A 52,749-nucleotide genomic window follows, 5' to 3' on the forward strand; every position below is an offset into this window, starting at 1 on the left:
TCCTCAACATCGCGACGTGAAATCGATGGAGAGTGGTGTCGTGACCACGAACCCCTAATGTTGTGACAACACTCACTGTTTGTTCGAGGTCGCGGCGTGATACCCTCGACATCGCGGTGCCAATCTAATAGTTTTGAAAATGTTGCATTTCAATCATTAACCAACCTTGGTTTATCGAAAGAGCTTTCATAAGCTCGGTTAAAACCTAAATTCGATTATATAACATGTTGTAACTATATAATGAGCTTAACAATATGTATTAATTGCTGAATTGAATCGCAATTGGAATCGTAGTTACTTTGGCAACGAATGTGACATCTTATAACTCAGACCCAGCGGTCGAGTCGGGTATGTGGCGTTACAAATTTAACATAAGAGAAGTAAGATTATCCAATGGTAGTTACATTAATGGATACAACACTTAATCATGCCTCCATAGGCTCTAATACATCCTCAATTAAGCTTTTAAACTCTATTTTATCATTTTCCATATCTAAAAATATAATCCAAAAATTAATATAAATTCATCCTAAACTTAATCATGATAAGTCATAGATAATATCAAACTATTGTAAGTGTAGGAAACCATTTCTTACCTTATTAGAGCTCCCTCTCACAAACCATGAATTTTCTCAATAAAACCCATGAAACCCTAAGTTGTCATGGCTGAAAAGAAGGAAATGGACTTAGGAGGTTGATTTCGTGAAGATTTCAACATTATCTTAAAAAGTTGAATATTTTGAAATGAAGTAAAGAAAAATGCAAGAAAAGGGAAAGGATGAAGATGAACAACCATGGGGAACAGGGATGGCAAAACAAAAAAAAACTTGAATTCGATAGATTCTAGCCTGAACCGATCCATTACGGTTAAATTTCTTTTCAAAAACTGGGTTTGGGGTGGGTCAGGTGAAATTATAAAAATAGTTAGGTTAGGACAGAGTCGAGTTTGAGGTAAATCCGCCTTGCCTCGCCTCGAGAAATTTATAAAAATGCCCTTGATATATATAAATTTATGTATATAATGTTTTTGCCTTCACTAAATAAATATATAAATAAATCTCTCTCTCTCTCTATATATATATTAAGTTTTAAGTTTAAACTAAAAATAATAATCTTATTTGCTTTCAAATAAAAATAAAAAAATTAAAAAAATGTAACATTGTTTGCTTCAAATTAAAAAATAAAATAATTAAATTAAATTCAAGCCGTGTCGGGTTGGGTCGGGTCGGGTCGGGTCTGGTCTGGTTGGAGTTGGGTTTCCTATTAAATTTTAGGTTTGGATTTGGGGCGGATTTTTTCTCTTAACAGTCAAGGTTGGGTCGATGCTGGAGCAGATTGGTCAAGTTTTGGGTTAGGTTCGGGGTAGGTAAATATCCGTCATGCCTTGCCCCATTTGTAACACCCCTTACCTAACCCAATGGTCAGGTGTAAACTACAGAATGCTACATTAGTTATTAGAGTAACCACAATCAAATAAACATACAATTCATGTATAATACTTTTAAATGCATGATGTCCCCAGCAACGGCGCCAAAAACTTGATGTCCACGAAACCAACTAAAAATACCACAAAGGCAAGTGCACTTATCGATAAATAGTATAGCTATGGTGAGCAAAGATATCGTTCCCCCACGATGACTAAAAGTACTAGTAATTACCGTATTTATATTATTTAACTGACAAATTGAATTGATTGAATTAAACTAAAATTAATTAACTAAGAACTCGACAAAAAATAAATCAGGAAAATAATCGAATAATGACAAACAAGTGAAACAATACCCAGGAAAGAATCTACCTAGATTGCATATGTCGTTATCAATCTCAATTAAAAAATTTATTCACTTAATATCTTGATCTGTAGAAATTCCTAAATTATGCTAATATCTCTCTTTAAAACTAAAAGTAACTGACTGTAGGTTGATGAATTGAAATTTCTTTCTAATTAAAACCCCTATTATCGCATTAACTCCATCTATGAATTCCCCTATTATATTTAACTCTAATCCAGTAGATTTATGTCGTCCTATTTCTAGGATTGCATGTAACTCCACTCAATTATGCTAGATCTACTCTTAAATAGGGTCTATTCCTCCTCTAAATTAAGCACATCAAACATGAATTAATAATCAGGAAATATTAAATAAAGAACTAAACACACATAACTGAGAACAAGATTCAAGTATTTATTGCGTAAAATAGAAATCAAAAGACATAATTCATCATAGGATTCATCTCCTCTAGGCATTTAGAAAATTAGTTCATAATCACGAATAAAAGCATCCCAAAGTCAGTATAACCACCAGAAATAAAGAAACTCATAATAAAATTCAAAGAAATTAAAAGGTGATCTTCAATCTTGATGGAAATATGCTTTAGAGTCGACTTCAATGGTGTTTTCTGAGTTATTTTCTTCAATGCTCTCTAACGACCCCCTTTCCTATTCTTATATTTGGTATTTATATGTCTTAAAATGCCTGAAAAACCTAAAAATTGTGTTTTTTCGCGTATTTAGAATGCGAATCGCGAAATCCACACGGTTTGACACATGGCCGTATGGCTCACACGACCGTGTGTCCAACCCGTGTAGCTCCTGTAATCTAATCCAATTGTTCGATTTTCGTTTCGTTTTCGCTCCCATATGCTCTCCTAATTATAGAAACATGACTTTAAAGTATTAGGAGCATAAAATTCACCATTTTACACTGATTAATCATCCAAAAATGCATTAAGAACGAGATTAAAACATGTTACTTTTGACACTTATCAATGCAAACAAGACATGCATATGGTATGATATTCAATCAATTCCGAGACTTACACAGGCTTGAGAAAACTCTTATACTATTCCACACTTGAATTAGGGCCAAATCGTAAAATTTTAAAAATTCCTTGACTGACGTCGCGACGGCATGCATATACTCATCGCGACGTCACTCTCTGAGATGATGACGTTACGATGTCAAGAAGCCCGCAGTCGAGATGTTGCCCCTGTTTTGGAAAAATCCACCTTTGGTACCTAATTCAATGAACTTCAAACCATTCCTAAGTTATTCATTCAACCTTACACAAAAATATAGTCATCAAACCAAGATCATGACAAACAATTCATATATTTAACCATTCAACAATAAAACATATCCAAGTCCTTATTCAGCTATCCATGTCAAAGTTGTTTTCACTACAATCACAAACATATTCATCATGATAATTGTAACTAACAACTTCAATGAATGGTCATGCATCACTTAAAACATACACAAAACTATCAAACACACACTTAACATATATAGCTTATCGTATCCAAATCAACTTTATTTTCATAAGAATTATTTTATCTAATAAATTTCTCAAATTTCTTGCAAATTCACTATTCCATTACTAGAATATAAACAAAAAATTTTGGGGTGTTACAACTTGAACCCTAAGTTGTGACTTATTGGTTGGGTGTTCACCTTCCCCGAAAAAACCCCGGGTTGGAATCATAGTTGTAAAAAAAAAGTACAAACTCACCCAACATAAGAAAGAGAAAAACGCATCGCAAAAGAAAAAAAAACTCATTCCAGTAAATTTAAAATTTAGTCTCTATACTTTTATTTTTAGGACCTAAATTTTGAAATCTGAAAAGTAGATAGAGACTAAATTACTAAAAAATGTATAAGGACTAAAATTAAAATTGATAAAGAATACAAGGACCAATGACCTATTTTAACCTAAATTAAATTACAATACCGTGCAAAACACATGAATTTATACAAATTGTGGACGACTTATCCTGTTTCAAGCTTGAGAATCTGTTTGGGACGACTTTCATTGGTAGTATGGATTCTGTGCACGTTACAAATTAAATAAAACAAATTGTGGACATAATCATATATATATATATACATACATATACATATATATTAGTTTGGTAGAAGGCAAGCACGTGAAACTAAGATTCAACTTATATTTTATCGGCTACGGGTAATTATTTGGTAGAAATTTTTTTAATTTTACATGTAGGTTGACATTTTACCTTATGTTTTTATTTAATTTTTAAATATAATTTAACAACAAATGATAAAATTTCAATTTTATTGGTGGAGTTCAAAATTTTCACTGTGTATTTAGGGGCGAAACTAGAAATTATCTTTAGAGGGGTCGAAATTAAATTATAATTTTACAGTAGAGAAAATACAGGGCAAATTACATATAAAAGCTCAATTTTTAAAATATTTACCGAAAGCGCGTCCACGTTAGCGCAATGTCAGGGGATGTGGCAGGAAAACGCGTCCCTAAGGAAGCGTTTTGCCTACTTGGACAAAAATCGCTCCATTAGCGCGATGTCAGGGACGTGGCAGGAAAACGCGTTCCTAAGGAAGCGTTTTGCCTACGTGGACAAAAATCGCTCCATTAAGGACGCGTTTTATGTCCAAGTAGGCAAAACGCTTCCTCAAGGACGTGTTTTGCCCATGTCTCCTGGTAGGGCTTTGGGTTATTGGTTTAGGGTTAGGGTTAGGGTTTTGGTATTTTTAAGTTTAGGGTTTTAGAGAAAAAATTAAATAAATAAAGGATTAGGGTTTAGGGTCTGTCAATTAAATTAATTAAAAAATTTTCAAAATTAGATTAGTTTTCGTGTTTATTATTTTTTAAGAAAAAATTAATTAAATTAGGGTTTAGGGTTACTTGAGTAATATAATTAAAAACAATTAAAAATCAGATTAGGATTTAGAGTTAAGGGTTTTTAAGGAAAAATTAAATAAATTAGGGTTTAGGGTTTTTTATTACCGGGCCCATTTCAGTAAATTTTTAAAAAATTAAGCTTTTTTTAGTGTTTTGCCCGGTTACTTGAGTAAATTAATTATAAATTTATAATAAATTAGTTTAGGGTTTAGTGTTTAGGGTTTTTAAGTAAAAACTCAAATAAATTAGGGTTTGGGGTTTACGGTTACATAATTAAATTATTTGTTAATTTAAAGAAGCTCCCACGTGGACGCGCTTTTACTACAGTGGCTCCTAAGAAAATAATTTTGAGTAGACATTTCTGAGCAAACAGTGTCAAAAACGCTTTAAGCAGGATGCTTTGTCAGCAGAAGTACTAAAAAAGATTTCACGTGGACGCGTTTTTGCTACAGTAGCTCCTAAAAAAATAATTTCAAATAGACGTTTCTGAGCAAACAGTGTCAAAAATGCTTTAAGAAGGATGCTTTGTCAGCAGAAGTACTGAAAGAAGCTTCCACATGGACGCGCTTTTGCTACAGTAGCTCCTAAAAACAGCTCCCACGTGGACGCGGTTTTGCTACAGTGGCGCATGGCCTGAGGCTATAAATAAGGCAAAATTTTCCCTCAAATTGCATAAGTTACTTACAAAAAAAAAAAATTAGAGAGGCTAAGAAGAAAGAAATTGAAGATGAGTGGGCGTATTAGTGCTGTTATTTACTATGATGATGAGGTTTGCCACACCGAGAACGGTGTTTTTTTGTCAGAGAATACAGTGCGACTGGTTTTTAACCAGAACATAGATTTGACAGAACTTCGTAAAATAATTAGGCGTAAAGTATTCGAAACGACGCAAATGAAAGTTCTATCTATTATGTATCGATTTTGTTCTTCTGTTGATCCGGTGACATATGACTCGTTCGACATAAAAATGTGCTCATAGTTTGGAGGCAATGGTGCAGACTCATCTCGCTAGTGGAGCACCGTAAATTGAGTTATATGTACAATTTATATCGCCAAATGATGCACTGGCGAGTGGTGTTCAAGAGGTATACGCGACTCTTGCTCGACACTCGGTTAGTGGGTTACAAAACACGGAGCAGCCTATGTTTGGTAGCAGTGTGGAATACACAACCCCTGCACGACACTCTGTCGGTGGATGGGACATGTACCTCAGTGGGTCGATGTTTGATGCTGGAAATACGTACTGCGGAACAAAATCAACTTCTACTGGTTGGTAATCTACATCTAATTGGGGACGTTATGAAACGCCTAGAAGAAGGGTAATGTACTCCCTACGACGTCTACCGGTGAGGGGACCTCGCACGTTGTAGATGATGATGGGTTAGAAGATGACTCTGATGTGGATCCACCTTGAGAGTCCGGTCCCGATGGTGCAAAAGTTAGATTATTTTTTGAACCGGAGCCTATTCTAACCGAAGCTGAAGATGTTGAAGGGGGTTCAGATGAAGAAGAAGATCCACGATTCAGGGCATACTCACCTCCAGCCCACATGCATAATATCGATCTGTCTGCAGATGATAAGTTGGAGTTTCAAGACCTACCACATTGATTGCGTGATCGTACAAGTTCGGTACAGGATTTGGGTGAACTTGAAGTTGGTAATCAGTTTTCCATCAAGGATAGTTTTATTGGTGCTTTAAAACAACATAGCATTAATAACGGCATTAACTACCACGTCGTTAAGTCCAAAACTGATAAGTTTGAGGCAAAGTGTGCAGTGTAAGATGGTACATGTTCATGGAAAATCTACGCCTCGTTAAGGAAAAGGACAAGGTTGTGGGAGATTAAAAAGTACAAAGGTCCACATATATGTGCTGAAGGTACAGTATTTAGGGTTTCTGAATAATACTGTTATTATGTAATGTTGTATTATTTAATGTACTCTGTTTATAAGTATTTCACAATATCATCCCAAGATGGATTCAGCTATGTTAGCTAGCTTGATACTGCCCACGGTGAAGGCAGATCCTAGGACTTCAGTGCCGGTGTTAATTGCCAATATTCGTAGCCAAATGGGGTATACGCCCTCTTACCGCAAGGCTTAGATAGCTAAGCAAAAGGCGTTGGAGAAGATGCATAGTGGATGGAACGCTTCATATAATGAAATATGACAGTAGTGTCAAGTGTTAGAGAGATACGTTCCAGGTTGCATAACGGACCTTCAAACCGGACATGAGTGCTACAACGACCGATTGCTACGTGGATGAAAAGTGTTCAAACGCCTGTTTTGGACATTTAAGCAATGCCGAGACGCATTTTCATACTGTAAACTATTGGTACAAATTGACGGTACCTTTATGTTCGGTAGATATACCCATCGACTATTGGTAGCAGTGGCACAGTATGGCAGTGGGAGAATTCTTCCACTTGCGTTTGCAATAACACCGGGAAAGTCAGCTGATGACTGAGATTTCTTTCTATCTAGGTTAATGAGGCATGTGTGCCCCCAACCTGACATCTGTGTTATTTCGGATCGGGGCAGCGGCATACTAGCTGTAATTGATCGACAAGGAAGCTTATGGCAGCGCAAACACCATTGGTATTGCCTAAGGCACGTTGCTTCTAACTACTATAGGCAATATCCATCTAAAAGTGAACGACGACAAGTGACTAACATGGGTATTTAGTCTTAATTAATATAATTTCGTTTGTCATTTTTAATTTATTCTAATTGAAAAAGTGGTATGTAATGTTCGCTATGAACTTATATTGGCAGGGTATGAAATAAATAAAGATCATTTTCATAAGATGTTGGAAATTTTGTGTTCAATTAACGGCAATGGCGCAGATTACCTTTGTAACATACCTTTCAAACAGTGGGCACAAGCATATGACGGCGACCTACGATATGGTCATATGACCTCAAACCTGGCTGAATGCATAAATTTTGTTCTAAAAGGAATGTGCCATCTACTGATAACATTGGTTGTGCGAGAGGCATATTTTCGTTTAGCGGCGCTATTTCCCAAGTGAGCATAGAGTTATGCAGGCCAGATGCAAGGAGGCCATGTGTGGTGCAATAAGGTAACGCAAGAAATTAACAAGGCCAAGGTGCGGGCAAACACCATGCACACAGTCTGTCACGACCGAGACAACTTATGGTTTCACGTGACAGAGTTTGACAGACCGCACCAAGGTGTTATTGGCGGGCAATATTGGGTACACTTGCGAAATAGGACTTGTGACTGTAGGATGTTTAACGCACTTCGTTATCCATGCGCTCATGTAATTGCAACTTGTCAGAATCTTCTTATGGATCCGATGAGCTATGTTGACAAAGTCTACAAATTAGAAAACATGTACAACGTCTGAAGACACGTATTCCCACCGGTCCCAGATGAACGTAAGTGGCCGTCTGTATCGCTTGCTCCCTTTAAGCTGTTACCGGATAGAGATTTATGTCGCAAGTCAAAGGGTCGACCTTGCTCGACTAGAATACGTAACAATATGAATATCTGAGAAACAACTAGTCAACATAAGTTGTGCGGATAGTGTAGGAACCCAGGCCATATAAGCCGATCATGCTCAAATCGCAATAGTTGAACATTATTATAAAGAATTTTGATTATATTAAAAATATTAAAGTAAATTACAACTACTTTATTCAACATATTGCCTTATTTAAAATAATCTCTATTATATTAAAAATGTAAAAGTAAATTTCTATTTTAGTACATGAAATAATATAGAAGAGTTTCTATTTTATTACATCAAAAAATATCAAATTATTCAAAATATTTGTACAAATATATTAAAATAAAAATCAATCTCCGTGCTCGCTGGATTCAGTATCACATGGCGGTCGTCGATGGTTACGTGCTGGATTCCTCATTCGTCCAGCTTTCGGTGGGGGTTGTGGTTGCTCCAGCGGGGATCCTGGTTCCTCTGATAGGGTAACTTGTTGTCGGTGTTAGGACAATGAGCCACCTTGATAGAATAGTGACTGTGGAGGTGTTTGCATGACCAACGGCGAAGCTGTTTGAAACCCATACGGTGATGGCAATTGGTAAAAAGAAGAGCTCCCAGACGGCCCCTCTTGCGATCTCTCGTGCGACACTGGCATATACATCGGCGATCCACTTGGCGTAACAGAAAATAGAGATGAACCAGGCCATTGACTCCAACCTATTATAGGACTAGAAAAAGGAAACATATAAGGGTTAGGATACATAAAAGGGCTAGGATACGCACCTGGCATCATCTGAAAAGGTTGTGTCGTGGGTATCATCGGTTGAACTGCTGGGTCGAGTGACTGTGTCGGTGTTCTCGCTAGGCTTGGTTATTTAATGGCCGCTGATAATGGGCCGGGTGATTGTCTGGGCCTCGTTGACAGGCTTGCGTCGTCGTCCCTTCGTCTTGGATTTAAAGGGCCACGTCGTTCCCTTCGAACACGTAATTGTCGTTGCCTCTCCTCTGCTGATAGTAAATACGGCTTACCATGGATCGTAAACCATGGCCAGTATTTCGGCACGTACGCTAACTCAGGAATGATGATCGGTTCCTGGGTAGGTATATAATCATACAGATCTTCCTACATTTGGATGTAGTGTTACCAGAATCTCAGCCAATCTGTATACAATTACCGTAGGTTGATTTTGTGATGATCATCCAACACCTCAGGTGCTATGGGGATCGGTTGTCAGAATCTAAATTGTCGTAATACTCTGTCCGACTAGTGCATCTCAACGGTCGCATAGTTGACCAACACGACTTTCACGTGCCAAGCGTTTGGATTTTGCAAGTACTCATCCGGAATTACTACCGAATTGTCGGATCCTCGTATGGTGTCCATTCAAACTATATGAACATGATGAAAATATTAGTTATATACATAATACTAAATACTAAATACTAAATACCAATCGACTAGCTCATGATTGAAATATCAATTTTATTAAATACTAACTTGTGCTTCCGACTTTTGGTCTAATAGAAGCCGTATATCTTCAAGACAGCTAGGTAATCTAGCATAACTTGCCGGATGGTTCCACCTAATTAAATAAATTTTTAGCATTCTATTATATTTTAAATCTACGTAATAATTGTAAAATCGGTAGATAAAATTTACCTCGTTATGAGTGGGAATGTATATGGGTGGTCCACTCGATGACGTAAAAATGGAAAGTGAATCTGTGCCCATGACTGCAGTAGTGACAGACAACCTCTGATTTTCACTTTATTAGGTCGCGTCGCCCCGTACATCTCCCAGTACAGTGTTTCCAACACGGCCGACCCCCAACTCAATTCACTGGCTGCTCTAAAATCAACGAGTTTCTGTAGCCATCTTAGATGTACGAGGTTCCGTGACAAGTCCGGCATCAGATAACCTCCAATTATCTGAAGAATGTATGCTCGAGCATATCGGATTCTTTCTAGTTCGATTGAATCATCATCCGAATCCGGGAATGTGTCTCGTAACCAGCCCATCTCGATCTGAATTCCATTAATATTCTTCAGAATAACGCCCAAAAGCTCGTAGCATACGGCTCCCCAATAGCTAGATTGAACAGACCCGGTGACTGGGTACCCGTCCACCGGCAATCCCAATTGCAGATTCACATCTTCTAAAGTGATAATGCACTCTCCACATAAAAGATGGAATGTGTGCGTCTCGAGTCTCCACCTCTCAATCAACGCACTGATAAGTTTCGGGTCTAACTTGCATCCCCGGCCTACCGTCGCCACGTGCCAAAAACCCGTTTCCCGCAGGTAATTCTCTACCAACGATGATAGAGGACCATGCATATTACGGATATAGCATTACAATATCCGATCTACAAACTTTTATAACAAATAATAAATTAATAATTATTTAAAATTGCATAAATAAAAAAAATCTTAAATAATATTTAAAAATTAAATTTAACACTTACCATTTTCATTTGTTCGACGGATATGTGCTTGTCATCAAGACAAATCAATTCTCCGGCCATTGCTAAATTCGTACAAATTTTTACGATTTAAAAAAAATTTAAATTTTTTTTGAAATAATTAAAAAACTAAAGCTCTTTTAAATAGGGATTTGAGAGAAATTTGAGAGGAAATTAGAGAAAAGATTTATTTGTGAAAAAAAATGAAAGGGTGGGGGGTTTTATAGTTTTTTTTTTACCATTGGGGGGGTCACCAACAGTCAAAATTAGCCGTTGCTACTGTTCACGCGTGGCCAAAACGCGTCCTCAGGGGAGCGCTTACGTGGTAGGAAAATGTGTCCTTGAGGGCGCGCTTTGTTACCACGTAGGCAAATCGCTTCCTTGAGGAAGCGTTTTCTTGCCACGTCCTCTGACATCGCGCTGACGTGGACGCACTTTCGAGAAATTGGGTCATTTCGGTAATTAATTTTTTTCAGGCTCATTTCAGTAATTTTTAAAAAAATGGGCTTTTATTGTTATTTTGCTCGAAAATACAATTCTACCATTTTAATACACTATATCTTTATAATTTTTAAAAAATTAAATCAAATTTTTATATTCTTAAGAGGATGAGAGTTTATTTTTAACTTTACTAATTTAAAATTTAAAAAATTTAAAAAAAGTCATGTGAAAAAATTTTAGCCACCGCGTGTACTAAATAATTATCTTGTATAGCTTGCGTTACAATATTTTCTATATGATTAAAATATGCGTCAAGTTTCACTGCTTTTTGCACCGTTGAAATTCAGTTCGTTTGTTTTTATTTTTATGATTTTAGTTTTTATTTTTATTTTTTAATTTTAAAATTGATACTTTTAATTTTTTTTATTAAATTGATTGGTGTTATATTTTTTAAATAAAAAAATTCACTTAGTAGTCATGCAACAAAAAATGGTGTTACAATGAATACAAATTTAATGAAAGAAATTTGACGATATTGACAATTGGACTTACATTTTTAAATTTGAAAATTACGTGGACTAAATTTCTTGAAATAAAAGTACAAAGATAAAATTTCAAATATATAAAGAGCACATGGACTTTTATTTTCATACGACTAATGTATCTTTTATGTTGTTTTATAATCTATAAAAATTAATATTTTTAAAGTTTGCAGTTACCTTTCTCAATAATATTGTCTCGAATATGAATATTCTCCCAAAAAATGCAACGAACTTTTATTTATAATAATTTATACCTATATGTTAAAGGAATGTCCTTTGGACATACACGAGGCACACACCCACTGCTTTTTTTTTTCATTTTATGAAAAATAATTAATTTTTAATTTTAGTTTTCCTAATATACTTAAATTATTTAATTCTTATACTTTAATTTTTAATATAATTTAGTTTTTATATTTTTATAATTTTATTAATTAGTTTAAATAGTTAATAACGTTAAGTTTTCAATTAAAATATTACGTGGTTATCTATAATTTGAAAATAAATTTTCAAATCCATAAAATTGATAGATTAAATTTTATAAAATAAAAATTGGATGGCTAACTTTCAAATGTACGAAGTATAGAGACTTAGAGTCATGGTCACTTTGGAGTATCAGCCCGAAGAGAGGTATGAGAATAGTTGACCTGCGAATCAGTATAAGCTAAAAATTCCGATTGAACCGTTTTTGTTAAAAATATAATTTTATTTTTATATATTTAATGATTCATTTAATCGAACCATATGAACCAGTGATCTGACCAATTCGACCACCATTTCAATTTTAAGAACTTTACTTAAAATATATTTAACCTTTAAAATTTTACTTTATAATTTAATACAAATAAAACAAAATTTAGATATTTGTAAATCAAATCATAACAAACAAACAAAAAAATAGTTATTTTATTTAATGCGGTGATTTAATTTCAAATAAAAAGACAGCCAAAATAATACTAACCAAACAACACTATAATTATTTGATTTTGTGCGCATATAAAACGACAAATGGGTGAAAATGAAACCTAAGTTTGGAACTTGAGAGCATTTTTCTTACAATTAATTTTCTGTTTTTTAGTTTACCATCATGCAATTATATACTTATTATTTAAAGGAATAATGATATATTCAGTCCTCCAATTTTATAAAAAAATTTATTTTAATCATTTATTAAAAATTTTTTTTTGTCTTTTTTAGCCATTAAAGTTGCATTGGTTAAATTCATGTGACAATTGTATACCACGTTAGCAATTAATTAATTTTATAAATATTAAAAAAATATTTTTATACTTTTAAAATAATTTTAATATGGTTTAATTTTTTAAATATTTTTTTATTTTTTAAAAAAATTAATTAATTATTGACGTAGCAGCATCCACGTGCATGTCAAATCAGCAAAGTTAATAGACATTAATTTATTCATCCATCTTGGGGTGATTTGACGAACAACGCTAATTTAAAGGCTAAAAGAAATGAATTAAATGAAAGACTAAAATAACTTTGTATAAACTTTGAAGACCAAATAATCGTTACGCTATATTTGACAAAAGATTTCATCCTACCTATAAAAATATAATTATAGTAAGAATTTTTTATAATAAAAAAATAAGATTAATCAAAATATTTTCAACCCCTGAATCAAAATGAATATCGCTAAGACTTAAATTTATTATTTATCTTATCTCATTAAAATAAAAATTGTAATACAAACTTTTTTCCCTAATTCCGATATTTAAATTTTTTTAGGGTAAACTATAAAAATAGTCACTTTTGGTTGCCTCAAATTATATTTTAGTCATTTATGTTTGAAATGTTACGTTTTAGTCACTTACATTATTATTTTGTTACGAAGTGGTCACTCTACCGTTAAGCTCCGTTACCTCCCTAACGGCAATCCTACGTGGCAATCCAAATTAAATTTATTTAATTAAAACCTATTTTTATCCTAGCAACTAGACATCCAAGCTGATATCTAAAACCCATTTGGACTGCCACGTAGGACTGTCGTTAAGGAGGTAATAGAGTTTAACGGTAAAGTGACCACTTCGTAACAAAACGATAATGTAAGTGACTAAAACGTAACATTTCAAACATAAGTGACTAAAATATAATTTGAGGCAAACAAAAGTGACTATTTTTATAGTTTACCCGTTTTTTTATTATGCAAATACGAAGAAGAGGATATAAAAAAAAATCCAGAATTCTACTTTCAGATTAACCCAAACCATTTTTTATAGAAAGAAAAAAGTAATCCCAATATTGTTGGAAAGTCCCAATCAAATTGAGCATTGTTATTGATTTATTAAGACAATGGTCCTACTTCAAACATTATTGGGAGTAATTGAACACCGTCTAGAAATTGTTGAGATTAATTTAAAAATAGAATTATGGAGTCGGTTGAGTCTTAGTTCAGTTGGTATCAATATTGTTATCAGTGTAAGAGGACTTGAGTTTGAAGCGCGTTGAAGCGCGTTGAAGCGCGTTATTCTCTTATGTAAGAGGTGAGAATGGACTATAGATAATTTTATAATTTTAGGCATTATATAAAAAAAACAAAGAATAGTCCTACCAAAAAAAATACAACTACTCATTTGAATGAAGCGAAGAAAAAGAGGAAAATTCTTAATTATTTTAGGAAAAAGAAGTCTTAGACAAATCCAAGAATGAACCAATTCAAGTATGTTGGTAGAAGGTAAGCACGTGAAAGGCTGAAAGATGGGATTCAACTTTCAACCAAACTATTAGGACTAAATTTGGACCATAAAAACTATTTGACATGTTGTACACACAATAAAGAACATAGGACAGTTTTGTTTTTCCTCTTTTTCTTTTTCTTTTTCTTTTTCTTTTTCTATCAAATCAAATAATGGTCACTAAAATGGAAAAAAAAAACTTTGGGTAAATTATATCCGAGGCCACTAAACTATTACTAAATTTTCGTTTTGATTGTTCAATTTCAAAAAATTACAAAATAATATCATATTTTGTCCGCACTACCTACATCAATAGAAAGCTCTCCTTCCTGTTTTCTTTTACAGTTCAATTTTTTTATGAAACAACATTGGATTAAAGGTATATTTTTCTACTCGTTAATGGATATTGATTCACTATACCAATTATCGGATTGTGATTTGGAGCTCACTAGTTTGACTTTTTTAGAAGAAAAAACTTAAAAGCCCAGTGATTTCAATAAAAATTTCCGAAAACTTCAATGATTATTTTATAACTTTTTAGAAGTTTAGTGACCAAAATGTAAACTTATTAATAGTTTAAGTACCTTGAGTGGAATTTATACAATAATGTTTTTAGGGTAGCATACATGATCCAATAATTGCAGATAGCATGCTTGTGGACATGTTGGCATTTCAGAACGATAGAAGCGACGGATCCAACCAGCTGTCGACAGGACTGCACGTTTTCTCAACGTCGTGCGACCTTGGTTGTTGATGTCAATTTATTAATAATGTTATTTACTGTTTAAAGTTGAACTACAGAGAAAGAAAATTCATGTCGTTATTTCACCCACACATTCTATTCAAGAGTCATGTCAAAAATTTTGTACGGGGTAATATAAAAATTTTATATTAATAGGGGTTAAAATTGAAATCCTAAAATTTAGAAAGGAGCATAAACAATTTTCTCTTTTGTTTTAAGAAGTACTTATCTCAGTAGAAAAGATTGTATGAAACTGTGATCCTAAGCTATTTATATCTCTTTCTAGTAGGAGAATAATAAATTAGATTTTTTCTATACTAAAAATCAGGAAGAAAAATCTAATTTATTATTAAGAGATATGGACCACAGGCATCACTTTAGTAAAATTTGAATTTTATTCCAATGGAGAAAAAAAAATACACGGACGGTGGGAATTTTATTTTATTTTTTCAATTTATATAGAAGAGTTGATAGAAAAGGTAGGCACGTGAAAGCTTAAGATTCAAAAGTTGAACCAACTTTAACCGGTTGACATGCACGACATAAGACAGCAACGTACGGTGTTTCTCTGTTTCTTTCTTTGTCTCCCACACTTTGTCTAAAATCAGATCAATAATGATTGAGCAAAAGTATCCAATTGCATTTCGTCATCGTCGTTTTGGTTCAGAATCTGCAGATACTCTTCGTAAAGCTTCTCTAATGATGAGCTATCATCTTCACTTACCAACACAGTGGACTCGCACTCGAATTGAATATCAAGGTCATCGGCCAGAAACCCCCTCATGTTTTCACCACCATGGTCGGCGGCGTAGGCATAGTCCGACGAAGGGTTTCCTCCTGCTTGGGTATTCGCATTGCATTGGTGGTTGTCCAATTCGAAGCTTTGGTTTCTTGGGAAAGAAGATTTGGTAACCCTAATGGGTTTCGGGAGATGAATTTTGGGTCTCTCGGAAAATGTTTTGCTTGTGTCACTGATGTTCTTTCTCGTGTTCGTGGCTTGTTGTGATAGTTTCTTATGGGTGTTGGGGTCGGTTCCTTGGTTTAAAAGCCGTTTACTGAGATGGCAGTTCCAGTAGTTTTTTATCTCGTTATCGGTTCGACCGGGAAGTCTGCCGGCGATGAGTGACCATCGGTTGCCGAGAAGTGAATGTAATCGGATGATAAGGTCGTCTTCCTCGGTTGTTATGTTACCTCTCTTAATATCCGGTCTTAAATAGTTCATCCACCGAAGCCTACAACTCTTTCCACACCTAAGCAACCCTGTGAATCCGAATAACTAAAATCAAAATCAAAACATAAAATAGGTTGAATTCTGCCATTAGTCCTTCTATTTTGTAAAAGTTGTGGATTTAATCCTTGTACTTTAATTTGATCCTTTTTAGTCCTTGTACTTTTTAGATTTTAAAAATTCAGTCCTCACTTGATGATAATTGTTAAATGAATTAAGTTAAGCTCTACTATTTCTAATATCCAATGCGTCAAACATATCATCATACATGTAATGCCATGTCAGTGTCTTACTTTCACATATTACTCACTAAAAATACAATTAATCGGTTAATGACAGTCATTTGTGTTAAGACTAAAATTCTAAAATTCCAAAATTCCAAAACTATAGGGGCTTAGAATGATTCAGTTGGAGAAACAGACTAAATCTACAACTATACGCATAGTATAGGACCAATAATCAAATTTAACCAAACAGAATGTAACCCGAACTGAAAATCGAAATGTATTCCCAAACTTACCAGCTTTCTTAGGAAGTGATTTCCAGTTTCCTTCACCATGAGATTGAATGTGATTGACAAGCAATTTATCTTCTCTAGGGGACCATGGACCTCTATGCAACCCAACTTTAGAACAACAAGGAGCCCTTCCCATTTTCTTTTATAATCACTCAAAATACTTCAAAAAAATACATTGAAATCAACAACAAATATTGGAGGAGAGAGAATGTGTGGGACAAAGACCGATGCTCTAAGGAGCACAATTGCCCAAAACCTTTGCCTTCTTTTAAATAGACCATTGAAACTTGAAAGACATGAATATGTTTTTTTTTTACTTTAATTTTCAAAGAAAAAAATACCATGGGTTTGCATTTTGGCTGAGATTTGTGTGTTTGTAATGAAAGGGTTGCAGTCTATTATATAAATATATGGCACGTGAGAAAATTTGTTTTGTATGTATATGTATTTAATGGGCTGTCAGGAATCTCATGTGCTATTCTATTATCAATTAAAATAACAATGTAATGGCCAATTTTATCAGGCCCAAAATAAAATAATAATAAATAAAATAAAATATTAAAGTTCATTTACTATATCGACCCGAACCGATCCGACCCACCCCTGACCTAGCAGGATCCGCGTGTTTTTGCTTAAAAGGGATATCTCAAACTTTAGTCCTTTCCTCCTTTTGAGTTACTTTAATTTAATCCTAATTTCACTATTCTTTCTTTTTAGAAATTTCGCCATTCATATTTATCCTGTTTTCAGTTAAGTCCTCGATTCGCTGATTTTCTGGAGAAAGGACGCGTGTTCTGGAGGTTGAGATAATGTCTCATTTAGTCCCTGTGTGTTTTCGTGATTTTCATTTTAGTCTTTATTTACTTATTTTATCATAATTTATACTTTTAACTTCATTTTCATCCTGATTCAGTCATTGATTTATTTAATTTCAATTTTTCATGAAAGTTTTTTATTTATTTATTCATTGATTCCTTTTTTATGTATTTAAAGTTTATAGTGTTCTTTATATTTTTATTTTGCACATTTTGTTCTTATTATTATTACTCTCATTATTATGGTTATTATTTTATTTTTCATTATTTTTATTTTTATTTTTAAATTTTTTTATATTATTATTTAATTAGTATTAGAATTAGTAATTATAATATAATTATTGTCATTGTTAATTGGTGTTTTATTATTATAATTATATCATCGTCATTTACTAGTATGGTATTTTTATTTTTTTCATATATCATTGTTTCATTTTTATACGTTTCCCTTTTTATTTTATTTTGTTATAACAATGCCACGAGTTGTGTTTAAATGTACTTACTCGTTTTTATACTATGCCCGAATAAGCTAAATACACATTATTTTAAATATTGCATTCGTCTTTGCACGAGGCACAAAAAAAGAAATTTTTTAAATCAAAGTAATGTTCATTATTTTGGAATTATAAAGTCGTGTTCTTAACTTACGGAATATAACTTCTTTCTAAAACCGAGATAGTCAAATATTTACTTTAAAATAAAATAAAAGTGGGATTTAAGTGATGATTAAATGGCATTCATTTTTGTTCTTGATGATCTAAGGCATTGTGTCCTAATTTACGGGACATGATCCTTTCTTCTCAATTAACTTGAAATAGACCCATTTTGTGAAAATTAATTTAGTTAAATAATGTCTTAATAAAGGATCGTATTTTAAAATCTCTTCAAATTTTCAATTTTCGACACTAAAGACGTCAAGTAATCAATTAGGTACCAATTTTGGGCGTAACGAGTGTGCTAATCCTTCCTCATGCTTAACCGACTCCCAAACCCATATTTTGAATTTTTGTAGACCGAAAAACATTGTTTTAATAACTCAAACCTCTTATTAAAACGATCAAATTACGATGTGACCCGATCACACCTCCTAAAAGTGATTGGTGGCGACTCCCATTTTCATTTTAAAATAAAAAGTCGATTTCAAAAAAAAGGTTTCGACAAACAACATTCAATCGATTGAAGGTAGATTTGGATGGACGGTACGTTTACTTGGAGTTAATGTAAAAACTGCGGTGGTGGTGAGATTAGATACTGTGGCGTGAGACAAAAAGTAAGCTAAACGCACCGCACCGCACCCAATCGCCCATCCATACCCACCCTGAGTCTTAGTTCGATTGGCATCGATATTGTTTTCAGTACAAGAGGATATGAGTTCGAGTGCGCTGAAGCGTATTATCCTCCTATTTAAGGATTGATGAGGAGTTATGGGTAGTTCTAAGCATTATATAAAAAAGAACATATATATAAGAACATGAGATTAATGTTAAAAAAAACCAACAAAATTTATAAATATTAATCATAATTATCATAAATAAATAGTAATAATCTTCAGGTTTTAGGATTTATAGTCTCGAATTTAGAAGTTAGGGTTTTAGTATTTATTTATAATTAATTATTATTTAATTATGTTTAAAGAAAGTTATTAGTATTTGATTATAAAATTTTCACTATTTTTTTATTCAATGATGACGTGTCATGTTATTATACACTGATAGTGCATTAAATATTCTCCCTATATATACTAGATCTAGTCACACCTAAAAGGTGAGTGTACGGAAATATCTTATATTGAATATATATATATTTATAAAAATATATCAATAAATGTTTATTAGCGGAGTGGCAAGGGTGTTTATATGAATTTATTGATCTTATAATTGATTCCCAAGTAATACTTTTTAATTATTTTATTTGAAGATTATATAAAAATATGAAAAGATTAAAATACCCTTACAATAATATTGATTACCTTTTAATGTAAAGATATTTTAGTACTTTCACAACTGAATTGATGTTAAGTTGACTCGTAACACTAACTCAATGAATCAATTTATATAAATTGGTATCATATTAGACTCGAAACTGAGTTCTATCAAATCGTGAGCATTTTGAAGTAAAAATCCTCTCAAAAATATGTTTCGTGAGGTCCGAACCTGCGTTCTTTTTTCTTTTACGAGAACAAACCTGCTATCACTTCAATCAACAACTTTTTTATAATAATTGTATTTTTTTTTTATGTTCCATCACATGTATTTTTTCTTCTCAACGGCCCTTCTCCTATATCTGCCCTTCTCACGCTTCATGTTTCATTTTTCACTAAACAAGACTTCAAAATTGGTCTTTACATGGGTCGGTGGTCTATTATAATGGTGCGTTCAATCACGTTCATACGGTTTTTGTTGCATGTAAAATTATACATTATTGGCACCATTCGTCCAAATAGTCCCCACCTATTTATTAGATTTGTTAACTTCTTTGTCTTTGAAAATATTCATTTTTTTAATTTCGATTTAATCATCGATCCAACATAGTTGAATAAATATTTAAAATTTTAAATTGATTTAACTATCAATTTTTTGTATCAATTTCAAACGATTCGTATAAAGCTCAATTCAATTTATTTATCTAGACTAATATATAAAATTCCTAAAATCGTCTTTTTTTTTAAAGGTAAATTTATTAATTCATTTAATGAATGGAGCCATACAATTCAAAGAAAAAAATAGCAAACAGTCGTCGTAGATGGTGAATGACAAGCTCCATCAACACAACAAAGGCTTTAGCCTCAGCATCAATAGAACATTATGACACGTTGACAATTGGCTTTGTCACAACTCAAGCACAACATATGAACCCCGAATGGTCCAAAGCGGCAAGCAAAAATCGACGAAAGAATCGAGGCTTCACCAAACTAGAGAGGACGACAACAAAATCATCCCTAAAATCACTTGTAAAATTAAGATTACATGCATAAGCAAGACTAAAAAAACGTGCTACAAGAGTAGACAAAAGCTTCTAAATTTGAAGATTTATTAAACAATGGAAAAACATATAAAAATATATAAAAATTTAAGACAACATGGGTCCAAATCTACACGTGAAATCATTTATTATTCTAAAATACTCTCAAACCAAAAACAAATTAAAAAGTTGACGAAGAGCCATCCACTTTCCAAGAAAAACTATTGGTGGTTGGTGAAGTTTTAGGGAACGAAAAACACCGTCATATGTCCATCACAACTTGTGAAAACAACAAATATACTAACAAAATAGATATGCAAACTGAAAAGAGATAAGACATGTATAGTAAATGAGAAAAAGAAAAAAAATGATTGAGTGGAGAAGAAAAAGGCCGATATTAGTGAGGGTTGATTTTGGTGATGGAAATCTCCTTTCTGCCCCTCCCTAAAAAGAAAGATTGGCAGCTTCTTTAATTAGGAAATCAGCCCAAATGGGATATCAATTCCTGCATCTTAGGGCAATTTCTACTTCTTTCTTTTTTCAAGCCAAAGTTGAAAAACATATCACATCTCACTCATACAATTGTAATTAAAAATAATATAATCAAATAAATATTATTAAAATGTATAATTAATAATTATATTATATTAGAATTCACCTCAAGAAAAATCCTGACAAAGTCCACACATGATAGGACTTAAATGAAAATAAATATAGCAATAACTCACATAAGGTTTAATCAAAAAGAGAGTCTAATTTGAAATTTTATTCTACTAAATAGACTTGTCTATGATCCAAGCCAAGTTAAGCTACGACTTAGTTCCAAAAAGATTTTAAGTCCAAATTTATTTTCGGCTCGACTTGACCTATAGACTCATTTTACTAGCAAAATAGTATTAAAACATTAAATATATATATTTTTACGGGTAATTTACCAAAAAAATCTATTTTTTTTAAAATTTACCGAAATTAGCCGATTTTTTTATTATTTACCGGAATGAGCCATTTTTCGCGAAATCGCTTCCACGTCAGCTGTCAGGGTACGTGTCAGAACATCGCGTCCACGTCAACGCGATTTACTTACGTGGACACAAATCGCGCCTACGAGGACGCGATTTGCTGACGTGGATTAACAGTTTATGTTTTTAAGCTTGGAAAACTTTGAAAGGCCATAACTTTTCGCTCAGTTGTCCGATTGAGACGATTTTTTTTATTTCGAATAAATTTTCGAGATCTACGCACTGAAAAACCGCCAAACGCGGTTTGCCGCAGTTTTTGTCGAAAAAGATCCTTTTTTTGCCCCTAAATTTTGATTTTTTCGGTTTCAAATTGAATTTTGAAACATTCAAATCATTATTTTCGTTATTTATTTGAAGTAAACACCGGATATTTTTTTACAGAATTGTCTTATATCATCATGTTATAGGTATAAGTCAGCTCATTCCACTTTTGAGAAGTTCCCTAAAATTTTCCATTTTATTCAATTTAGTCCCTAAAACCTAAATAGTCATATTTTCAAATCTAAGCTTCGTTTTTCAATTCAAATTCAATTCCATCCTTCCATAACATTCAAATATTCTTAAATACAAAAATTTCATGCTAATTTTGAAATAATTACACTTTAGTCCCTATACTCGTAACTAACAAATTATAATTTACAAATTAGTCCCTATTCATCTCTAAACAGTTTGTCAGCGCGTAGATCTCAAAAATTTATTCGAAATAAAAAAAATCGTCTCAATCGGACAACCGAGCCAAAAGTTATGGCCTTTCAAAGTTTTCAAGCTAAAAAACATAAACTGTTCATGCCACGTCAGCAAATCGCGTCCTCTAGGGCGCGATTTCCATCCATGTCAGCAAGTCGCGCTGATGTGGACGCGATTTCCTGGCGCGTACCCTGACATCGCGCTGACGTAGACGCGATTTCGCGGAAAATGGACCATTCCGGTAAATAATTAAATAGTTGGCCCATTTCGGTAAATTTTGAAAAAAAAGGGCTTTTATTGGTAAAATACCCTATTTTTACAGTAATATTAATATATTTTATAATTAAATTAAAATTTTAAAATAATTTATATTATTTAAATCAAATTTGGGTTGAATTTACCAAAAATGAGTAAAATTTCGTGGAAGTCCTTATACTAAAAGTTAAATTGCATTTTATCTCTTTTACTCAAAAATGGGTAAATTAATTCTACTGCTAAAAATTAACTTCTATACGTCAGCATAAGGTACACAAGACACGCCATGGATGAAATTTTAATAGAAGGAACTAATTTCCTCTTCGAACTAATATATAAAAACTATTTTATTTATTATTTTAATAAAAAAAGATAAAATATAATCCGAATAAAAATGATTTTGAAAATTTTATTATATGGAAAAAGTTTTGTTTATAAAAGTTAAAATATTTAAAACTATAGCACATGTTTGTACTTAGAGCTATCGTAATCATAGCTATAACCGTACATAAACCCTAGCACATGAACTAGAATCCAAAAAAAAAACGTATCACTCGGAAAAATGGAAACTGGCAATGAGTGTTGACTGTTGAGTGTGGTCAAGAAGTTATTTCTGCAGCAGATGGTCCATTATTCAGTAGCACCACCCATTAAGGCATTATACGAAACAATGAAGCCCCACTTATTTTCATTTTTCTTTTAATTTTTTCCATACATAACTCTTAACCACGAGCTATTAGACTCTATCGAGACGAGAGATCTTTAGTGACTTAAATTTGATTTGCAAAAGGCTTTGAAGGCTAAGTGCATCTCCCACTTACATAGTTTGAGCTTTTTTTAAGTAATAATAAAATTAAGGTGATTGGTACTGTATCGATGGATGTATTGTTTTTTTTTATCGGAAATAGTGTATATTGTTATCGATCTATTTTAGTATATCATTTTGGGTTTATCGATATTTTTTATAAAAAATATATATATTTAATTATGTGATAGTTTCAAGTTTTCTGCTATTTTAGCCATATGATTTGTTGTTAGAAAATTTCGGTTTAGAAAAATGGTTTTTAGTCACAGTAAAAAATTAAAATTTTGAAAATCGAGTAAGTTTGTGATATTTATAGTAAATTTTTTTCCTGAAAAGTACATGTGCTTTGAGCGAGACGGATCCTACACATTCTCGATTTTCAATCGAACGACCTTCTCTACTATTCTCGTATCACAAATTATTTTGAGTGTGAGCTCAAGCAGTCATGAACCAAACACAGAACCAGAAACGATTTATTACTTTTAGTAGGAAAGTAATTATCTCTCAATAAAAATCGATAGAATTGTGATTCCCAGAAAATAGATTTTATACTTAGAAAATAAATTATCTCTAGTTTCTAGCAGAATATCAATATATCAAAGTTATGTGAAACTTATGTAAATGGTTCTACTAGTGTCATCTATTTATAGGGGGAGATAGAAGAATCTCGATTGAGTCCAATTATATGTGATTCCTAGACTTTTAACTCAACACTTTATAATTTCATCCAACCCAATACATGTTTTCTATTTCTCAAAATAAATATTATTTATTCAATTAGATAAATAAATTTTCTAATTAAATAATTTTCTCAACTCAATTCTAATTTCGTTAAAGTCGTGGCAACTTTACCGTAAAAAAACCTATGAGGAGATATTATACTTAGTGAGAAAACACATTCATTTGTGAATGTGACACGTTTCTCTAACTTTATCATTTCCATCCATTTTTGTTCATTTGATTCTACATACAATTCATTTCCAGTTTCAACGAGCTAGGGGAAGAACCGATTGGATATATGTAATTAGGACTCAAATAATTTATAATTAAGTTCCAACTTTTCGCCTATTAATTATCAACTTATTTAATTACGAAGTCATTCCACTGTAGTGTTGTGACTGAGCTCTCCTTTATTACATACCATTACGAAAGCTACTCAATCAGTACTCGTTTAATGACCTTATCATAAATGTGTTACCCTCATAGAATATCCTTAATCTCTTTAAGATAAATTTTTTCTCTCAGTATGATCTTGTTTAATCCCATGGAAACCATTACATCTTCCTTCATGACAACTCAATTGCTATCAAATAGTAATCAAGTCATTTATCACAAAGACAAACGACCCGTGGCCACGTTTTCTTTTCATGTAACAACCCGAGAGTCAGTGGTGTCGAAAAATGAGGTTTCAAAATCTTATTTTTTATGTTCGAGTCTATAAATATTATTATTTAATATTTACGAGGTTAGTATAAAGGTTAATTAAAGTTTGGTCCATTAATTTTGTCAAATGGATGGTTAATTAAGGTATAATAACTAAATTATCAAAGTGGTAAAAGTTTATCACTATGAATTTTTAATTAATTGAAGGACCAATTAAACAATTAGGCCTTTTTAATTATAACAAACGGGGGTGGAGATGAGCTAGTATCCACTAAATTAGTTAATTGTGCTTAATGATTAATTACTCTATGTTTAATTAAAATTAATCATAATTTACTAAGTTTAAATATGTATAAAAGCTAAAATAAAATAAAAATAAAACAATTTTCCTATTCATCATCTTCTTCAACCGTAGCAAAAGAAGAAAGAATAGGTTTGAGGGCTTTCGGCATAAAATTGGTATATTCAATTAAGTCATTTTCTTATAATTTTTATGTTTTTGAGGTCATGAGAGCTTAATTTAGCTAGCCCATGTGCCAATTTGCAAAATTGTTAAAGCTTCTAAAATTTACCGTTAATGAATGCTTGAAGAAGTTAATATGAAATTGTTATATTTTAAGTTTAGATATGAAAAAAGACTAGTTTGTAAAGTGAAAATTGCTAGTTTTTTTAACATAGATATTAAAGTGTAAATATTTCAAAATTGGTATAAAATTTCTATAATTATGGACAGTAGAGGATCTTGGAAGGATGTAATTGAGAATAGTTTCGAAATTGAAGCTCAAATTTGAAAGATATTGCAATTTCGGTTTTAGGGACTAAATTGAATAAAATGAAAAACTTCAAGGGACATTCAAAAATGAAATTGAACTGATGTATACATGCAATAGAATAATATAAGATTTTTGGAACTGATAAATTGAATTGAATTATTATATAGATAATAAATTGGACCACATTGAAAATAATCGGGAAAAAGATAAAATTATTGAATAGTCCTTGAAGTTCAACTTGTTTGTTGATTTAACCAGGTAAGTTCATACGGTATGATTTTTTTTATATTTGATTTATGAATTTATCTGTGTAGTAGTAGTTTGAAATGTTTACAATTTGGTACAAAAGGTGATATATGGACTAAATCATAAACAATTGAAAAATTGAATATGATGAATTGTAATTTGAGATATTAGATGAATTCATGGTTGATTATGATTGATTGAATCATATTGATATGGATTTGACCAGTTTTTGAGATAAATGATTAAATTGAATAAATTTGAAAATAGTACAACTTTGTGAAATCATGGAATTGGCTTGAAATTAAGATGATTTATGCTATTATATGAATTAAATGATTATTTTATTGATGAATTGAATATGATAAATGGTGATTTGACTATAATTGAAAATTGAATGGTTATTACCCTATTAATTGTTAGGGCAGAGTCGGATATAATTGACATGCCATAAGATAGATCGAATATGGGTTACTTTGACTATGAGTCAATGAGTTCAGGACACATTTGCATTTTGGTTATATCAATAAGCGTAGGGTACAACTGTTTTACTTCGAAATTGTTTGATGAGGCACTAAGTGTCATACTGGTGTGCTAGTTGGATCTGCATATCTATTCGAGTTTGAGTTAGGTTAATAAGGGTATAAAATCTAAATTAGATAAATGATAGTAGAATTGTTTGATATTGTGATTTGATGATACAAATACATACTGCGATAAACGAATATCGATAATAGGTAAAAGATCATGCGAACCCATTATATGAGCCTAGAGGGCCGATATGAAAATGTGACGAATCAATGAATTCAACCTGGAATTCGAATAATGAAATGATATAGTGATTAACATTAAATTGAAATTGGATGTATTATTGATAAATAGGCGGAATGATATGAATATGTTAGTGAATTGATTAAATGTTGTTTGAATAAGTGAATTAAAGGGTTATATGTTTGGATTGTTAAATGATATGATAAATGTTGAACTCACCTTGTTGATATGTGGTTGTCATGTTAGGCAAAAATAGAGAAGCTAGTAGTTTGCCATATTAAATCGTAAATTGAGGTAAGTTGTCGTTTAATGCCTATGAACTTACTAAGCATACAATATGCTTAATTTCGTTTACTTTCTCTTTTCCTTGTAGATCGCTTTGCGGAACGTGTCAAGCTGGATCAAGTTTTGAAGCTCACACTATCCCATACTAATTGGTAGATGTATGAACATTTTGAATCTTGGTTGTGGCATGTATTTCTAGGATGTTTCAATGTGAGTCTAATGTTTATAAGTGTTTTAGTATATGTAGAAAAAGGTATAAATGCCAATGTTGAGTTTTGGTAGCTTGTGATGATATTTGTATATGATGACTTGAATAAGGAGCTTGAAATTAGGTAAATGTATGAATTGAAATGTGTGGTAATTGGTTGAAATGATAATAGCATGAAAGTGATTATGGTTTAGTATTTTTGGGATTGAAACATGATTTTTGACCATGTTAATTGTCTTATTGAATAGGTATGCTTGACAAATAGTTTGAGATGTACATATGTGTTAACCTATGTGTGTTAATTTTGATGATAGTTTGATTTGAAACTTATTTAATGCTTGATTTTGGGATTTGTCAAATATTATATATATATAAGTGTATATGTTGGTATTAAGTTAAGCTATAGATGAAGCATATGAATGACAAATTTGGAAGTGAATTAGTTTGATTTAAATGATAGAAAGGAATGTTTATGCATGCTTAAATGGATAGTGAATTCATAGGTAGAAATGACATGATTAAGTGTCTAATTGATATTTAATGTTTGGTTGATTGATAAATTGTTGAATTGAGGTGTTTTGGTATGCCATTAATTGTTCCTGTGTAGGTTTATGGTGTGCTTTTAAGCACCAATTGAGTTTGTGTTGGTTTAGGCATGAAAAAGAGACCAAAATGTAAGATTTTGACATATTTGGTACTAATGTATCAATCCTTTGGTACAAGTATCGATACTTTGTACTTTCCCTCAATTTTTTCTGAAACATGAAACTTAAAAATAGTATCTGTAATAGGGCCCAATCGACCCAGGCCCAAACATAAAAAAACAGCCCAAAATAGTCCCTAGCCCAGCAACTAAAGAAAACCTAAGTGAAAAATAAACCCTAGCCGCATGTCTGCCCCGACGCCGCCAGCAAGCATCCAACCGCCGCACGCCTCAGGGCCACTCCTCCACTAACGCTCCGTGATACCTGCAAACACAGACTCAAAGAGTCCGAGAGAGAATAAAATAGCAAAATAGCAAATTATATTCGTTTTTTGCTTTTGTTTTCGGGCTATAAAAGGCCCTTCTGTAATCTGTAAAAGGGGACGGATATTGTATTAACGAAAATACACAGAGAAATACACAAGGAAATTGAAAGAAACACCTACGTTTTTAAGGTGAACCATTTTTTTAATATAGGCTTTTATTCTTTTTATTTCATTTTTTTTGAAGAAATAATACAAAAGAAGGGTGAGGGGTTTACCTTCAAAGCTTAGCCGATGAAGCCTAGCCGCGCTCGAATCGGAGGTCCGGCGGAGGGCCAAGGCTTGAGGCGAAGGTGTGTTGTGGCGGCCTGGGTTTAAAACCCTAGCAGAGGGGTTTTTTTAGTTTTTTCCTTTTATTTGATTTCAAATGATTTTTAAGGTAAAAATTTGTTTTAAATAACGGATCAAAACGGCGCCGTTTTAGCCAAGCTTGATCCGCGCGGTGACCCGACCAGAAGGGGAGGATCCGCGCGCTCTGACGTCAGATGGGAAATTTACGCGATTGGTCCCTCCCTTTTGCAACGCATATCAATTAAACCAGTTTTATTTTGTTTTAAATTGGGCCGCATATTTGGTGTCTGTTTCAATTTAGTCCCTCGTTGCGCAGCGTTTTGGAAGGAGGGGATAATTTCCCTTTTGGTCCTCCACTCTTGCGCGCGCATTCAACGTGGTCTTTTTTTTCCTCCGAATTTACCCATTTTTTTCCCTTTTAGTTCAGTTTAACCCTTTTTTTTAAAAAAAACTGTTTTATTATTATTTTTCCTAAATTATGTTATACTATTTTATCATGATTTTATTTTATTTTATAACATACATACGTTTTATAATACATATACATTTTTTTGTTTTATAATTCATACATTTTCTTTATATTATATACATACAGATTTTCACACACATATATATATATATATTTTCTCATAGTTTATTTATATATTATATTTATATATTTTGTTCTTTTCTTATAAATATGTACGCATATGCATACGCTCTCATTTTTTTTTCTCTACTTTTATAAACTCTATATTTTATATGTATATGCTAATACATTTTTCTTATTCTTTGAAAATGTATACACATCTGCATGTTTTTATACTCTTCTTTTATTGTCATTACATATATACCTGCATATTTTTGGAAATTATTATAAATTTGTTGTATGTATTTCTTCACTCACCCTTTTCATATGTACACTTATATTTGTATGCTAAGTACATGCCCGCTCGTATTTTCGAATTTGCTTGTATATTGTACTTGTATATATATTTTGTAAATATGTACTCATATGTGTTTTACATTAAAGTTTTGTATCATATCGTACATTATTTTTTTAACATACCCTTTTTGAAAATATATTTTGGTTTTTACCATTCATCAAAGTTATCGTCTTGACTTAAAGGTTTTTTGAATAAAAGCATTATTGGAAGTTTGGGATTTTCGAGGGAAATTGAGCCCTAACGTATTGGGTTCCGATTTTCTTTGTCAATCTTAAATGACCGAGAATATTTTTTATTCAAAATGCATAAAAATCATTTTTGAGAACTTAACTTGTTGTGCCCTAACGTATTGGGTGTGGCATATTACTTTCTTGAAATGAAGATTTTCGTATAAAATAAAAGTGATACTCAAGTTTGGGGAATTATGAGGAATTGTACCCTAACGTATTGGGCCTCGATTTCTTTACATGACTTGAACAATTGGTTATCCTTTTGCAAATTTCATCATTCAAGCTTATTTTAAAATCTTTTTAACTTTCGACAAAAAAACATCAAATAATCAATTTGGTACCGATTTTGGGCATTACGAGGGTGCTAACCCTTCCTCGTGCGTAACAGACTTCCGAACTCGTTTTCTCAAAATTCGTAGACTAACATAATTTTTAAGGTGAGCCGATCACACCTTAATAAAGGATCGGTGGCGACTCCAGTTTTATTTTTTTTTAAAAAGTCGACAACTAAATTTTTTGTTTTTCAAAAAAACAGTTTCGACAGTATCGATACAGAAATAAGGTATCAATACCTTGGTTTCTATCTGTTAACCAAGACTTCGGCACAAATTTTATAATGTAAGATTAATTGGCCTATAATCAGTTACTCTTATTGGTGTAGGTCCTTTAGGGATCAGCGTTATTAGTGTTCCATTCAATTCCATGAGTAGGAACCCTATATGTAGAAATCTTAGACAAGCTTGTGTTGTTTGATAACCAACAATATCCCAAAAGTGTTGATAGAAAAAATCCAATTTACCGTCCAGCCCAGGTGAATTATAAGCTTTTGATTTCCTCTTCCGAGAATGGACACTCCAAATTTTCTTTTTAATTGTGAGAGAGAGATGGCAAATTGATATCTTTGAGCATTGCATGGATGTCATTTCTATTAGTAACCTTCAGTGTATCATAAGTATTCTAAAAGTGTTGTGTCACTAATTCTCAAAGTTTATTTTGATCCTCACTCTAGTTACCCTGATGGTCTTGCAACTGAATTATCAAGTTAATTACACATCGTCTTAAGGCCACAGAATGTAAGGACTTTGTATTTCTCTCTCTATCAATAATCCAATTGGTTCGTGATTTTTGGAACCAATGGAGTTGCTCTTGTTCCTCTAAGATTTATAATTGCTTTCTTAGTCCAAGCTCAATATCACAACTCTTTGGAGAATCAATATTGTTCTAAGCTAATTAATTTTGCCTTTCAGTTCTTTACGTCCCGTTATCAAGAATATCCTTATTCCATTTCCTAAGTTTGTCCCTAGTGACCTTAAGTTTATTAACCAATGAAAAAGCAACATATTCGGCACTCTAACTTGACCAAGATGGTTCTACAAATTATCTACATTATAGATTAGTGGTCTACATAACCTCAAAGCGATAAGATCTTTTATGAAAAGGCATTTTATAATTTGTAAAGAACACCAAAAGATCATGATCAGAATGTAAAACAGATGGTTTAGAAACCTTACATTTTCAAGATACATAAATCTTAAATATGTTGTGGTTGTTGTTGTTGTTTTTCTATTTTCGCAATGAAAAAAACATTCCTTAAACCGATTTATAGTCAACAGTTAATTTTTATACCATGCTTGAAAATATTGATGCACAAATTAAATAAATTTTAATTTTATTGTTAAAGCATTATAAGTTATAGTAATTGAGTATTAAAAAAAGAAGAAGGAAAAAATAGGTCATAGACTATATATAATCTAATAATTAAACTTTTAAGGTACAATTTTAATCAATAAGTATTTTATTTATATTTAGAAAAATTATATAATTTTAACCCATCATATCTATAATTGATGGTTTTAGGGTGCCTTAAATAAACTTTTTAATTATGTACCCAAAAATCAACTTTTTTAAGTGTTGTAATTTATTCAATAAAAAAATATTAATTTATGATTATAATTTTAGAGAAATGATTGTATGAAATTGAGATTCTACGTATCTTTATTTCTTTTAATAGGAGAATGACAAATCAGGTTTTTTTTCTCTTTAAAATACTTAATTAAAAATATTTTTGGGTAAACTACACTTGAGGTCACCCAACTATGCTTAAGTTTCTTTTTTGGTCCAATTTCGTTAGCAGCAGTTAACCAACTAAAGGGTAAATCACATGGTGGTTTTAAAATTGACATAATAATAAATTTAACCCCCAATATGTATACATTATTGTCAATTTACTCTGAATTCAAAATAAATTATAAAATTCAAAAATCATCATCATCATGTGTCCTGGTTTCAATTATTGAATGCAAAAGCTGTGGTGGCCTAGTTATTGAGTTGGAGAGTGATTATCGACCGTAGATATTGGAGTGGGGCAACAACAAACTAAAATTTCTTAAGATATTCTTTATAACTAAAAAAAGATCCTAAAATATGTTTTAATGGTGCTGCTAAGCTCCTTCCCAGTAAATTTTAGCCTCCCATTACGATTTGCTTTCAAATTTCTTTCTCCTGCTAAATTTTGTTTTAAAGACCCATTTTTCTGATTTTATTTTTCAAACTATTTTTGGTGCTGTTGTTAGCCATTTCGAAACAAAAGAAAAGAAGGAAAATATGTAAAAACAAAGCAATGGCATCGCCCGGACTCGAACCGGAGACCTTCAGTGTGTTAGACTGACGTGATAACCAACTACACCACGACACCATTTCCGTTTGATTAGTCGCAGAAGCCGTATTCAAGTTTCAAAAATTTTATCAAATATTATAATTAAGGTAGTAACGTATGTGAATTGTCTCGAGAATGATTTATATAAAAATTTAATTTGAATGTATCCCTTAAAATAGCTTATTTTGTACAGGAAAATTCACATATTTGTATATATATCAACTTTTTTAACTTCAATGATATTTTCTCATAAAATAATAATTAAAAGATGCAGTTACACCATCCTAATAACTACAAAATCAGTGAGCAAACTAACAAACGCATTTCTAGTATTTTCTAAACTCATCGTTTCAATCAATATTTGGATCACATGTGATAATGTGTAATCCTGATTTGTATTATATTCCAACACTTCCAATATTTCTGTCCTGTCCTCTAATTTTTTTGCGTTATGTTAATGTTTAGCAAACATCAAAGGATTGAGCTTACAAATTGTTGCCGCTTCAACCATGCGAATATTCTATATATTAACAGGAATAAAAGATTCTAGAGTGCATACCAAGATATCATCATAAGCCCATGATTCCCAATTCAGACTGAAAATTACAACCACCGTATCCAATTGTACTTTTGACCTAACAAATCTCTCCAACTTATGAAAGAGTTCAATCAAGAAAAATGCTACTCATTCTTCTACTCAAACTGCAAACTCTAATAAGTGCATGTTTTTAACATATTCTTCTCCATCATTCCGACCGCCATTCATGTCCGGGACCTTCGAACAGGGGATCGGCTGCTAATTCAATGAACATTAAGAACTAATAAATCATTTGAAACATGTTATAAGTGGCTCGAACAACAAGAAACAATAAATAGGCTTTTAATAACTACCTGCGATATCTCCCATACTCGGGACTCTTGTGCCTGTCATAAGCAGAACCGTTATAGCGATCATAAACAGGACTCCGAGCCCTACCATAATCAGGACTTGGTCGCCTTCGATATGCAGGGCTTGGAGACCTCCGATATGGACTATCCCCATGTCTGCCATTACCTCCTCTTCTGGGACTATCGTATCTACCATCCCTCTCATCATCATCCCTTAAAGCATATTCAACTGACACAACTCGATCCAGTAACTTGCTGTAAAATGCATAACATTAGTAGCTTAGAACCAATACTGTCTCACCATGAAATTAATACAAAAATGAGTATACTTCTACCTTCTTTGTGTAGCCTCAAGGGCTTTGCTTGCATCCTCTTGTGTGGCAAATTGCACAAATGCAAAGTTCCGCCTAATGCGAACATTAAGAACCTTCCCATATGGCTCAAAGTGCTTCAGTATATCTCTTTCCCTGGTGCGAATCGGGTCAAAGTTGATAACAAACAAGGTTTTGGTGCGCCTTTGATTTGTTGTTGATCTAGATCCATCACGATGCCTACCACGTTCTCCCTGATAGTAAAACCATCCTTAAAATCATAAACCTTAAAATCAAAACCAGCAACTATCAAACATAACTCAGAAAGAGCAATAACATACCTTTGCCCACTCCACGGACAGTCGCCGCCGATCATATCCAAAAGCACTATTATCAAGTCCACGAATAGCATCTTCAGCATCACGTTCATCCTCAAAATAAACGAAAGCAAACCCTATAACATAAACCGAAATCAGAGGCAGAAATTACAGTTTTACAATTGGTGTTATACCCACACAATGACAGGTACATCAGCCAAATCAGAGAGAATTTCTTTTCCCTCCTAGAACTAAGAAAAATATACAGCACCTGCATATATGTGAAGGAATGGCTGATGCACATAAGGATGTAGAAGCGTTGCATGATGCACTAAATCAAGATGGTGGCATGTTAAAAGTTAAAATCCAAGTTTTCAGGGTCTGAAGACATTATTGCAAAGCATGTTTCGCCATTCAGACAGCAGGAGTTCAGAAATTGAAGGCATGGCATGACAGATTTCAGTTGTCCTCTATAGTCAGTGGTACAAGGCATGACATGATAGTTTGATTGGTCACCACCAGCCAGTCAGGATGGTGAGTAACATAATCGAGTGAAGAAAATGCAGGATGATGCCATCTGTGGGTGGCAGGAGAGTAGATAGGCAAGCAGACAAGATTTTTTTTGCAGAAAGTTGGCGAGCCCATATAGAAGCTCAATTTCCTTCAGAAGAAGTTCCTGCGCCAAAACAAACACTTAGGTGGCATTCTCCAGTAAACTGGAATCCTTCAGGTGTCATTTAATTTCTCCCAGATAGTGTGGTCAGATATACAGACCACTGTAGATGTATATCTGACATCCAATTCCAAAACAAAGTAAATGACAATTTTACAATTCCGATCAATCAAAAATCAATCCCGCATCCATTCTTGAGCCTGAATATAAGCAAGTCTAGAGCTCAAGAAATCACCGGACATTCCCCACATTATCATAGCTTTAGGTTAGTTAAGACATTATAGTGTTATCATTGTTTTCTTTTCTATCACTTATTTCATTAGATACACCTCCTTTAATTGTAGAAAGGGATAACATTAAACTCTATACTTCTCAATATTTCAGTATCCAACAACAAACACGGACCACAGGGAAATCATGTATATACCAAAAAGAAAATTGCATGTTTTGTAGATACAGATCAAGCTTTAGAGTTTATTATATATCTGATGCTATAAAGAGAGATGAATAGAAAAATGCACACACATATATACATTTTGCGCTTTACTTCATTCTTTGTTTGTGTTTTTTTTTTTTTTGCGCCCTGCGCCTGAGGCAATATAAGGGTTCTAGCACCTAGAGTGCACCTTACAGAATTGAAAACAAGGTCACAGAAGGCAAAGGTCATAACTAGCGTATGCATATTCTAATTTAAGATGAATAAAAAACGAGGGATACTGATGAAAAGTTAACCGAGAAAGAAAATTCCAAAATAGTAACTCCACAAGCGTATTCATTATGAGGTAAACTCCATTAGAGCTAAAGGGGAAACAAAATTTAAAGACGTCATCATTTGCAAATGTTCCAGATTCCAGAACAATAATAAGAAAAAACGATGACATTAAGTTCTCCTTGTCAATTGAAGTAAAGAAAATGTTCTACGATCAGCCAAACTATCAAGAAAATTAAATGAAAAGACGGATCAAACCACAAAAAAAGAGCATGCATTTTAAAGCAATAAAGGTTCACATTTCACTGTTTTAACAGTATTTTTACCAGATTTCATATCAACTCGGTCGATCCTCCCATACTTGGAAAACAAACGCTCCAGTTCTGACTGCCGAGTCTCGAACTCGAAATTCCCCACAAAAACAGGCCTCATTTTCCCCGAAAAAAAATATATCGTCACCTTATCCTCACCAGAAACCTAATCGTACAAGAAGAAAAAGAAAAGACAATTTTAAACCCTGCCTTAAAAAAAACTACCAGTACGAACATAAAATGGAGGACCGTGTTTACTGAAGATTTGCCTTTATTTTCCAGGGAAACAAACAAGCCAAATGAGATAATTGAAAAGAGAGAGAGAGTACCTTGCGATGTAGCGATTAAACCTCAAAAAAAAAAAAAACCCTAGATGACAGATAGAGAGAGAAAGCGTGTTTAGGATTTGGGTGCAAGGATAGCATAAATAAGAGAGTAGGGATTATATATAAGGGCGTAAATTCTGTACTTATTAACGCCAAACAAAGACCATACCGTTTGATTATTGTTCAGTCCAGCGTGGCACAATGATATCCGTTTGATTATCAAAGACGTAGGTTTCTAGTGAAAAGCTAAGGGCGGGTAAAAGTTTAAATTTTCCAAAGGTCCTTGTACTCTTTAGAAATTTTAAGTTTAGTTCCTATACTTTAATTTTGAAGCATTTAATCCCTATATATTTTTTGAGATTTAAAAACCTTGGTGTCACTGTCAATTTTGCTGCTAGAATTGGTGTTTGGGATGTTATAAATAGGTAAAATAACTCTTTTACCCCCATAATAATTACAACTTATAAAAACATACGAAAGAGTGTAAAACTATTTTTACATCAGTATAAATGGATCCCTCCCATTTATATAAATATATAGAATTATAGTATTTTTACACTGGTATAAGTTCCGAATTAGGCCCTCCCCAACTCATAAATAGGAGTATAATGCGCTTCAACATACTTGAACCCACATCCTCCTGCATTGGTAACAATGCCCATACCAGTCGAGCCAAAACTCAATTTTTTAATTAGTTGTTAAGTAATATATTTTAATTAACTTTACAAATTTATTACTCAAATGGTTAAACATAACTAAAATATAATAAATTCGTAATTAAAACATTTCTCCATGAATATAGTTAACCAAAATTATTTCATTTCAGTTGATTTATCCTAAATGAATTTTGGTTCATTAGACTGTTAATGATTTTAAAACTTCACGAACGGACTGGATTAAATCTGGGCTTTGAGATGACTTTAAAATAACATGGGCTTGACTGAACTTTTGGGCCTAAATCTACATTAATCCCATAAAAAATAAAGAGTAAACTCACTTTTGTTTGCCTCAGATTACATATTAGTCACTTATGTTTGAAATGTTACGTTTTAGTCACTCACGTTATTGTTTTGTTACGAAGTGGTCACTCTACTGTTAAACTCCGTTACCTCTCTAATGGCAGTCCTACGTGGCAGTCCAAATGTGTTTTAAATGTCAACTTGGATGTCCAGTTACTGGGATGAAAATAGGTTTTTAATTAAATAAATTTAATTTGGACTGCCATGTAGGACCGTCGTTAGGGAGGTAACGGAGCTTAACAGTAGAGTGACCAGTTCGTAACAAAACGATAACGTAAGTGATTTGACCTGTTCGTATTAAAAAAATTATATTACTATTTTTATATAAAAACAAATTTAAAAAAATATAATGCATCAAATACACTAAAAACAATAAGATAAATTATTCTCAACAAATTGAAAATAAATTAAAAAATTATTTATACTTAAATAACACTAAGATAGTTGCAACTTAGCAAGCAAAAACCTCTAAAATAGTAGCAAAATTAACAATAAAACAAAAGTTATACAATATCCAAATAATAACAACAAAATAGTAACAATGTGTAGCGAAACAACAACGTAAACAACGAAAACAACAGCAAAAAGTAATAATTTTTTTATATATACTTGGGCCTGGGCCGAAAAAACTTATTTGAGACCCGACCTATTTAAAAAATGGCCCTTATTTTTTACCAAAATCCAGACTTATATTTTTGTCCAAATCCTCTAACTTTTTAAATAAACATTCGAACAGGGCCATGCGTGATCTGGTCTACTAAATATCAACCCATGCCAAATTTCAAAAAATTAAATTAAGTTTAAAATTAGTTTCAAATTAATTGAAACAAAAAACCAATTACATTCTAACTTATTATTTAATTTTCAAAAATTATACATTATTTACAATTAAAAAAAAACAGGCTAAAATGTTGACCTCAAAAATTAGGGGGCAAAAAATCCTCCCCAGATGACCCAACCAACTTAATGGACCCTCTACATTAATGCTCACACTATCTAATCTGCACCCTGATCGTCTCGCATCAAATGGTCATAAAACCTTTTTGGTTGTTTTTGAGGTTCACAAGTTTACTATATATTTATTTTTGTAGTTAGCTAATGAAATCTAACCATCAAGATATTGGGTCCCATCAGCTATGATAAGTTAAGGATGGTTTTGGTCATTTACATTTGTCTAGTATTAGAGTATTACTACAAAATTCAATCTTACCGTGATCATAATTTTTACACTAATCGTAGTTAAACGTACCACCGCCCATCTAAATCTACCCTAAGAGATTTTAATGAGATAAGGTTGCAGCACGTTTTTAAAGTAGTTGTTTATGTGTTAGCATAAATGTCCACTTCGGTTATTATTGTACCATATACATATCTTGTCTTATTTGTTGACACGTTTGATCAAAATATTTTTGAGGATTTTGTGCAATCAATCTTGTGTTTATTACGGAGAAGAGATTGGATCAAACAATATTTATTTTTCAATGATTTTTATGTGATCTACTTACGTTATATACCGAGATATGCAATTTAGGAAGTTATGGATAAGTTTTATGATTTTTGTATCATTATGTTAAGGATAATTGATTTGGTAAGATTTGTGCATATAAAAATGGATGAAAGGTTACTTTTTGAATATAGCTTCGTACTCTAAATGTTGAAGGCTTGATCAACCTCAGTAGATATGTTTTATTATTGATACAATTTCTTTAAATGGTTTTCGAAATGCAATGAAGTGGTCACTTCGGCTAGCGCTTAACTTGTCACTTTTAGAGTTGGAAATCTTTTCAATCAAATCAGTAGGACAGTAACTTAAATATTTTTTGTAAATGTATGCTTACCTATATTTGAATATCCATCTTGTGGAGCAATACATTTTTTAAAGATTAGATCAGATCGAATCAAGTAATCAAATATCGTAAAATATGGAGATTGAATCATGAAATATTATGGTTAATGAGTTTACGGAGGGAAGGAGGAGAGATATTATTGGTTTCCTAATTTTGCTTGCCTCTCATGGAAGCATGAAATCGACAACATTATTTTGTATGGAACAAGCAATAGTACTATTAATAAATGTAAACGTTTATGGGTCCGACCAATATGAATTATTTTCGTACCATCAAGAATTGCCCTTTTTTTAAATTATTTTTTAACCATATTTAAATTTAAAAAAACACGAATTTTTATTAATTAATAACTTGGATCGAGTCGATTAATTTTTTCTGATCGAGTCTTAGCTCAATTGGCATGTATATTATTGTCAATGCAAGAAGACGTAGGTTCGAGTATATTGAAGCGTATTGTCTTCCTATTTATGAGTTGGGAAAGAGCAGATATGATCGAACCTATAATAAAATTGTTCAAAATGCATTTTTTTTATCTTAAAACTTATCTTATTTGAATAAAAAATATTGAACCGACCTAAGATTAATTAAATCACTTATAAATAATATATATAATATTAATAATTTAAATCTAAAATTTAGAAACTTTACTAATAATGAAAACTAAAATAATAAAAGAAAGAGAATAAAGAAAATAATCTAAAAATCTATGTAAAAAAATCTATCAAAGGAAATTTTGTAGAAAATTAAAGCCACACGATTTTATTTGTACGGATTTTTAGTTAATAAAATTATTTTTCTCGTATTTTTAGCTCAAAATATGAGTATACGTTTAGGCTCGCACATTTTAATTTTATTTTTTTATAAGATTTCTTAATATTTACTAATATTATTTATTTTTATTAAAATTTCAAACACGAACAACTTAATGTAATGTTAATAGAATTATGTATTTAATTAAAATTATAATATTATAAAATTGAAAAATAAATCGAAGTCGAGCTTAGAGGTGCTCATAGGTCAGGTCAGGTCTAAACATTATATTAACATACTTTATATTTGCTCAAGCCCAACTCGGTCCGAAATATGAACCTAAAATTTTGCTCAAATTTGCCCATATTTGAAAAAAAAAACTAACTCAAGTTTATTTTAAGCATGCCCATATTATTTTTTAATTATATTATATTATTTTATTATTTATTGAAAGTTTTTATATTTTCATCTTAACATTATTTTAATGTTTATATAATAGTATTATACTAATATATATTTAGTGTAGGTTTATTTTTTAATATGTTCCAAATTACATATATATAAAAATAACATAATATAAAATATTGTAAACTTAAAATGGGTTGAGTCAGGCTCGGGCTTTGAATGTTCAAGACCAAGCCGACCCATATTTTAAATTGGTCTAATTTATTTGCCTAAATTTATTTTCGAGCCTAACATTTTTACTCAAAAATTCTCAAATTTTAAATAAACTTTTGAACCTCGATAAATAGCCCGACCCATAAACAAATCTGGAATGACTTGAGCTTTATGTATTAAAATCCAAATCTGATCTATTTTTAAATGAATTTAAATTTTGATATAAAATTTAAAATTATATATAAACTTCGATGAAATTTACATTTTTATACATCCAACTTTAATTGTGATTAATATTTATTAATTATATATAATTTAAAGGAAAAAAATTCTATACGGAATTAAGAGAAAAAAGAAAACTGTACCTGTGGACATAAGTGGACATAAGAGCAGAAGCCGAGGAGACCAGACCACCTCAATTCAATGTGTACTTGACATGTTGGTGACCTGCCATTGGCCTTGTCTTCATTTCCTTTTATCATTCTTCTACTCTTAAACAACACTTCACTCCTTGTCGTCTGTCCTTCCTTGAAAACCACATCCCCCACTCCTCCTCCATCCACGTGTTTTTGTAAGTAAAAATATTATGGAGGTGATGGTATTAAAGTTAATTTGCATTTTATCTTATTTACTTAAAAATAGGTAAATTAATATTTTTTTAAAAAATTAATCATTTTGTATCATTTAAAATTGATGTGGTTAATAGAATAACCAGATTACAGGTGTTCAAATTTCGGTTAAAACTGAATTAATCGACCGAACCGAACTAAATTAGTTAATTGGTCAGTTAACTAATCTAATTCGGTCGGAGGTCAATTAATGATTTTTTGAAAATTCGATTATCGGTTAGTTTGGTTTGAAATCGGGTAATTAACCGAATTAACCGAACTTTCAAAAAACCAATATTATATATTACAAATTCAATTAATTTCGATTAATTTGATTAATTTTAATTTGGTTAATTTGGTTAAATGAACATTACCAATTTGTTTTTTTATATATATTTTATACTTGTTTTAACAAAAAAAAACAAAAACAAAAACATAAAAATTTTGGTTAACCGACCGATGTAACCGAAATAGTTCGGTTCGGTTAATTTGTTTTGAAAAAATTTTGATTCGGTTAACGGTTAAGGGTTTAAAAAGTTCGATTAATTTGGTTAATGCTAATTCGGATCAGTTAACCGATTGAACACCCCTAAACCAAATAGTGATACGTAGCATGCCATACGTACCTTATGCTTCCCTATAAGGACCAGTTTTTAACGATAGATACATATAAAATTTTGAACGAAAGGACCAATTTGTTCATTTTTTTTCAGTAAAGGGGACAAATAGATGTAATCTGACTCCTAATACAAGGGCCTCCATAACATTTTTACGGTTTTACACATTCTATTCTCACTCACACTTTTGCATTTCATTTTAAATCGGAAGATAATACATCCTTCTAATTGTTCCAACAATAACAATATCGACTAACCTACAACTCAATTGGCTTATATAGAATGTTAAAACATCAACACAATTATTTCTATTCTATTATTTTTATTTGTTAAAATATGCTCTAAATCTTTGTACATTTTGTACTTTTGAAATTTAGTCCCTCTAGGAATTTAGTCTCCCTATATTTTTCGTATTTCAAAATCCAAAACCAAATTTTTTTTGATAAGTGTTCAAAACCCAGAACCAATTGTTAACGATATCAAAATTTTTCTATTAAGTTCGCTAGTATGACATTTTGAAATTAATAAACTACTAACTTTGATAGCCATGTAATAAAAAAATATTGTAATGAACATGAATTTAATAAAAAAAATTTTAACGATATTAATGTTAGACTTGAATTTTGAAAATTAAAAAGTAGCATAACTAAATTCCTAAAAAACTAAAAGTAGAAGAACTAAATTACAAACGTTCTAATAGTTTAGGGACTTAGAGTAAATTTTAACTTTTTAATTTATATAATTTTATTAATATATATATATTTACCTTCACCATGGTATCATATAAACTAACCCTAAGATTAAAAGGGGCCTAATTTTTTTTTTTAGCTTTTAGTGTGGATTCATCTCCTACCTCCTAACAACTTTTGAGTTTTTATTATATTACATTTTATAAATTTTTTAAAAGGGGTCTAATTTATTATAAATTTTTTAAAAGGGGTCTAATTTATTATTTTGCCTAAGGTCCCAAAAATATTAAGAATGGGCATGCATCACGATTTCTAATCTTTGTTTTATGATATAATGCTTATAACTACTTATACTCCCTCCCCAACTTTTAAATAATAAGATAATACGCTTTGACGCACTCAAAATCATGTCCTCTTATACTAACAACAATACCTATCCAACAGAGTTAAAACCCAATGATCATATTCCATTTTAAATAAGCCCATCTAGAATCATCAACTTTTATAATCTAGTACTTTCCACACCATATAAAATCCCCATTCTTAACATCAAATTCCATCTTTCTTTTTCCCTTCTTTTTGGCAGCATCTCTCAATTTCTTCATCTTTATATAATATTATATATAATATTTATCTTCTCCAAATTTCTGGTCGGTAAGAGTTTTACGTATATTGGTGCAGATTATTATTTGTCAACCATGACCAACTCCCCCAACTCTCTCACTTACTCAATTCACTACCTCCCATTTCAACAATGAACCCTTCCCCTTCTTCTTCCCTCTAACTTCCTTTTTCTTCTTAAATTAGGGTTTTTTTTTTAAAGATCGGACCCAGATTGGTATCAACTGAAAACACGAACACAAGTTTTTTTTTTTTTTTTACGATGGGTAGTGGAGAGAAAAGCTTTAGGAACTTTCATATACACCTACCACACCTTCATCTTCACCATCATCAACATCAGCAAGGGAAGAAGCAAGGGAGTGATGTGCCGAAAGGATGTTTAGCCATCAAGGTCGGGTCCGAAGGAGAGGAGCAACAAAGATTCGTGGTGCCTGTCATTTACTTCAATCATCCTTTGTTCATGCAGTTGTTGAAAGAAGCTGAAGAAGAGTACGGGTTCGACCAAAAGGGTACCATTACTATCCCTTGTAACGTCCAAGAGTTTAGAAATGTAAGGGGTTTGATTGATAGGGAAAATTCTCTTCACCATCATCACCATCATTATGTTTGGTGTTTTAGGGTTTGATGTAATAATTTTAAAAAGAATTAATGGTTTGCAAGTGCTGAACAACGGTGGCGGCCGAAACCATTAACATCAATCATAGATTTTGATTATCTCTACACTAGTATTAGTCTAATTATTAATAAATTTCTATTATGGTCACTCAACTATTCAATTTTATCTTTTTATTTATTTTGAATTTTTGGGTGTCTCTACTTTTGCGTTAACTAGCTTGGGATTAAAAAAAATTAATTAATTGAGTGATAATTTTATAACGTTCTGTAATTAGATGATTAAAAAGAAATTTACTAATAGGTGAGTAACTATTATTGTAGTTTATCCTTTTTTCTCCCCAATTCTTATATAGGAGAATAATGTATTTCAACGCACTCAAACACATGTACTGCTGCACTAATAATAATACCGGTGCCAATCGAATTAAGACTTAATCGTTCCCAATAAATTAATTTGTTGTTGTTGGTAGAGGTTCGATGGGGTGGGTGGTGGTTAAAGAGGATCGATCCATGATGATTAAACAATGATGCCATAATGACGATATAAATGTTGCTTATAATATCAGTAACTTTTGTTTGTATTCTTTGGTAGGAGCCGTGATGGAAACGGAGCAAAATTCTTTTCTTTTCAATATTTTAAAGATATTGAAATTAATTTATAAATTTGTAAGGGATCAAAAATGTAATTTATTGTTAGATTGATTTATGATTTTATAAATTTTTAAGAGATTTGAATATAATTTTACTATTTTAAAGGTTAATAACTAAAAAGTTAAAATACGTTATAAGTTTACTTAATTTTCACCAATTTGTAATTTATTTTTTTTTTTAAGAATTTAATTATTTATTTTTAAAATTTTAAAACTCGGGTTTAATTATTAATATTATTATGATGTAATTATTTTGTGGTGTGTAGTATTTCCAAGTCTTAATGGTATTTTGGCATCATTAGATTAGACGAGGGATCGTGGTAGCGTCCTTGCTGTTGCTTTAAGTTGATACATTGGAAAAGACTTTTTAATCAATTACGGAATTAATCAATTACTTTATTTTTTTTCTCGGGAAAATTATATTCAAGCTCATTAAACTATTAGTAAGTTTATATTTTGATTACTTAACTACTCAAAAGTTTTTATTTAAGCCATTGGTCTATTAAGATTTTTTTTTAATATTCAGTTAGTGAGCTCCAAGCGATTATTCGACCATTGATACAATGAATATATTGGTATCTATCGACGAGTAGAAGAACATACCTTAGATCTAAGCCTATTTGACGGTCAATGTCAGAAATTAGAGAAAAAAGTTGTTTGAATTTTGTTTCGCAGATTTGTGGCATTCAAAGTTATTTCGTGAAAAAATAAATAAACTATAGAAGAGAAGCAGAAGAAGAGCTTTCGATTGGTACAGATGGTATGAACGGAGAAGGCCATACAACAACGATTTCAACAACCCAATGACTTAAATGAAAACTTTCGAATAGTTTAGTGATCATTTTATAACTTTTTAAAGTTTAGTAAGTACTAAAATATAAACTTACTAATAATTTAATGACATTAAGTGTAATTTATCTTTTGTTTTTCATTTAAACCGTGATATATAGTTTTGAAACATGATAGTTTGGTGGTCGGTGCCGTTTTGGTACTAGCTGTAACATATACTTTCTCAGTCTTAAATTAGTATCAAATAGTTTAAGTTTTGTTTCAGTCAAAATTTGGTATATGTGTTTTGATCTAATACTTGAATATCGGCTTGAGATTTTATTATTTAAATTAATTTTCAATATTTTTATCTTAATTTTTTTATTTTATATTTACATTTAAAAATAAATATAATCATTTAATTAAATTATTCAACTTAATTACTAAATTTAAATTTTATATTTGGACATATAAATATATTTATATGTATGAATTAGAAGTATATATTTTGCATGCACATCAAAATATACCAATATCAATAAAAAAATATAAATGATACGTTTACTAGTACAATATTAATTAATTTCCCATATTTTTTTATATCATTTATGTTTGAAAACAAAAAGAAAATGTAAAATATTTTAAGTCCGAAACAGATTTAACAACACTTTTAAAATTGACTTTTCTCATATATTATGTTTTTCAAAAGAGTCAACTCAGGGATCGACCCCTAACGGGTAGATTTTGCACCTAAAAGAAAATAAAATTTACGATTCTCAATATTTGTTTTTTGATACAATGCCTAAAATTATTTATAGTCTCTTCTCAACCCTTCAATAAGATAATAATGCGTTTCAGCGTACTCAAATCCACGTTCTCTTGCACTGGCAACAATACGAATATCAACTGAACTAAAACTTGGCTTTACTTAATTATTTTTTAACAACAACAATATGGTATAAATACCTGGATTACCTGTTGTAATTAATATTAAAGTTTGTGTGGTATTGTAGGGCACACAAGTGCAATTTGTACCATAATATTCTCTGCTAACAAACCTTGCTGTGCTTTCATTGCCATAGGTGTTGTTGGGGTTTGCCTATTTTGCACTAAATTTTATATCATACCAAAACACACATATATATATATATACTTGGGTATTGATAAGCCTAGAGATTGCTTAGATGCATGCATCTATTTAGGATGATGTAAGATTGGATCCCATATCCAATTTCATAACAAATAATTTAAGAATTACTTGCAGGTATGGTGTGTGTGTTTTTTATTACAATACTAAAAGAGGAAGAACATTTTGATGGCAGATGGAAACTTTGTTTTTGGGTAATAAAATAGAGTTCAATTACAAATATAAAACAGTTGTACTATAAATTAAATTCTCATCAATCCAAATTTATTCAATGATTTTTGATGGGATTTCCTTGATCCTGATAGAACTATCTGGGATCTTTTGCATTACACCAGCCAAGATGTGAGCTGTAACATTAGCTTCTCTTGGAACCTTCTGCAAAATCACCTCCCACTTCCTCCTACAAAGTTCCTGTATACTCCTCCATTTTCATTATTGTTCTAACCTCAATTTTCATTTGTAAGTTGCATCGAACAAGTAATATACTCGTTGATTGGTTATGAATTTTAAGGCTTTATTTGGTAGCGTGGAAAGAAAATTAAAAAGATGAAAATTTGAACGGGTAGAGGAAGACGAAAAATATAGTTTTTTTATTTTTTTCATACTTGGTAGAAAAGTAGAAGAATTGAAAGAAAAAGTAATTTCCTTTCCATCCATTACTTGGTAAAGTTGAAAAATAAAATAAAATATTTGAAAAATGTATAATTTTGAACTAACATACATATTTGTTTCATTTTCTCTCCCATGATCATTCTAATCTAAAAGGATTGATTTTTATGCATTAATATGAAAAATGATCATCTCTCTTATTTTCTTTCCTACCAAATACACTCAAAATTTATTTTATTTTTACTTTTTCACTCAACCAAACACAACTTGTTGACACCATTTTTTTGATAAAACGACCCGACTTGGATTTTAAAACGAAAACAAAAAAAGGGAGTCGCCACCAATCCTTTTTAATGATGTGTGATTGGATCACCTCAAAAAGTGGTTGTTTTTAATAAACGATTTGATTTTATTAAAACAACGATTTTAGTCCACGAAATTCAGAAAAACAGGTTCGGGAGTCGGTTACGTATGAGGAAGGATTAGCACCTTCGTAACACCCAAAAATTGGATTAAAATTTAAGAGGATATTTGGCTATTTGGTCCAACGAGAAATCGAAACCCAACATGTAATAGACCCAATTTGCCCGGGCCCAAAAGCAAAAAAAAAAACCAAAAATGAAATAAATAAAACCAATAGAAATTTAAAATTAAAAGTCCAATTAACAACAGTCCAATAGCTGTCCATTTACAATAGCCAATCGACCCAATAAGGCCCAAATAGTCACTAAACCCAAACATCAGCCCAATGCCCAACCCAAATCAGCCCAAAACACAAAACGACACATGGAAACCCTAACAGCGAGGGTTCCCAGCGCCGCATCAGTGACGTCCCTTCACTCTCCCTCCGTATGTGACAAGCCCCTATGCGCTTGCACCCCTACCTCCGTACCTCCACGTCGACCTCTGCCCTCGTACCTGCAAAATACACACGAAAACAAGCAGAGAAAGATAGCAGAATAGGGGCAACAGAGGGGATTTAGGGGGAGCATTTTTCTTTTCTTTTCTTTTCTTTTCTTTTCATTTTGTAATTCGGGCCATAAAAAGGTCATTCGAATATTGTAAGAAAAAAAAACACACACGCATATAGAAATACAAAAAAGAAGAGCAAAAGAAAATTTTTTGCAAAAGGTGATTCTTTTTTCTCTTTTCTGTTCGTTTACTGCAGTTGATAGTTCTAAAATAAAAGAGGGGAGGTTCTTACCTTCGTGTAGACGCCGCTGAAGCCTCGTTTGCTCCGCCCTAGTCTGAGTCTGATGAGGTTTCGGGTTCGAAGGCGACGGAGGACAACGAGAGGACCTAGTTAGTTTTTTTTGATGGTTTAAAAGAATAGTCTGAGTATAGGGATTTTAGGGTTGGGACTTGATTTTTACGGGGCATAAGGAACGGCACCGTTTAGGGCCTGTTTCAATGGCTCTAAAATGGTGCCGTATTGGCACCGACCCGATGACCCGACCCAAGAGCGGCTGAGATCCGCGCACTGTGGCTTCGGTAGGGTTATTTGCGCATCCGGTCCCCCTCCTTTGTGGCGTGTTCATATTAGTTCTTTTTCTTTATTTATGAATTTCGCACTTGATTTTGGTTTTGTTTCATTTTGGCCCAGGTTGTACGTCGCGTTTTGGAGGGACGGGATTATTTCCCATTTGGTCCCCTGAGTCATCCGCGTGCTACATTTGGCCCCTTCCCCCCTTTTTTGCTTTGTTTTATTTTATTTTTATTTTCATTTATTCCCTTCAATTCTGTCTTATTTTAATTTAATCCATATTTGTTTGATTTGATGCTTGATTTTCATTTTGTTTAAAATTTATTATTCTGTTTCAAATGTATATATGTGTATGTTTAATTTAAATCTAGCATTTATTTTAATATTTAAGCTTAAATATTGTTTTAAAGTTCATCATTAGAATCATAAAATATAACATATTTATTATTATTATTATTGCTATTATCTAAATTTATTATACATATATCATTATAAAATTTTCTTTCCGTTTTGTATGTATCGTTTATTTAAATTAGCACACGTATATATACTTTGAGTTTCTTTCCATGTGACATTTATTTGAAAATTCATTTATATATTATTATATTCCTTTCTAACCTTTTGATATATTTCAATATTCATTTTATTTATTCGAAAACTTGTCACATTTTATTTATGTTATTTCGCTTAGCTCTTCTTTCAAAATCGATGATTAATTCGTTTAGTTGTTGAATGTTGATATTTGTGTTCGCACGATATGTGATGGATATTATTGCCCGCATATTTATTATGTTATTTATTAGTGTTTGTTGTTTATTGATGATCGTTTGGTATATACTTTAGCTCATTAATTATAGTTTCGTGTTGTATATTAACATCCCATCGTTTTAATCTAAAATATTTAGTTTCATTAAAGCATTAAAACCCTTTTTTACAAAAGTTTTCAAAAATAACGCAATACTTGACATTTAGGATCTTCGAAAGGATTGGGCCCTAACGTATTGGGTTCCAATTCTCCTCGTTGAATCTAAATAATCGAGGATATGCTTCAATCAAAACAAAAAAACTCATTCTCGGGAATTTGATACGACGTGTCGTAATGTATTGGATGCGATATGTCATTTTCTCGAAATGAGGTTTAAAAAAATAAGGGTTGTGTTCAATGCTAGGAATTTTGAGGAATTGTACCCTAACGTATTGGGTTTCAATTTTTCATCTGACTTCAAGCAATTGAATATCCCTTTTCAACCTCAAGAATTTTGAAAATCGAAAGACAAGCTCGTTCTCGAGGACTAAAAATGTCATGTCCTAATGTATTGGGTATGACATTTTATTACTCTGAGATGAGATGGTTTTTAGCATTCACATCGATTTATCCAAGCATCTTTTGTAAAATTAATATAAATAAAAAAGAAAGGATCGTATTTAAATTTTTTTTAAAATTTCGACATTAAGACATTAAACAATCAATTCGGTACCAATTTTGGGCGTCACGAGGGTGCTAACCCTTCCTCGTACGTAACCGACTCCCGAACCTGTTTTCTCAAAATTCGCAGACCCAAAATTGTTTTCAAGGTGAGCCGATAACACCTCAATAAAGGATCGGTGGCGACTCCCAATTTTCATTTTTAAAAATCAATCCCCATTTTTTTTCGAACTTAAAAAGTGGTTTCGACACAGCACATTAGGGTACGTTTTCTCGAATTTCGAAACGCGAATTATTGCCTTATTTTGAATTTTTTTAAAAAGGATATTTGACTATTTGGTCGAACGAGAAAAAAATCGAAACCTAGCACGTTTTCTCGAATTTCCAAACGCAAAACATTGCCTTACTTTGAATTTTTTTTTAAAAGGATATTTGGCTATTTGGTCGAATGAGAAAATCGAGACCCAGCACATTAAGGCACGTTTTCTAGAATTTCCAAACGCAAAACATTGCCTTACTTTGAAATTTCTTTTGACGTATAGTATTAATATGCGTAACAAAATGCTAATGAATATAGTAATGTGAGCATAGATAATACGAACAATAGCAACAAAGTAAAATAAAAGGACAAAATAATATCATGCAAAATAACAAGTATATAAATAAATAAAACTAAAATATTCTTTCTAAATAATAATAAAAATATAAATAAAGAAAGTGAATAAGATTATAAAAAGAGTAAAAGATATATATATAAGTACGAATGTATATAAAAATTGAAAGAGAAATAAAACATGTAAGTATATTTATATATTCGTGAAAATAAAATGCGTATTGATACGTATGGATATGTATTTAAATTATAGAGATATACATGAGATATAAGTATGTACATATATATATGTATTATAAAATATGATAAAGAAGGTATAAACATGTGTGTATATATATATTTATGAAAATTAAATATATACATAGATATGTACATAAATTATAGAATATATCAATACGTATATATTAAAAAAAATAATGTATATATATTATAAAATATATGCCTATATATATGAATAATAAAATTTGAAGTTTGAAAAGTATAAATAAGTAAATAATAATATTAATATTAATGATGTAATATAATAGTAATAATAATATTAAAATAATTAATTTAATAATAAAATAACTAAAATAACAAATAAAGGATTAAATTGGAAACTAGACTAAATTTTGGGGTCGAAATTAAAAAATGAAAAAAAAACAACGAAAAGGATTAAATCATATCGCGCATGAAAAGAATAGGACCAAAAGGGAAATATTCCCACGTTAATTAAACGACGTCGTTTCAGCGAGGTCTGTGCACAGGGTCTATGGACCAAATCGAAAGAAAAATGGAAATCTGTGGCAAAATTAAAAAAAGGATAGGACCCAATTATAACCAGCCTCAAAAGCGGAAGGACTGAGGATGAAAATAGCCCCCTTTGTCCAAAAACACGCGGATCCTAGACGGTTCGGGTCAGGTGGATCGGGTTAGGACAAAACGACGCCGTTTTGGTGCCTGAGAGTCTTGCCCAAAACGACTTCGTTTTGGAGGCCTATAAAAGTCAAGTTTTTTTTTAAATTGCATTTTCCTTCTTTCTCTCAAAAAAAAAAAAAGAAATTCTCTCAAATTTCCTCTCCCCTATCCGGGCACCGGCCCAGAATCCGGCCAACGCCGCCACCGCGCCGGCCACCGTACACGGTGGCCGAAAAAATCAAAAAGGTATATTTTTTATTATTTTTTATATGTTATGTATATTATTAAAAATCAAAAGTAGAAAAAACGAATAAATAAATAAAGTTAGAAACTAGGAAAACCTTTGTGTTTCTTTGCTCTTTATTTTTTCTTGGATCCTTTTTATTTCCGAAAGAAACCTCAAAAAACTCCTCTCCTTTTACAGCAGGTTCGGTTTTTAGCCGAAAGAAAAGAAAAAAAATCCCCCTTTACAATTTGTTTTCTTAGGCTTTTATAGCCATTTGTACAAGATTTAAATCTATTCTTGTCATTTCTCTGCAGGCAAGTGGACGACGACGGTGACAGAGAGCAGGTGGCGGTGGCAGGAGTTGGTGGCTGCTAAAGCTGCGGGGTGGTTGACCAGCATTGTTGTTTTCTGCTATTGGGTGTTGGGTTAGGGTTTTTGAATATTGGGCTATAGGTTTTGGGCTTGTTTTATTATTTTGATGGTATGGGCCTATTGATTTGTAATTTGGACTGTTTATTGATTTTTGATTTGGTCTTGGTCTACTTTGAGTGTACTGGGCCCTGGCAAAATTGGGCCTGCACACAACTTAAATCTCAATCTTACCAATGATGCAGCCACCCTTTGTAATGGTTGAAAACTGAAATTATAAAATCAAAAGTTTAGATGGAGTGATTGAATTATTTCAAAAAAATTTAAAAATAAAAATTCATCAAAATTAAAAATTAAAAAAAACATAATGAAAAATCCTAAATTCTTTTTTGGCATAATGCCAAAATAGACCCTAACGTTTGAATGTTTGGTCACTATGGCCCTTTATGTTTTTATTTAGCACTTTAACACCTAACCTTTTTTTTGGTCAAATTGATCTATTTTTAATAGACATGGTGACGTGGCCGTTAGTTGACTAAAAGTCAACATTAACCACTGACATGGTGGTCCAAATGTCATTAAATGATGGCGTGTCACTATTTTGTTAGCAAATTATTTTAAAATTATTACAAAAATAATAATAAAATCCTAATTTCTTCTCCCCCAACTCTCTGTTTCTTTCCTACATTTCTAGTTTCCTGTCACATTTCAATCAAAAAAATCTCACCATCTTTCTTCTTCAATAAAAAATCCCACAAAATATTTTGAAAATAAAAATCTATAATGGAAGAACAAATATATGGGGAATATTCAAAAGGCTACTGAAGAAAGAATCATGGAGGTTAATACGAGTCACAAAGGCCCAACCCAAGCTCAAGAAGGTGATGGGCTCAAATCAAGAAGCTCACCCATACTTAATTGAAAATCAGGCCAAATTGTTAAAGTGGCTCAATTCGTAAAGTTTTATTTTTTTTAATACTTAGTTAAATTTTTATGTAAATATTCAGTCCAAGAGGCCCAATTAAAAGCCCTTGGCCAAATTTCCATTTAAATATTAAAATAATTAGGAGTTTTTTTATTTTTAGTTTTCTAATTAGATTAGGAAAACACTTGAGAGGCCTATATAAAGGCTTGGCCAGCCACCTTGTTATTCACTTCTCAAATATATCAAAAATTTCAGATTTGTCTAAGTGCAGAATTCTCTTTGAGTTTTTCTCTTTAAGTTTTTCTCCAAGAATTCTCTCTTGGGTTTTCTTTAGAAGTTGTTTTAACAATCTTTTGATTGTGGGAGCCATCTTCAGCCTTCTTCTTACCATTGATATTCTTTGGAGAGGAGATTAGAGTCGTTTGAAGGGAGTTGTGAGATCTTTCGGGATTTCAAGGCTTCTCAGGACTTATCTTTTAATTTCTTGCTGTCAATTTTTTCTTTATTTCTGCTTGTGCCGAATCTTTATCTAATTTATTTGATGTTCTTATTGTGTTTCCAACCTTTTTTCTATCTTAAAGAATCAGCCAAAAATCCCCAATTTCTAGGGTTCTTGCCGATTCAT

At 31.8% G+C, this 52,749-nt stretch overlaps 3 protein-coding genes, 1 long non-coding RNA gene and 1 other non-coding gene across 6 annotated transcripts; 1 reads left to right on the plus strand and 4 right to left on the minus strand.

Annotated features, from left to right (window-relative positions):
• Window positions 1–15,430: 15,430 nt before the first annotated feature.
• On the minus strand, window positions 15,431–17,136 carry LOC107916616 (myb-related protein 308). The gene is made up of 2 exons (XM_016845924.2): window positions 16,762–17,136; window positions 15,431–16,273 (listed from the first exon to the last, which is right to left on the minus strand). The coding sequence occupies exons 1-2, from the start codon at window positions 16,892–16,894 to the stop codon at window positions 15,618–15,620; spliced, it is 789 nt and encodes a 262-aa protein (XP_016701413.1). The 5' UTR covers window positions 16,895–17,136; the 3' UTR covers window positions 15,431–15,617.
• Window positions 17,137–27,638: 10,502 nt separating this feature from the next.
• On the minus strand, window positions 27,639–28,333 carry LOC107918917 (uncharacterized). The gene is made up of 2 exons (XR_001690300.2): window positions 28,208–28,333; window positions 27,639–27,931 (listed from the first exon to the last, which is right to left on the minus strand). It is a non-coding gene; the product is annotated as an uncharacterized lncRNA (long non-coding RNA).
• Window positions 28,334–32,057: 3,724 nt separating this feature from the next.
• Window positions 32,058–32,131, minus strand: TRNAV-AAC (transfer RNA valine (anticodon AAC)). Its single transcript has one exon. It is a non-coding gene; the product is annotated as a tRNA-Val (tRNA).
• Window positions 32,132–32,658: 527 nt separating this feature from the next.
• On the minus strand, window positions 32,659–35,742 carry LOC107916625 (serine/arginine-rich splicing factor RS31). 2 transcript variants are annotated; one of them, XM_041099574.1, is made up of 6 exons: window positions 35,631–35,742; window positions 35,317–35,467; window positions 33,633–33,745; window positions 33,316–33,545; window positions 32,984–33,235; window positions 32,659–32,885 (listed from the first exon to the last, which is right to left on the minus strand). In XM_041099574.1, the coding sequence occupies exons 2-6, from the start codon at window positions 35,420–35,422 to the stop codon at window positions 32,855–32,857; spliced, it is 732 nt and encodes a 243-aa protein (XP_040955508.1). In that variant the 5' UTR covers window positions 35,423–35,467; window positions 35,631–35,742; the 3' UTR covers window positions 32,659–32,854. The 2 variants fall into 2 exon arrangements, with proteins under 2 accessions (XP_040955508.1, XP_040955507.1); XM_041099573.1 differs by having other exon boundaries at window positions 32,659–32,888; window positions 35,631–35,740.
• Window positions 35,743–42,371: 6,629 nt separating this feature from the next.
• LOC107916635 (auxin-responsive protein SAUR32) lies at window positions 42,372–43,159 on the plus strand. Its single transcript, XM_016845950.2, has one exon. The coding sequence runs from the start codon at window positions 42,659–42,661 to the stop codon at window positions 43,019–43,021; it is 363 nt and encodes a 120-aa protein (XP_016701439.1). The 5' UTR covers window positions 42,372–42,658; the 3' UTR covers window positions 43,022–43,159.
• Window positions 43,160–52,749: the final 9,590 nt, after the last annotated feature.

This window comes from Gossypium hirsutum, chromosome D08 (genome assembly GCF_007990345.1).
Source record: "Gossypium hirsutum isolate 1008001.06 chromosome D08, Gossypium_hirsutum_v2.1, whole genome shotgun sequence".
Lineage (NCBI taxonomy): Eukaryota > Viridiplantae > Streptophyta > Magnoliopsida > Malvales > Malvaceae > Gossypium > Gossypium hirsutum.

What these genes read in the sequence shown, in the direction of transcription:
- LOC107916616 (XM_016845924.2), bottom strand. Translation starts at nt 16,894, where the DNA reads ATGGGAAGGGCTCCTTGTTGTTCTAAAGTTGGGTTGCATAGAGGTCCA. An exon ending in ATCACTTCCTAAGAAAGCTG is followed by an intron (nt 16,274 to 16,761) that starts GTAAGTTTGGGA and finishes TCGGATTCACAG; the next exon opens with GGTTGCTTAGGTGTGGAAAG.
- LOC107916625 (XM_041099573.1), bottom strand. Translation starts at nt 35,422, where the DNA reads ATGAGGCCTGTTTTTGTGGGGAATTTCGAGTTCGAGACTCGGCAGTCA. An exon ending in CCGAGTTGATATGAAATCTG is followed by an intron (nt 33,746 to 35,316) that starts GTAAAAATACTG and finishes TTTATGTTATAG; the next exon opens with GGTTTGCTTTCGTTTATTTT. An exon ending in TGTCCGTGGAGTGGGCAAAG is followed by an intron (nt 33,546 to 33,632) that starts GTATGTTATTGC and finishes TTTTACTATCAG; the next exon opens with GGAGAACGTGGTAGGCATCG.
- LOC107916635 (XM_016845950.2), top strand. Translation starts at nt 42,659, where the DNA reads ATGGGTAGTGGAGAGAAAAGCTTTAGGAACTTTCATATACACCTACCA.